The 72,089-nt window shown below is 41.0% G+C and overlaps 3 protein-coding genes across 3 annotated transcripts; 2 read left to right on the top strand and 1 right to left on the bottom strand.

Moving 5' to 3' along the window:
- Positions 1-7,453: 7,453 nt before the first annotated feature.
- On the bottom strand, positions 7,454-14,364 carry LOC116371908 (gastrula zinc finger protein XlCGF7.1-like). Its single transcript, XM_031821050.1, has 2 exons — positions 14,240-14,364; positions 7,454-8,522 (listed from the first exon to the last, which is right to left on the bottom strand). Exons 1-2 carry the CDS (start codon positions 14,334-14,336, stop codon positions 7,612-7,614), a joined length of 1,008 nt encoding a protein of 335 aa, XP_031676910.1. The 5' UTR covers positions 14,337-14,364; the 3' UTR covers positions 7,454-7,611.
- Positions 14,365-25,754: 11,390 nt separating this feature from the next.
- Positions 25,755-39,664, top strand: LOC116371915 (gastrula zinc finger protein XlCGF7.1-like). Its single transcript, XM_031821054.1, has 4 exons — positions 25,755-25,849; positions 29,151-29,363; positions 32,889-33,128; positions 35,625-39,664. Exons 2-4 carry the CDS (start codon positions 29,261-29,263, stop codon positions 36,266-36,268), a joined length of 987 nt encoding a protein of 328 aa, XP_031676914.1. The 5' UTR covers positions 25,755-25,849; positions 29,151-29,260; the 3' UTR covers positions 36,269-39,664.
- Positions 39,665-48,111: 8,447 nt separating this feature from the next.
- On the top strand, positions 48,112-66,452 carry LOC116371913 (gastrula zinc finger protein XlCGF17.1-like). Its single transcript, XM_031821052.1, has 4 exons — positions 48,112-48,223; positions 49,168-49,406; positions 59,803-59,997; positions 62,281-66,452. Exons 2-4 carry the CDS (start codon positions 49,304-49,306, stop codon positions 63,033-63,035), a joined length of 1,053 nt encoding a protein of 350 aa, XP_031676912.1. The 5' UTR covers positions 48,112-48,223; positions 49,168-49,303; the 3' UTR covers positions 63,036-66,452.
- Positions 66,453-72,089: the final 5,637 nt, after the last annotated feature.

Here is a 72,089-nt window from a genome sequence, read left to right as displayed (position 1 = left end):
TGTCTACAAACAGGCTCTCAAAGTGCTTGATAGGAAGCCCAATAGCCATCATCATTGTCACATCCTTAGAAAGCATGAGCTCTTGAGTTGGGAAAATCTTGTGCAATACACCGACGCATGTCTTGTATTCAAGATCCTCAATGGCCTGGCTCCCCCTCCACTCAATATTTTTGTTAAACAGAAAACCCAGACATATGGCAGCAGATCCACAAGGTCTGCCATGAGAGGTGACTGTATAGTTCCCCTAAGGAAAAGCACCTTTAGTAAATCTGCATTCTCTGTGAGAGCTTCCCATGTCTGAAATACACTGCCATCAGACACACATAACTGCACCACATATCACACTTTCACAAAATGCTTGAAGACATGGCTAAAGGTCAATCAGATTTGTGAACATGGTCCCTAGCTGTGTGTTGCCACTCCATGTTGTCTGTTGTCTGTAGCTTGTGAGGTGTGGAAACACTTTGTTGCTTTTATGAATTTTGTCTTGCTGCTTTTTGTTTTATGCTGCTCTGTCTGTATGCTACGTCTTGCTTGTCCTATGTTGCTCTGTCTGTATGCCGTGTCTTTCTTGTCCTATGTTGCTATGTCTTGCTTGTTCTATGTTGCTATTGTCTATATTGTAATTGTTTTTAATAACCTGCCCAGGGACTGCAGTTGAAAATTAGCCGGTTGGCTAAAACCGGCACTTTTACTGAAATGTTGATTAATGTGCACTGTCCCTGTAAAAATAAAAATAAATTCAAACTCAAACTCAAACTCAGGTGTTTGATGTCATTCCATTGGCTCCGTCCCGGACAATATTATGAGCCGTTCTCTCCTCAGCAGCCTCCTGTGCTAGAAACACAACCCCCTGTATATAGCCTTGTTATTGTTATTTTATTTTCTACTGTTAGTTCATTTAGTAAATATTTTCTTAACTCCATTTCTTGAACTGCATTGTTGGTTAAGGGCTTGTAAGTAAGCATTTCACGGTAAGGTTTACTACACCTGTTGTATTCAGCATTTCACGGTAAGGTTTACTACACCTGTTGTATTCAGCATTTCACGGTAAGGTTTACTACACCTGTTGTATTCAGCATTTCACAGTAAGGTTTACTACACCTGTTGTATTCAGCATTTCACAGTAAGGTTTACTACACCTGTTGTATTCAGCATTTCACAGTAAGGTTTACTACACCTGTTGTATTCAGCATTTCACGGTAAGGTTTACTACACCTGTTGTATTCAGCATTTCACGGTAAGGTTTACTACACCTGTTGTATTCAGCATTTCACGGTAAGGTTTACTACACCTGTTGTATTCAGCATTTCACGGTAAGGTTTACTACACCTGTTGTATTCAGCATTTCACAGTAAGGTTTACTACACCTGTTGTATTCAGCATTTCACAGTAAGGTTTACTACACCTGTTGTATTCAGCATTTCACGGTAAGGTTTACTACACCTGTTGTATTCAGCATTTCACGGTAAGGTTTACTACACCTGTTGTATTCAGCATTTCACGGTAAGGTTTACTACACCTGTTGTATTCAGCATTTCACGGTAAGGTTTACTACACCTGTTGTATTCAGCATTTCACGGTAAGGTTTACTACACCTGTTGTATTCAGCATTTCACGGTAAGGTTTACTACACCTGTTGTATTCAGCATTTCACGGTAAGGTTTACTACACCTGTTGTATTCGGTGTTGTATTCACGGTAAGGTTTGGAGACTTATCTCCCTCACCAACTTCAAACATCAGCTATCTGAGCAGCTAACCGATCGCTGCAGCTGTACATAGTCTATTGGTAAATAGCCCACCCTTTTTCACCTACCTCATCCCCATACTGTTCTTATTTATTTACTTTTCTGCTCTTTTGCACACCAATATCTCTACCTATACATGACCATCTGATCATTCATCACTCCAGTGTTAATCTGCAAAATTGTAATTATTTGCCTACCTCCTCATGCCTTTTGCACACATTGTATATAGACTCCCCCTTTGTTTTCTACTGTGTTATTGACTTGTTAATTGTTTACTCCATGTGTAACTCTTTGTTGTCTGCTCACACTGCTATGCTTTATCTTGGTCAGGTCGCAGTTGCAAATGAGAACTTGTTCTCAACTAGCCTACCTGGTTAAATAAAGGTGTTCTCAACTGGCCTACCTGGTTAAATAAAGGTGTTCTCAACTAGCCTACCTGGTTAAATAAAGGTGTTCTCAACTAGCCTACCTGGTTAAATAAAGGTGTTCTCAACTAGCCTACCTGGTTAAATAAAGGTGTTCTCAACTAGCCTACCTGGTTAAATAAAGGTGTTCTCAACTAGCCTACCTGGTTAAATAAAGGTGTTCTCAACTAGCCTACCTGGTTAAATAAAGGTGTTCTCAACTAGCCTACCTGGTTAAATAAAGGTGTTCTCAACTAGCCTACCTGGTTAAATAAAGGTGTTCTCAACTAGCCTACCTGGTTAAATAAAGGTGTTCTCAACTAGCCTACCTGGTTAAATAAAGGTGTTCTCAACTAGCCTACCTGGTTAAATAAAGGTGTTCTCAACTAGCCTACCTGGTTAAATAAAGGTGAAATAAAAAATAAAATAAATAAAAAAAACACCTGTTGTATTCGGTGTTGTATTCACGGTAAGGTTTACTACACCTGTTGTATTCGGTGTTGTATTCACGGTAAGGTTTACTACACCTGTTGTATTCGGTGTTGTATTCACGGTAAGGTTTACTACACCTGTTGTATTCGGTGTTGTATTCACGGTAAGGTTTACTACACCTGTTGTATTCGGTGTTGTATTCACGGTAAGGTTTACTACACCTGTTGTATTCGGTGTTGTATTCACGGTAAGGTTTACTACACCTGTTGTATTCGGTGTTGTATTCACGGTAAGGTTTACTACACCTGTTGTATTCGGTGTTGTATTCACGGTAAGGTTTACTACACCTGTTGTATTCGGTGTTGTATTCACGGTAAGGTTTACTACACCTGTTGTATTCGGTGTTGTATTCACGGTAAGGTTTACTACACCTGTTGTATTCGGTGTTGTATTCACGGTAAGGTTTACTACACCTGTTGTATTCGGTGTTGTATTCACGGTAAGGTTTACTACACCTGTTGTATTCGGTGTTGTATTCACGGTAAGGTTTACTACACCTGTTGTATTCGGTGTTGTATTCACGGTAAGGTTTACTACACCTGTTGTATTCGGTGTTGTATTCACGGTAAGGTTTACTACACCTGTTGTATTCGGTGTTGTATTCACGGTAAGGTTTACTACACCTGTTGTATTCGGTGTTGTATTCACGGTAAGGTTTACTACACCTGTTGTATTCGGTGTTGTATTCACGGTAAGGTTTACTACACCTGTTGTATTCGGTGTTGTATTCACGGTAAGGTTTACTACACCTGTTGTATTCGGTGTTGTATTCACGGTAAGGTTTACTACACCTGTTGTATTCGGCGCATGTGACTAATCAAATTGTATAACATGTATGGAACAATCCCTGGACGGCGTTTCAGAATTCATCCATAAATTGGTCCACATGGAAAACTAAAGGCATAGAAACTGTAAAAGACGTGGTAATAGGAAATACATATATCTCAGTGACAGCTCTAAAAAGCCACTTTGGAAGGACCAATGTAGATATTTTCAAATACACTCAACTTAAAGGTTTTATATCACAATGTTAATTTGGAATCTTTTTGGACATCACAGCAATCTTGAGGGAATTCTATTTGAGTCAGAAAATGATATTAATATGATAGGTAAGCTATAGAAAACTTTGCAGAAAACCTATACAACTGACAATCTCTTAGAAAAACTACTGGAACCAAGATTTAACAATAACTGATATTGTAGCTGGAAAAAATAGAAAATCCCATCAACTGGATGAGTCACTATTATGTAGGTGGATGGAAATGATCCAGACATTATATTGAATATAACAATAATAAACTACACTCATCAATCTGACTCCATTACTATGTGAATGCTACAGACCTATCATCGTATCCAGTGGGTATAGCCAAGGTTGCAAACCTTTAGTCACCACTCAGAATACTATAAGATGCAAGTGTCTAGGTTTACCGTTCTGCAATTATTAAGAGGCTGAGGAACAAGGAGCTCATATTTTACAATCTATGTCTTAGCACTAAATGATTGATATAACCTCAGCGCAGAGATGCACAGTTAGACCGAGCATATAAGCTATGTACAGTGCATTCGGAAAGCAAACTAACCGCACGTGTTCTGACTCCCTATGCCTATGTTACAACAATCTTGGCAAAGGAGAAATGTAATAAAACGCCCTCAATGAAAAAGTGCACTCAGTGAGAGCACAAAGTACTTTTAATTTAACAAAATTATGAATACGCTTGGTTTGACTGCACAATGTTATTTCAATATGGTTCAATAGGGATAGAGGATAGATTAGTGAAACAGGGAGCAACCAAAATGGAGGTCTGGTGAGGTGACCAAACAATAGTGCCACTACATGGAACATTCATTCTTGAATTGAGGTGGCCTTCCAACTTGCAAATCCTTTCAACACCCCATTGTTAGAGCTTTATATACTGTATCCCTGGGACTATATTGAGGATCAGGCTGTTGAAATGCAGTTGATTATGTAAATACTCTTCTAGAACTCTAGTATTGATGGTCCATTTGAGGGCGAGTCGTTGATATGAATGTTCAGAGTGAAAGAGATGTGGACCATCACAGGAGAGTTCACGTCTACCACACACTTTCATAATGTGTTAATAAGCACCACAGCATTCATACATACAGTAGAATGGGAGGGGTGTGGCATGCACAGGGAGGGACTAGACTTCTATTTAGGACTGGGATCCTATCCAGAGTTGACAGGACAAACCCAGCCTGCCTCTCTCCTTCCATACTACAAACCTACAGTGACTGGGTCCTGATTGTGGCAGTGTAGCCTAGTTTGCACTGCAGGATCCAGAGATGGCATCAGTAGGCAGGTTTCCATTGACCCAGGTTTATTAAACAGAAAATCCGGAAGCATTGAAGAACCACAGTGACATTACGTGGAGGCGTAAGAATGGCGCTGCTAAGATCAGAGATTCATCTCCTGAGTACACACCTTCGAATCGTGAGTACATACTGTACCTAGTCCCCTGAATACAAACCAAGTAATCTTACATACAGAACTTCAAGTAGTAAAATAGTGAACTACTCCTTTAATGGAGTGGTAGGTTCTATGAAAGGGATATTTTCACAACGCCAGAAATGTTGTATGTTAGCAATCAAGTCTTCAAGATAGAGAATTTGGGGGTGGAAAGTAGCCTAGTGGTTAGAGCATTGGGCCAGTAACCAAAAGTTTGCTAGATCGAACTGCCAAGGTAAAAAATATTTTGTTCTGCTCCTGAACAAGGCAGTTAGCCTAGGAACAGCGGGTTGTCATTTTAAATAAGAACTTGTTCTTAACTTACTTGCCTAGGTAACTAAAAAAAACTTTCAGTACAGTGGAAAATGTCTTTATGATAATTGCATATCATTTGCATCATCCCACTTTTTGCTGTGTACTGCAGTGTTTCCCAATCCTGGTCCAGGGGACACAAAGGGGTGTGCTTTCTGGTTTTTGCACTAACACTCACACACTGGATTCAACTAAGCAACTCAAGTCTTTGGAAAGAATAAGGTATGTGAGTGCGAGGGCAAAAACACACATGTACACCCCTTTTGGGACCAGGATTGGGGAACACAAATAGATTTCTGCAGCAGGATTACGCCACAAGGCTTGTCCAAGAATGGTACCAAGAACATGACAGTGAATTCAGCTTACTGCAGTGGCCTGCAGAGTCACCTGATCTCAATCCAATTGTGCATCTGTGGGAGGAGATATTCAGAGTAGATCCACTCCCAGCCAACCCGACACAACTGTGGGAAGCATTGGTGTCATCGTGGACCAGCATCCCTGTGTAATGCTATCAACACCTTGGACAATCTATGCCCTGACAATTTTATGCTGTTCTCAGGACAAACAGGGGTGCAACTCCACATTAGGAAGGTGTTCCTAATATTTTGTACACTCCGTGTATATCAGATAAAGATGGTGTGATGATCAGTTTTGGTGGAATATTTTATATTACTAAACAACTTTTGTTTAATGATAAACAGGCAGAATTGACGTTTTTTGGGCGTATCTGTACTTTACTATTTATATTGTTGCCAACTTTTATTTCACTACATTCCTAAAGAAAATCATGTACTTTTTACTCCATACATTTTCCCTGACACCCAAAAGTACTTGTTACATTTTTTAATGATTAGCATGACAGAAAATGGTCCAATTCACACACTTATCAAGATAACATCCCTGGTCCTCCCTACTGCCTCTGATTTGGCACTCACTAAAACACAAATGCTTAGTTTGTAAATTATGTCTGAGTGTTGGAATCTGCCCCTGGATATCCATAATATTAAAAAAACAACTCAGTTGTGCCAAATTGGTTTGCTTAATTTAAGGAATTTGAAATTATTCATACTTTTACTTTAGATACTTAAGAATATTTACAACCAAATACTTTTACTCAAGTAGTATTTTACTGGGTGACTTTCACTTGAGTCATTTTTTAAGGTATCATTACCCCAGTCCTCCCATCAGCATGAAACAGCAGGAACAGGGATTCATCAGACCAGCAGACCAGTTTTTCTAATTCTCCAGCGTCCAGTCTTTTCAATTCTTAGCCCACTGCAACTGCAGTCTCTTGTTTTCTGCTGGAAGCTAATGGGGATCCATAATAAAAACAACATCATTAACGATTATAGTTTTCACCTGGCCAGTCTATTTCATGGAAAGAGCAGGCGCCCTTAATGTTTTGTACACTCTGTACATGTTGTGTCTACCAGCTCTTTCCCACAGAAAACTGCAGAGGGAAGCCGTACCACCCAGTCAACCATCAGACTCCATAGTGAGAAGCCTCAGAGGATATTCAACCCTAAAAGCAAATCCAAGGTCATCTCAATATCTTTACAGTAGAAGCTAACAAAACACAACAAAACTGACCAGGTAAAGAGAGGCTAACATTCTATAACACTCCCTTTCCTCTGCATTGTTCTCTCACAGTGAGAAACTATAGGATTACAAGTGTTCTACACTTTCTTCATTTGATCCAATTCAACATCGCCAATTATTTAATGACATGATAATTAAGTGGAGTGATTAATGTTAGCTGGTCTGAGAAAACTGATGAGGTTTCTCCTTTATGTACACAATGGTGTCTTTAAAATGGCCCAAATTGTAGAATCTCTTCTCACTGTCAGTGCAGTGATAAGGCTTCTCTCAAGTGTGTATCAGTTGGTGTGTCTTTACATTGCCAATCTGGCCGGAGAAACTCCTGCCACGGTCAAAGCAGAAGTAAGGCTTCCCTCCTGTGTCTGTTCTCTGGTGAACTTTTAGCTCAGCTGTTTACAAAAATAATAACATACAGTCAGATCAGTGGTAAGTCTTCTCTTCTTTACCTTGGTGTCTTTTTAACAGGCACATTCAAAATAAACTTTTTCCACAGTCAGAGCAGTAGTAAGGCTTCTCTCCCTTGTGTGTTCTCTGATTAACTTTTAGGTGAGTTGATGTGAAGATTTTTACACAATTAGAGCAGCATTAAGGCTTCTCTCCTTTATGTATACGTTTGTGTGTTTTTAAGTGGCCCAGTCGAGAGAAACTCTTTCCACAGTCAGAGCAGGAGTAAGGCTTCACTCCTTTATGTATACGTTCGTGTGTTTTTAAGTGGCCCAGTCGAGAGAAACTCTTTCCACAGTCAGAGCAGGAGTAAGGCTTCACTCCTGTATGTATACGTTCATGTCTTTTTAAGTTGTCCAGTTTAGAGAAACTTTTTCCACAGTCAGAGCAGGAGTAGGGCTTCTCTCCTGTGTGTATACGTTCATGTGTTTTTATGCTGTTCAGTTGAGAGAAACTCTTTCCACAGTCAGAGCAGGAATAAGGCTTTACTCCTGTATGTATACGGTCGTGTATTTTTAATTCACCCAGTTGAGAGAAACTCTTTCCACAGTCAGAGCAGGAGTATGGTTTCACTCCTGTATGTATACGTTTATGTGTTTTGAAGTGGCCCAGTCGTGAAAAACTCTTTCCACAGTCAGAGCAGGAGTAAGGCTTCTCACCTGTATGTATACGTTTGTGTGTTTTTAAGTCATCGGGTCGAGAGAAACTCTTTCCACAGTCAAAGCAATAGTAAGGCTTCTCTCCTGTGTGTACACGTTCATGTCGTTTTAAGGTGCCCAGTTGAGAGAAACTCTTTCCACAGTCAGAGCAGGAGTAAGGCTTGTCTCCTGTATGCACTCTCTGATGAACTGTTAGAACCTTTGATGTTGAGAAACTCTTCCCACAGTCAGTGCAGGAATACAGATTCTCTCCAAGGTGTATTTTTAGGTGTATTTTTAGTGTTGATATAACTGAAAAATTCTCCTCACAATGTGGGCAGTGATGAGACCTCTTAGCTCTGTGATCTTCCTGCTGTTGCTCTCTGGATGTAGAGAATGTCTCAACATGGTCTCCTGTGTGAACAAAATCAGAAGAACCAGTCAGTTGTGTGATATACACTACAGGTCAAACATTTTAGAACACCTACTCATTCAAGGGTTTCTTAATTTTACAATTTTCTACATCGTAGAATAATAGTGAAGACATCAAAACTATGAAATAACACATATGGAATCATGTAGTAACCAACAAAGTGATAAACAAATCTAAATATATTATATTTGCGATTCATCAAATAGTCACCCTTTGGGGGGGACAAAATGGCGCCGTAGAGAGAACACGGTGTTTCAGCAAGCTCTAGTGGCATTCGTAAATGTATATTCTTACATTAATCTCCTAGCTTGAAAAAGTGGTAGAATTGGCTAAATAGGTTACCATATAATGAGTCTTGACGACCATTTCACAAAAATCTCAGACAACATGCCCAATAGAACTACTAAGAAGTCGACCAAAACCACCACCCCTGTGGATGTGCATGAGGAGCTAGCTAACGTTAGCGAAGCTAACACCATTGCGGATCCAGGCACAATGGACCTGATGATTCAAAAGATGACTGATAACATTACTAAAGTGATCGATGCTAAGATAAGAACGGTCTTGGAAGCAATAGCAGGCCATTCAGCTGAAATACAGAGGGTTGTGAAACGTGTTGGTGAGGCGGAAGGAAGAATTGCTGCAGTGGAAACTTCAACTACATCTATGGACGCTAAGATAAAAGCACTTGAGAAACAGGTGCCCGAAATGGCGGAGCACATTGACGACTTGGATAATCGAGGACGCAGATGCAATATTCGTGTTGTGGGACTCCCGGAAAATTCTGAAGGGACACATTCAGTAAAATTCTTTGAGGAATGGATCCCTGGCTACCTACAAATGGACACGAAGGCTGGTCGTGTGAAGCTGGACAGAGCCCATCGCTCTCAAGCACCGATACCCTGTCCCAATCAGCGCCCACGGCCGGTGGTTATAGAGTTCCACAACTTCACCGACAAGCAGCGCGTCATGGATGCGGCTAGAAACATCGGCTCTGATGGTAGTCAACATAAAGGTCTCATTCGTCAATGATTATTCCACAGCGGTTGTACGAAGACGCAAAGCGTTTGATGAGGCGAAGGCTCGACTCAGGAGAATGAAGATGGCCTACGCACTGTTGTACCCGACCACATTGAAGATTATGGTCAACGGATCACCTAAAAAGCTCTACACACCTGAAGAGGCTGCTGCGTTTATTGACTCTCTCGGGTAAATAACTTTAAGCTGCACCTCCACAGCATTGAATAACTTTGTTTATTTTTGGTTGAATCTGATCATGAAACAGTGGTGTGAGTCCTCACGTACTCCGGCTCAGTAATATTCGTATCTTTATTATTTTTCTTGCTAAAGTAATAGCCGCTATAGCTCAGGCTGAGATATGTGTGAATCCATATTGGTGCCCAGGCTTGGTTTTAGGTGGAAGAGCCTCAATCTTCTTCTATTGATTTTCTTTTCCATACATATAAATGATGAGGCTATTGAGCGGCAATGCGGACTTAAGAGTCTACATTGGAGAGTTGAAATCCCCTGCATGTTAGCTAGTGGGAAAACCCCCTTTTGGATCTTTACATGTTTAATTTTGGGGTTTAGTATAGTTCGAGTTCAGGGTTCATATCATTTGTTTATGCTCAGTGAGATAGAGGAGAGTTCAACACATGGAAAAAGGTACCACCCCACTTTTACAGTAGGATCCAGTCTGGATATTGAATGGTCAAGATACAATGGCAGGTAACAGACTGCGTGTATGTACATGGAACATTAGAGGGAGCCATAACCCCATTAAAAGGAAGAAGGTACTGTCTTTTTTGAAAAAAGAAAATATTGATATTGCCCTGTTGCAAGAAACTCATTTGGATGAGAAGGAGCACCTGAAATTACAACAAGGGGGGTTTGGTCAAGTGTTTTTCTCATCATTTACATCTAGAAGTAGAGGTGTAGCAATTCTGGTGAAAAAGAACTTACCACTTAAGGTTTTGAGTTGTGTGAAAGATAAATTTGGTCGCTTTGTTATAATTAATGGTTTCCTCACTAAGGTATTTCTAGACTTTTCAGAATTAAACTCGGACACTGCAGTGGTTGGAGGAGATTTTAACTGCTTGTTGAACCCCCTTATTGATAAGTTTCCCAGCGGTATAGCTTCACTCTCTCCTCAAGCTAAGTCACTTAAAGCTATTTGTGATGATCTGGGGTATGCGGATGTCTGGAGAGCTTTTCATCCCTCCAACAGAGAGTTTCTCTGCACCTCATGGATGTCAGACTAGAATAGATTTTTTTTTTATGCCCAGGACGTCTTTGCAGTCCGTTTTATCCGCTAGGATAGGAAGCATAGTCATATCTGATCATGCTGAGGTGATCCTGGACATAAAACTCAACGGGGCATTCAGTCGGTCAAGACATTGGAGGTTGAACACAACCATTCTTAAAGACCATACATTCACATCATATTTTATAACAGAGTTTAAAGCATTTCTCTATTAACTCTCAATCAACAGATAACCCCTCGCTCCTTTGGGAGACCTGTAAAGCGTATGCCAGGGGTCTGATTATGTCATACACAGCTACTAAGAGACGGAAAAAGCAAAAAATGTTAGAGGGTGAATTAGGAACTAAAGAGAAAGACTACATTAAAACGCCCACTCCTGCCCTATTAAAGGAAATATCAGTCATTAGATCAACGTTAGACTCTCTCCTAACACAGGACGCTGAAAAGAAAATGAGATTTGTCAGGCAAAAGCTATATGAACATGGCGATAAGCCAGGAAAATAAATTGATAAGTGACTCATTTAAGAAATTTTATACAAACCTTTTTTTACCTTTATTTAACCAGGCAAGTCAGTTAAGAACAAATTCTTATTTTCAATGACGGCCTGGGAACAGTGGGTTAACTGCCTGTTTAGGGGCAGAAGGACAGATTTGTACCTTGTCAGCTCGGGGGCTTGAACTCACAACCTTCCGGTTACTAGTCCAACGCTCTAACCACTAGGCTACCCTGCCGCCCCAGAACTGCCAAAGGATGCACCCAAATTAATGGAGAACTTATTTTGTAAGATTGAGCTCCCTACTATCTCCGAAGAGCAGAGGTCCCTCCTTAATGCCCTTATTACCAAGGAAGAGAATGTTCGCAATTAAGAATCTGCAAAATGGTAAGGCCCCAGGACCAGATGGGTTTTGTAGTGAGTTCTATAAAGAGTTCCATGGCCTGATCCTTGAGCCATTGCGTGATATGTTTAACCACTCATTTTCAAATGACCAACTCCCTCAAACGCTGAGAGAAGCCAACATTTCACTTATTCTCAAAAAGGGAAAATGTCCAGAGTCTTGTTCCTCGTACAGACCAATTTCCCTCCAAACTGGCTTCATTAGGGGCCGTAAGTCATGCAACAATGTCAGGCGGCTTCTTAATGTAATTCAAGCCTACCAACAAAGTGCTGTGGATGGTCTTGTGCTCTCCCTAGATGCTGAGAAAGCATTTGATCGTGTGGAGTGGTCTTACCTATTATTTGCTCTAAATAAATTTGGTCTGGGGGACAACTTTGTAAAATGGGTGAAAGTTTTATATGATGATCCTCAGGCTGCTGTCCTTACTACTGGGCTATGGTCAAATAGCTTCTCTATACACAGAGGTACCAGACAGGGCTGTCCTTTATCCCCCCTCCTCTTTGCACTCGTTATGGAATCACTGGCCGAGGCCATCAGGGTAACGCCTGCTATACAGGGGCTGCTCATTGGTGATGTTCACCATAAAATAAGCTTGTATGCTGATGATGTCCTGATATTCATCTCTAGTCCCGAGACTTCAATTACATCTCTTATTAATATTATTGAATTATTCAGCGAATTCTCAGGCTACAAGATTAACCTTACTAAGTCAGAGGCTATGCCACTTGGTAGCCTACACTCTGTACCTAATACTTCTCCCACCTTCCCTTTTAAATGGTCTCCCTCAGGTTTCATGTATCTGGGTATATTTGTAACTACTAAATTCCAGCTAATGTACAAAGCCAATTTTGTTCCCTTGTTTGATACAATAAGACAGAATCTGGAGCGCTGGAACTCTCTCCCGATTTCTTGGTTGGGTAGAATATCCCTCTTAAAAATGAACATTTTACCTAGACTACTTTACCCAATCCAAATGATCCCAGTATTACTCTCCAATAAGGTAATAAAGGATGTAAATGGATGGCTAAGTTCCTTTATATGGAGTGAACGCAAGCCAAGACTTAACATGGCAATATTGCAGCTGCCAAGTTCTATGGGCGGCTTGGACCTGCCCAATATCAGGTTCTATCAGTGGTGTGCCCACCTTTGTTATATTTCTGACTGGATCACAAATGATGACTCCTGTATTTGGTTAGACATTGAGACTTCTCTTTCAAAATACCCCTTACAGGTTCTTTTATTTTTCAGAAGTTTCAAGTCTGTAGAAGATCACTGCAATAATCCCGTTACACTTAACACACTCAAAGTATGGAGGTCAGTTCAACGCTTCCTGGGAAGGTCCAAACTAACCTCTGCTCTTACCCCAATTCTTAACAACCCAGATTTCAGTCCAGGATTGCTGGATGCTGGCTTTAACTTATGGCTTAATAAGGGCATACGCATGACTTATTCGCTGATAAGATTTTGTTGTCATTTGAGCAGATGGTCGAGAAATATCAACTCCCAAAGCAGGACTTTTTCCGCTTCCTACAAGTAAGACATTATATTCGGAAGAGCACCACCTTAATTGGTAACCCTGATGTGTCTGTCATTGAAAGAATGCTTTTTTTCCCACAAAGGAAGTCTGTTTTATGATACTTTAAGGTCCTTTTCTCCTGTCAACACACAGAGGGTGAAACAAGTGTGGGAGAAAGAATTGTCTGTTACTATTGACGAAGAGATGTGGGAGGACATTTGGAGATATGCAAAAACAATATCTATATGTAACCGTACTAGAGCAATCCAATTAAGAATAATACACAGATTGCATATATCCCCAAATCGCAGACATGCTTTTAGCCCCACTTCCTCTTCCCCTCAGTGTCTTAAATGCAAAACTGATACAGGCACCCTAACACATTGTTTATGGTCATGTACCAAAATACAAAGATACTGGTTTGGTGTTCTGCAAGAAATTGAAAAGATCCTAGGGGTTGATCTAGAATTGGACCCAGTTTCTTTACTGTTAGGTCTCCCTAGTAGGCATGCTACTTCTGTGGGTAAAAGGAGGCTTTACAACATCCTTACCTTCACAGCGAGGAAAAACATCCTTTTACAGTGGATTAGTGAGAAGGTTCCTTCTATTAAAGATTGGCATAAGATACTATTTGAATGGGTGCCTCTGGAATATCTGACATGTACATTGCATTCTAAAACAGACCAGTTCTACAAAGTATGGGAACCTTATCTAAATTACCTAGAACCTGAGGTATCAGCTATTATGCTGCGGAAAGAGGAAAATGGTGTACGTATGTATGTGTGTGTGCGTATGTATGCGTGTGTATATGCATGGGTATATGTATGTATGTGTATATATATATATATGCACGTAGATGTGTAAGTGGGTGCTGTTTTTCTTGTTTTTGTTCTGTGTGCTTTGTCTCTGTTGTTGTATCTCTTAATATGGGTGAAAATTGTGAAATTCCATTCAAAATACTGTTACAAAATAGTCACCCTTTGCCTTGATGACAGCTTTGCACAATCTTAGTATTCTCTTACCATGACTAACAGATGTCCCAATCTTCTCTTCTTCATCTTTAATGTTGACATTCAGCTCCAGTGTTGGACTGCAGTCTTCCAGCTTCACTGATGCCATCTCTGGATCCTGCAGCGCAAACTGGGCTCCACTGTCACAATCAGGACCCAGTGAATGTAGGTTTGGACTCCGTGTGGAAGGAGAGAGGCAGGCTGGGTTTGTCCTCACTGTTGATGTTACCGGCCTCAGACTTAATCTGAGTCGGCCTGTAGTAACATTGAGAAACAGACACAAAAAGTTTGTCTTGACAGTTCTGGCACTTTATTCTCTATTAAATACATTATATTTATTCTTGTTCGATCATCTAATTCAGCGCTTGACTTGGACTGAAATATGTGCCGGTACTCATTTTTAGGTTCAGGAGCTCCAAAATACTGTTGAGCTAATATACTATAAGAGGAACATGAGCTCAAACAGTAGAAATTTGAGGTGCCGGTACTCAGCTCTGATGAGCTGCTGTCCAAGTCAAGCACTGATCTCATTTCAATAGATCAGGTAGATAAGCATTAAGAACAAAACATTAATTCATTAAAATTAGACAAAGTACCTGCTTTAAATTTGTCTACACAACATAAGTGCACTTAACCTCTGGTAGATTTTCCCAAATTTGCATAAATGACTAAAAACCATTTAGTACAAGGTTTCAGTATGCTTTAAGCAGCAATATGTACTATTTTCCTGAATAACCTTGTATTCGCTGTATTATTTCAATCAAAAACCTATACTATTTCCCATTCACACCATAGTAACATTTACAGATAAATACAGAAACAACTGCATATGTCTGAATATTAGTACACATGTAGAAACACGATAATCATTACATTTAGCTTCAAAACAGTAGAGCAACTGTGAAATTGTTTCTCTCTGCTGCACCCTACTGCCTGCACTGAAGTCCGTTGACGCAGACTGACTGGGAGCCGCCATTTTACCAGCTTGTGAATATTCCCTTTCATGGGGCTCTACGGACAATTCCTTCGACCTCATGACTTAGTTTTTACTCTGACATGCACTGTCAACTGTGGGACCTTATATAGACAGGTGTGTGCCTTTCCAAATCATGTCCAATCAATTGAATTTACCACAGGTTGACAACATCAACTTGTAGAAACATCAAGGATGGAAACAGGATGCTTCGGAGCTCAATGTCGAGTCTCATAACAAAGAGTCTGAATAGTTATGTAAATAACGTATTTCTGTTTCAAATTTTTTATAAAATTTGAAAACATTTCTAAAAACCTGTGTTTGCTTTGTCATTATGGCATATTGTGTGTAGATTGATTTTTATTTAATACATTTAGAATAAGGCTGTAACGTAACATAATGTGGAAAAAGTCAAGGGGTCTAAATACTTTCTGAATGGGAGAGGGGGATACCTAGTCAGTTGTACAACTGAATGCATTCAACTGAAATGTGTCTTCCACATTTAACCCAACCCCTCTAATCAGAGAGGTGCGGAGGGCTGCCAGAATCAACAACCACGTCTTCAGCGCCCGGGGAACAGTGGGTTAACTGCTATGCTCATGGACAGAACAACATATTTTTTACCTTGTCAGCTCGGGGATTCGATCCAGCAACCTTTCGGTTACTAGTGCAACGCTCTAACCACTAGGCTACCTGTAAGTATTCATATAAGTAGGCTGTGAAATACAAAAGGGGAATAAAACTAATTCTATAAGTATCATGAAAATGTTGAGCTCTATCATCCTCCACTCACTATCACAAGGGTTAGAAACTACACAGACTAATTTCATATCATCCTCCACTCACTATCACAAGGGTTAGTAACTACACAGACTAATTTCATATCATCCTCCACTCACTATCACAAGGGTTAGTAACTACACAGACTCATTTCATATCATCCTCCACTCACTATCACAAGGGTTAGAAACTACAGACTCGTTTCATATAACTTTAAAACACTGTCAGCTTGTCTACTTCACTTCTTCAGTCTACTCTGAACTCTCCAGATAGACCAATTAATAAAATAAATGCTGGCAATACTGGTGTCAAATCATGCAAGTCTCAGTATCATGAAATAATATTTATCTTCTCATTGAAACAGTTCATCATGAAACAGTTGTACTGCAACTTTTCATACACAGTGGAGAAGTTGTAACAAACAACAAAACAACAAAACAGAACCAGCTCTTACCATGACTAACAGATGTCCCAATCTTCTCCTCCTCTTCTTCATCTTTAATGTTGACATTCAGCTCCAGTGTTTGACTGCAGTCTTCCAGCTTCACTGATGCCATCTCTGGATCCTGCAGAGCAAACTGGGCTCCACTGTCACAATCAGGACCCAGTGACTGTAGGTTTCTACTCAGTGTGGAAGGAGAGAGGCAGGCTGGGTTTGTCCTCACTGTTGATGTTACCGGCCTCATACCTGAGTCGGCAAATAGTACAAGAGAAACAGACACAAAAGTTATTTTCTTGACAGTTTGGCAAGGTCTTTATTCTCTATTAAATACACATATCTTTTTTTTGTTGTTCAATTATCTAATTCAGTCCTTGAATTGGACTGAAATAGTTGCCGATACTCATTTTGTGTGCTGGTACCGTTTATATTTAGGTGCAGGAGCTCCACAATACTTTTGAGCTAAAACTTAACCTGTAGTAGATAAATGCATACAAGACTCAAACCATTTAGTACAAGGTTACAGTTTGTTTTAGGCAGCACTATGTGATATTTTCATTAATAACCTTGTATTCACTCTTTTACTTCAAAAAACTATTGTATTTCCTGTTCACACCATAGTAATGTTTATAGCTAAAGACAAACTGAATGTGTCAATATTATTTCACATGTAGTAAACCGATAATCATTACATTTAGCTTCAAAACAGTAGTGCAACCGTGGTCATGGATCTGAGCTATGCAATCTGGTTTCCGAGCTGGTCATGGGTGCACCTCAGCCACTCTCAAAGTACTAAACGATATCATAACCACCATTGATAAAAGACAGTACTGTGCAGCCGTCTTCATCGACCTGGCCAAGGCTTTCGACTGTCAATCACCGCATTCTTATCGGCAGACTCAACAGCCTTGGTTTCTCAAATGACTGCCTTGCCTGGTTCACCAACTACTTTTCTGATAGAGTTCAGTGTGTCAAATCGGAGGGCCTGTTGTCCGGACCTCTGGCAGTCTCTATGGGGGTGTCACAGGGTTCAATTCTCGGGCCAACTCTTTTCTCTGTATATTTCAATGATGTAGCTCTTGCTGCTGGTGATTCTCTGATCCACCTCTACGCAGATGACACCATTCTGTATATTTCTGGCCCTTCTTTGGACACTGTGTTAACTAACCTCCAGACGAGCTTCAATGCATCACAACTCTCCTTCCGTGGCCTCCAACTGCTCTTAAATGCAAGTAAAACTAAATGCATGCTCTTCAACCGATCGCTGCCCGCACCTGCCCGCCCGTCCATCACTACTCTGGACGGTTCTGACTTAGAATATGTGGACAACTACAAATACCTAGGTGCCTGGTTAGACTGTAAACTCTCCTTCCAAACTCATATTAAGCATCTCGAAACCAAAATTAAATCTAGAATCGGCTTCCTATTCCGCAACAAAGACTCCTTCACTCATGCTGCCGAACATACCCTCATAAAACTGACCATCCTACCGATCCTTGACTTTGGCGATGTAATTTACAAAATAACCTCCAACACTCTACTCAACAAATTGGATGCAGTCTATCATAGTGCCATCCGTTTTGTCACCAAAGCCTCATATACTACCCACCACTGCGACCTGTACGCTCTCGTTGGCTGGCCATCGCTTCATACTCGTCGCCAAACCCACTGGCTCCAGGTCATCTATAAGTCTTTGCTAGGTAAAGCCCCACCTAATCTCAGCTCACTGGTCACCATAGCAACACCCACACGGTCCAGCAGGCATATTTCACATATTTCACTGGTCATCCCCAAAGCCAACTCCTCATTTGGCCACCTGTCCTTCCAGTTCTCTGCTGCCAATGACTGGAACAAATTGCAAAAATCACTGAAGCTGGAGACATATCTCCCTCACTAACTTTAAGCATCAGCTGTCAGAGCAGCGAACTGCACCTGTACACAGCCCATCTGTAAATAGCCCACCCAACTACCTCATCCCCATATTGTTATTTATTTTTGCTCTTTTGTACCCCAGTATCTCTACTTGCACATCATCATCTGCACATCTATCACTCCAGTGTTAATGCTAAATTGTAAACATTTAACCACTACGGCCTATTTATTGCCTTACCTCCCTAATCTTACTACATTTGCACACACAGCATATAGATTTTTTCTATTGTGTTATTGACTGTACGTTTGTTTATCCCATGTGTAACTCTGTGTTGTTTTTGGTGAACTGCTTTGCTTTATCTTGGCCAGGTCACAGTTGTAAATGAGAACTCGTTCTCAACTGGCCCACCTGGTTAAATAAAGGTGTTCTCAACTGGCCCACCTGGTTAAATAATGGTGTTCTCAACTGGCCCACCTGGTTAAATAAAGGTGTTCTCAACTGGCCTACCTGGTTAAATAAAGGTGTTCTCAACTGGCCCACCTGGTTAAATAAAGGTGTTCTCAACTGGCCCACCTGGTTAAATAAAGGTGTTCTCTACTGGCCCACCTGGTTAAATAAAGGTGAAATAAAATAAATGAAACAGTTCTACAGCAACTCTTCCTGCACAGTGGGAAGTTGGAATGAAAAATACCAACTTAGATATATAACCTGCTCTTACCATGAGAAACAGATGTCCCAATCTTCTCCTCCTCTTCTTCATCTTTAATGTTGACATTCAGCTCCAGTGTTTGACTGCAGTCTTCCAGCTTCACTGATGCCATCTATGGATCCTGCAGTGCAAACTGGGCTCCACTGTCACAATTAGGACCCAGTGACTGTAGGTTTCTACTCAGTGTGGAAGGAGAGAGGCAGGTTGGGTTTGTCCTCACTGTTGATGTTACCGGCCTCAGATTTAATCTGAGTCGGTCTGTAGTAATAAAGAGACACGGACACAAAAGTTAGTCCCAGAACTGTCAAGACTTACTTTATTATCAAATAATAAGGTTTATATTTAGGTGCAGGAGCTCCACAATACTGTTGAGATAATATTCTATAAGATGAACATGAGCTCAAACAGTAGAAATTTGAGGTGACGGTACTCAGCTCAGCTCCAAGTCAAGCACAGATCTCATTTCAATAGATCTGGAAGCTAGGCATTGACAAAACATTAATTAATTCACATAAGACAAAGTATTCACTTTAAATGAGGCTACACAACTGTAAATGCAGTTAATCTATAGTAGACTTCCTGAATTTACATAAATCCCCCCAAAACATTTAGTACAAGGTTGTAGTATGTTTTAGGCAGCACCATGTACTATTTTCCTGAATAACCTTGTCTGTATTATTCAATCACTGTATTATTCCAATCAAAAACCAATAGAATTTCCGTTCAAACCATAGTAACATTGATAGATAGACAGAAACAACTGAATGTTTCTGAATATTAGTACACATGTAGAAAACTGATCGTCATTACATTTAGCTCCAAAACAGTAGTGCAACCGTGAAATGGTCTCTGCTGCACCCTCACTGCCTGCACTGAAGTGTGTTGATGCAGACCGAGGGGAACCGCCATTTTCCCAGCTCGTGAATTTTACACAAAACCAAAAACGACATGTAAAGCGAACCCAGAAATCTCAAATAGATTGATCCTTAATGAAAATACCTTGACGAAATTATATAACGTTACATCCACTCAGACTAACCCAAAGTCTATAACTATGTGACTTGTAGAAATGTGATCACGTTAACCCACGCGGTTTGACACAAAAATAGCACATAAAACCTTCATCAAACGTGATAATAACTTGACGCATTTACTACCTGACATGTTCTTTCGATATTATAACGTGCTATTACATACCAGTAGTAATACATTAGAAACGGACACAGAAGTTGTCGTCTCGGCTGCATAATTCTGCCGTGTCCTTTATTCTGAAGAACAATGCGCGCCTGCGCGGAACTTCCTGTTCCCCCACTACCAGTTTCTCAACCCAGAGACATAAAAACGCGAGACTTCAGAGAACACTTGCGAAGCAGACCACGCCCGGGTTTGAGAAGTCAGTGAGAAGTGAACAATTCTGATACTTTTGCAGCGTTTAATGGGGATCCTAATAAATACCAAAAATATTCCGTCGGCACACACTTGATACATGGCCATTATTTTATCAATGTCATAACTGCAGTGGTTTATTCACAATAGCTCTCAATGCGTATCATACATATCCCAGCATCACATCAGTAGGTATTGGAAATCTTCCAGTACATATGTGTCCATTACACATTTTGTAGTCGTCAGCTGGATGAGTGCACTATATATATGTGTGTCTAGGTCATTATACCCCATTAGACATGCACCTGTCTGGGGAGTGACCATGACTGTTTATTTTTTAACCATTGCTATGGCTCTAATGTTTCCATGTCCTAATATGAAACCAAACTAAAATTAGTGCAAGGCAAAAAGATAATGGTGGCTAAATGCCAGAGGGGATAATCATTAACATAAAGAGGAGTTTCTATGTGTGTGACGTAAAGATGAAACCTGCATAAAGAGTGTGTGACAAGGCTGGAAAGTGAGTTGTTTTGATGAACCAGCAAGGCTGATATTACTCTGTAATACAAGTCTATTTGAACTCACAGGGGAGAAATGTGTTTGTGAGAAATATTATTGACTGAATATTTTCACAACATAGGCAGACACTCTTCACTCTTCCAGCGAAACTCCAGATATAACACCCTTTTATCGGTACCCTGCTCCAAAAAAACAATGCTCTCTCCTTCTGCTCTTCTGAGACACATGAAATCAACCCAAAACCACTACTGGTCACTCTGACTGACTCTACCTTTCCTAATGCCTCCTTACCATCTTCCTGACCTCAAATGATCTCCCAAAAATACATAATTGTTGACGAATAGCACAAAAAAAACGATGTTTGTTTAAAACTTGTTGTATTTTTGTTACATTTTTTGTTGTCACCATCTTCCATTCCATTCTTACCAACTTTACTCAACCGCAAGCCATCAGAATCTAACAGCACTTCCGCCTCCCCATATTTCCCTCCCCAAAACCAGACACACCCCGCTACAGACTAACTCCTGCATGTAGAATCCTGCATTGAAGAAATGTAACAACTACAGTTTAAAGGGGAATTTCACCCTGGCTCTACCGTGGCATATAGTCATTAGTATATGAACAACATTACGTTTTTTGCAATAAACATCAAAATTATCCTAACCACAAGCTAGAACTAGCACATAGAACTAGCACATAGAACTAGCACATAGAACTAGCACATTTTCATTTCACTGGTAAAATCGGGAAGTTTCTACTTCCTGTATATTCATCTGCTCATAGTGAACCACCAAGTCCCGCATTCATAGCAGGCATGGCGGGAGTTGAACAGCTGTTGTCAAGTCGAGAGAGGGGGAGGGAGTTTGAGGCACCAATCTTGAATGTCATTGAGTGACTAGCCTATTGTCTTTTCTGATAGTGGATATAAGGTTGAAGATCTAACGTTGTTTCAAAGGTACAAATTCAACATATATTCAACCTATTTATACAAGGTTTCACTATGTTGAAAATTGGTTAACATGATGCCATAATCCTGTGGTTGAACCTCAAAACAACAGCTTTTGCAAATCCAATGTACAGTATTCTACACATACATTCCACGTCACAATACGTTGGTAAATTATGTTGAAACACCGTTGATTCAACCATTTTGTGCCCAGTTGGCACCTTGTCAATTGTGCTGTGTTTTGTTAGCTTCTATTGAAAAGATATTAACTTGGATTTGCCCTTAGGGTTGAACTCACAATGAAACAATTTGTGGTGAGAACCATGATATTGATTTTGTTTAATATAGATATGAGCAAGGCATATTGTGATATCGGTTTATCCTTGCTGTTAACCTACACTTTTATGTATAGTAGAACAGCCTTCGTTCAAAGCCTTCTCAATGTAGCAACAACCACTTGACCACGGGCATTCAATTGATTCCTATTGTGTTCAAACTGTTGAGGTATGTTAGACACCCAGAACAATCACACTTGGCCCAACCAGCATCCAGCATCAGTTTCTGGACTTCACAAAGCCATGGAAGTGAAGTGGAGACAGTTGCATTGCTATTCGTTGAAATAGATATGATCTCAATGGAGGCTGCTGAGAGGAGGACGGTTCATAATTATGGCTGGAACGGCATCAAACACCTGGAAACCATGTGTTTGATGTATTTGATACCATTCCAACCATTACCACCAGCCTGGCCTCCCCAATTAAAGTGCCACTAACCTCCTGAGTTTGGTATCGATATCAGTTTGAAAAAATCCTACTGTTATTGATATATACTTTCCATATTGGTGCCCATCATGCTGCTGGAGGTGTCTGCTAAAGCACAGGATCATAGCCACCCTCGTCTCCCTCAGCAAATCTGTGAGTTGACTGGGTGGTACTGCTTCCCTCTGCAGTTTTCTGTGGGAATGAGCTGGTAGACACAACATGTATCAGATAGAGATGGTGTGATGATCCGTTTTTAATACTAAACAACTATTTAACGATACTCAATCTTAGAAATGACTTAATGTATTTATTAAATTGTTGTGATGATCAGTTTTCACCACTAGTTTGGGATCATTTTTTACCACTAAATTACCATTTCTTTAATTATAAACAGGCTATGAAATTACTGACTACATGTGTTTATTAAATTGTATTTTCAAAACTAGATTTGTTATTTTAGTCATTGATAATAAATGTGTTTGGAAAACCACATTCAAGCCAACTAAATTGATCTGCCAATGAAACATAAAGTTTGTATTTGAATTTGTACTGGTCAAACTCTTCTCTTTTGTCTAATGAATTACAAAAAACTATGTTTCAAGTGACATATTTACTGTTTTTCTGAAGCTGAACAAGGCAGCAAGTTGAAATTAAAGTTACGTTCCTGGGCCGACACATCACAGACAATCTGAAATAGTCCACCCACACAGACAGTGTGGTGAAGAAGGCGCAACAGCGCCTCTTCAACCTCAGGAGGCTGAAGAAATTTGGCTTGTCACCCAAAACCCTGACAAACTTTTACAGTTGCACAATCGAGCATCCTGTCGGGCTGTATCACAGCCTGGTATGCCAACTGCGCCGCCATCAACCGCAAGGCTCTCCAGAGAATGGTGAGGTTTGCACAACGCAACACCAGGGGCAAACTACCTGCTGTCATGACGTTGCCCTCTTTGGGAACAGTGAGCACCACCCCCTCCCTATGCACCATCCCCCTCTCTCTGTCGCTCCTACTCCCAGGCTGCTGCGACCTCAGGTCGTAAATTCCTGGAGGAGAATCCTGCCACTTGGCCAGAAAGTATAGAGAGAGAGTGAGTTTCATAGAGAGAACAAAGGAATTTCTTCCACCTCACAGAACTGGAGAACCGAATGACATTCATGTTCTGGAGAATGTATAAAAGATCGGTGAAGTAATGAGCTACGAACTGGTCCGTTTGGTACAATTTTGGTAAACTCATGAGCGACAATACAGCCACATTACCATAATACTGTTTATACAAAAGTCTCAGTTATGAGGCTTACATCTAGTTGTTGTATAGAATGAATGAGTAAAGATGGAACTATTTGTGAAATTATGTAATGTGATTTTAGACTGTTCTTCCGGCTGAAATCCTGTTAACCGGATCGATTTGACAACAGCCGGCCTAGGAACAGTGGGTTAGCTGCCTTGTTCAGGGGCAGAATGACAGATTGTTACCTTGTCAGCTCGGGGATTCTATCTTGCAACCTTCCGGTTGCTCTAACCACTAGGCTACCTGTCACCCGGTATGGCCAGAAGAGGACTGGTCACCGCTCTGTGCCTGGTTACTCTCTAGGTTTCTTCCTAGGTTCCTGCTTTCTAGGGAGTTTTTTTGTGGCCAATGTGCTTCTACACCTGCATTGCTTGCTCTTTGTGGATTTTAGGCTGGGTTTCTGTTCAGCACTTTGTGACAACTACTGATGTAAAAAGGGCTTCATAAAATACATTTGATTGACATGTATATCACACCAACTGACTGGTTCTTCTGATGTTCACACAGGATACCATGTTGAGACATTCTCTACATCCAGAGAGCAACAGCAGGAAGATCATAGAGCTAAGAGGTCTCATCACTGCCCACATTGTGAGGAGATTTTCCCATTTCTATCAAAGCTAAAATGTACCTAAAAACACACACAGGAGAGAAGTCTTACTCCTGCTTTGAATGTGGAAAATGCTTCAAAACATCAAATGAGCTAAAAGTTCATCAGAGAACACACACAGGAGAGAAGCCTTTCTTCTGCCCTGACTGTGGAACTAGTTTCTCTCAACTTTCCCACTTGAAATCCCATGAACGTATACATACAGGAGAGAAGCCTTACGTCTGCCCTGACTGTGTAAAATGTTTTAAAACATCAACTGAGCTAAATGTTCATCAGAGAACACACACAGGAGAGAAGTCTTACGTCTGTTCTGACTGTGGGGTGAGTTTCTCTCTCCAGAGCAACTTAAGAACACACCAACGTTTTCACACAGGAGAGAAGTCTTACTCCTGCTCTGTGGAAGGGTGGGAGTGTAACTCAAACGTCTAGCCAAAGGTTGCGTGTTTGAATCTCACCAGGAGGACTTTAGCATCAGATGGAAGCTGGTGCCACCATTGCCCCCCAGCACAAGGTGCACCTGTGTAATGATAATGCTGTTTTATCAGCATCTTGATATGCCACACCTGTCAGGTGGATGGATTATCTTGACAAAGGCTGAAATGCTCACTAACAGGGATATAAACAAAGTTGTGCACAACATTTGATTGACATTAGCTTTTTGTGCATATGGAACATTTCTGGATTTTTTTATTTCCGCTCATGAAACCAACACTTCACATGTTTCGTTTATATTTTAGTTCAGTTTATATTGGTAGGCCAATGTAATGTTACATACTAAATGGAGTGGCATGGATGTATTTGTAACATATAATACATTTAGCTCTGAGACCAGGTTGTCCCTCTGCAGTATTCTGTGGGAAGGAGCTAGTATACACTTTTTTTAAATTGATTTTTTATTGAACTAGGCAAGTCAATTAAGAACAAATTCTTATTTACAATGATGGCCTAGGAATAGTGGATTAACTGCCTTGGTCAGAGGCAGAACAACAGATTTTTACCTTATCACCTCAGGGATTCGATCGAGCTACCTTTTGGTTACGGGCCCAACGCTCTAACCACTAGGATACCTTCCATTGCGATGTTTTTTATTTGATCTATTATTGTATTTTGTTTTGATGTCGTTGTTTCCGCAATGGACATGTATTTATTTTTACAGTTTACTAACCGTACAGTAGATAGCGGAAGACACGTTATATTTGTGTAAATGTCAGTATACCAGAGAAGAAGATTACGCTGTACACTGTCGTAGTTGGGAACAGGAAGTTCCGGGTAGAAAACGACAGAACTGTGCTGTTATGTCTATAGTGGTTGTGTCCGTTTCAAATGTATTATTACAGGTATGTAAATAGCACGTTTAAACTTTCTAATCTCGAAATAATATATTAGGTAACAAATCCGTCAAGGTATTATCACGTTTTGTAAAGGTTTTAATTGTATGTGTTGTTTTGGGGTCAACACGAGTGAGTGAAGAACGTGATTAAAAACGATTTTACAAGTCACATAGCTAGACATTGGGTTTATCTGAGTGTATGTACACAATTTCCTCAAAGTCATTTCATAAAGATTCCACTTATTCGAGTTCGTTTTTACATGTTCTTGGTTTTGTGTAAAATGTTCTTTATGAGCTGGTAAATAGCCTCGTCCGAACCATCCTAATCTCACGAGTTTACATACACTCTTTCTTTCATGTAAACTCGCGAGATCGGGATGGTTCGGAAGAGGCTCGTCAAATGGCAGCTTCAAAGGTTTTGGTTGTCTTTCTAGGAGTTTGCTCGTGGTAAAATGGCGACATGAGGCTGTGTGATGAAGTGTCAAAATAGAGGGAAGCTAACTGAAGTTATCCTTCAGCATTTGGAGAGAGAGGCCAACTGCATGGAATGGCGTCGATTAATGCGGATGAATGGGAGCACGTATCAAACCCATTCCATGGAGGACCAAGTGTCTGCGTGTTTTAGCTCCACCCTTCTTCTTGACTAATGAATTAAGGTCACTAATTAGTGAGAAACTCCCCTCATCTGATTGTCTAGGTTTTAATTTAAATGAAAAAACGAAAACCTGGAAGGCTCGGCCCTCAATGGAATGAGTTTGATACTCCTGAAACAATGGAAATGGAGAGTTTGAGAAGCAACAGCTGTGCTGGAATGCGATCAATGTGGGGGACAGTTCTGATGATATGGAGCGGGAGGATGAGGGCCTAGTATGTGAATGGTCTGTAGTGCAAAGACATAAGAAGAACAGATACTGGTGATACTGGAAGCAATAATGCGTGTAGTATAGTAACTCTAGAGGCCCACGGTAGGGAGCTAGAGTAATAATGTGTCACAGTGGAAAGTTGGGATGGTGTTTGAGGAGACCACAGGGTCTTGTTTACACCCGGATTAACCAAGGCTATTAAAAGAGAGGTGAAGTTAACCTGGGCCTCATCTGTGTAAATTAGAACTTGTTCTCAACTAGCCAACCTGGTTAAATAAAGGTGAAGTAAAAAATTGACAATGGTAGATTGTTAATATCTTGTGCTAGTCAGGTTCAGCCAGGGAAGATTCTTCAAATGGAAAATCATAATGGGATGAAGCTCAGAAGCCATGACCCTGGAGCTGATGCTAAATTGAAGGTAGTAATAATCTCTGAGGTCCCAATATCTATGTCCATTGATGATATTGTTAAAGAACATGTGAAGGGAGACAGTGGTTGAAGCCTAAAGGTTGATCAGTAGGAAAGAGGGTTAAAGAAGTGAAAGCTTATCATTGCTGTTGAGGTGTTAGGTTTTGTCTGGAAAAGTACAGAAAAGGATTCCTTAGCTTCAATGTCAGAGAATTTGACCCAGCCTCATCAATCAACCAATCAAATGTATTTATAAAGCCCTTCTTACATCAGCTGATGTCACAAAGTGCTGTACAGAAACCCAGCATAAAACCCCATACAGCAAGCAATGCAGGTGTAGAAGCACAGTGGCTAGGAAAAACTCCCTAGAAAGGACAGAACCTAGGAAGAAACCTTGAGAGGAACCAGGCTATGAGGGGTGGCCAGTCCTCTTCTGGCTGTGCTGGGTGGAGATAACAGAACATGGCCAAGATGTTCAAATGTTTATAGATGACCAGCAGGGTCAAATAATAATCACAGTGGTTGTTGAGGGTGCAACAGGTCAGCCCCTCAGGAGTAAATGTCAGTTGGCTTTTCATAGTCGATCATTGAGAGTATCTCTACCGCTCCTGCTGTCTCTAGAGAGTTGAAAACAGCAGATCTGGGACAGGTAGCACGTCCGGTGAACAGGTCAGGGTTCCATAGCAGAACAGTTGAAACTGGAGCAGCAACAGTGAATCATCACAGTGTTTTTAAATGCCAAAGAATGGGACATGTAGCTGTTGAGTGAAAAGATGTGCCAAGTGTGGTGGTGAACATGATTACAGTGAATGTTGGAGCAAGTGTTGCAATTGTGCGGAGGACACACAGAGCAGCATTTGGTGGATTCCAGGTGCAGAGAGATGTTCAGAGATATAGAATCTGTCTTGATGTATCATATGCAGAGGCTGTAAGACAGACTGGTGGAACTACAGTGCAGACTGATGGAGCTTCCATGGCTGGTCCCGTAGTAAGAGGACCTACTGTCAGACTGATGGAGCTTCCATGGCTGGTCCCGTAGTAAGAGGACCTACTGTCAGACTGATGGAGCTTCCATGGCTGGTCCTGTAGTAAGAGGACCTACTGTCAGAACTCTAATCCTAACATGGTTTCGAGGTCTGTTCAGAAATCTTGTGCCCATAAATGCACTGTGACAAAGGATACTTTAATAAAATGTACTTCATAGCTTTCATTGGTGAGGTTATCAACAACTTGGATTGTGTAAAGCATAAATACCAGGTTTAAAGTATCTTGTAAACTGCAGCAGAGTTGTTGGGGGTAACAGATGTTACTGTCGCATGGTTTTTGATAAGATGGGTAACCTGGGGGTGGATTGTCTCAACATGATATAGACCCCAATGTTTGCTAACATAGAAAGGGATCTATTGATATAGTTTATTGGGGGGTGTGGGAGGGTTTTTGGGGTAGGGGAGGGTGTGGTAGAAGTTAATAGGGATTTCTTGGTTTATTTTCATAGTACAGAATTAGACAGACATGCACCTTAAAGGTTTGTTTGTGGACCTCCATGATACCATAGGAGGTCTGCATCAACGGACTTCAGTGCAGGTAGTGCCTCATCAGAGAGAGAACATTTCAGTTGCTCTACAGTTTTGAAGCCGAGTGTATTGATTATCAGTTTTTTACATGTGTACTAATAGTCAGACACTGATCATTCTTACTATGGTGTGAACGGGAAATAACATTGTTTTTTGTGATTGAAATAATACAGGGAAGACAAGGTTATTCATAAAAATTGTACATAGTACCTCCTAAATCATACTGCAATCTTGTACTACATGTTTTTTGAGTCATTTATGCACTTATGTTGTGCAATTTAACATGTGTACGTTGTCTAATGTGAATGAATGTTTTGTCAAGGATTAGCTACCTGATCTACTGAAATGAGATAATTGAACAAGAAAAAAGGGGAAAAAAGCTAAATATATTATTACAGAATAAAGAAAGTTCCAGAACTGTCAAGAAAATTACTTTTGTCTCCGTTTGTCTTTATTACTACAGACCGACTCAGATTAAGTCTGAGTCCGTTAACATAAACAGCGAGGTCAAACCTACAGTCACTGGGTCCTGATTGTGACAGTGGACCCCAGTTTGCACTGCAGGATCCAGAGATGGCATCAGTGAAGCTGGAAGACTGCAGTCAAACACTGGAGCTGAATGTCATCATTAAAGATGAAGAAGAGGAGGAGGAGATTGGTACATCTGTTAGTCATGGTAAGAGCAGGTTCTATCTACATTGCATTCAGAAATGTTCAGACCCCTTGACTTTTTCCACAATTTGATATGTTAGTCTTATTCTGAAATTGATTAAATTGTAGTTTTCATCAATCTACACAATGCCCCATAATTCTAAAGCAAAAACAGGTTTTTAGAAATATTTGCAAATATAATGTTGAAGCCCCTTTGGCAGAGATTACAGCCTCTTCTTGGGTATGACCTACAAGCTTGGCACACCTGTATTTGGGGAGTTGCTCCCATTCTTTGTCAGGTTGGATGGGGAGTGTCACTGCACAGCTATTTTAAGGTCTCTCCAGAGATGTTAGATTGGGTTCAAGTCCGGCCTCTGGCTGGGCCACTCAAGGACATTCAGATACTTGTCCCGAAGCCACTCCTGCATTGTCTTGGCTGCGTGCTTAGGGTCGTTGTCCTGTTGGAAGGTGGAACTTCACCCAGTCGAGGTCCCGAGTGCTCTGGAACCGGTTTTATATCAAGGATCTCAATGTTCTTTTCTCCGATCATCTTGCCCTCAATCCTGACTCGTCTCCCAGTCCCACCACCATGCTTTACCGTAGGGATAGTATTGGCCAGGTGATGAGCGGTGCCTGGTTTCCTCCAGATGTGATGCTTGGCATTCAGGTCAAAGAGTTTAAACTAGGTTTAATCAGACCAGAGAATCTTCTTTCTCATGGTCTTCATCTTTTAGGTGCCTTTTGGCAAACTCCAAGCGGGCTGTCATGTGTCTTTTACTGAGGAGTGGCTTCCGTCTGGCCACTCTACCATAAAGCCCTGATTGATGGAGTGCTGCAGAGATTGTTGTCCTTTTTGAAGGTTCTTCCACCTCCCCAGAGGAACTGGAGCTCTGTCAGAGTGATCATCAGCTTCTTCGTCACCTACCTGACCAAGGCCCTTCTCTCCCAATTGCTCAGTTTGGCTGGGTGGCCAGCTCTAGGAAGAGTCTTGGTGTTTCAAAACTAATTATATTTAAGAGTGATGGAAGCTACTGTGTTCTTGGGGACCTTCAATGTTGCAGAAATGTTTTGGCACCCATCCCCAGATCTGTGGCTTGACACAATCCTGTCTCGGGGCTCTACGGAAAATTCCTTGAACCTCATGGCTTGGTTTTTGCTCTAACATGCACTGTCAACTGTTGAACCTTTTATATAGACTGGTGTGAGCCTTTCCAAATCATGTCCAATCAATTTAATTTACCATAAGTGGACTCCAATTAAGTTGTAGAAACAGCTCAAGGATGATCAATGGAAACAGAATGCACCTGAGCCCAATTTTGAGTCTCATAGCAAAGGGTCTGAATACTTAAATAAATAAGGTATTTCTGTTTTTTATATTTAATACATTTGCAAACATTTTCTAAACCTGTTTTCGCTTTGACATTATGGGGTATTCTGTGTGAGTATTTTTTTTAGTATTTAATCTATTTAAAAATAAGGCTGTAACGTGTGGAAAAAGTAAAGGGGTCTGAATACTTTCCGAATGCACTTTAAGTTGGGACTTGCGCTACTAACGCACATGACGGCACAAACACGTTTCGTGAAAGTAATGATGTTTTTGTTTGCTTATTATGGACAAGAGAACATTTCTATTTGTCAAACGGCAGTCGAGCATCGATCACCATGTCACCAGATTAAGACCCTCGATATTTATTGGAACGGAGTATCAAGATAACCTTGCTCTTTCACCAAGCTGTGAAGTGAATCATGTTATTTAATCTGTAATAAACTGCGTGGTTTTCGGAGCGGTAGTGGGAGGACCACACACCGTATCATCGCGTGACTCCCAAGTTTGCTTCCATATGATGGTTATTATAGCAATATTTGCGCATAAAGCCGTTTACATCGCCATTTCTCTCATAATACATGTAATCGCCTACCTAACTATACTTCTAGAAAGTATAGTACCGGTCAACTTGGAATCATTATTTTGTCATAGTCTGGTATGATCTATCATCATTATGTCTAACAGGTTGTAATATACTTTTCAGTGATTTGACGCACCGCTCGCTACTGCTACTCATGTGAAGCTGGGATACGTAAAATACACAGTGAGAGTTTAGTGAATAAGCCGGTGCTGTGAAGAACTTGGTAAAAGCATGGTCATGTATGGCGAAGTGTGTGCCGATTGAATCAATATGTAATTGAAGAATCTGATGATGTACGGTGTAGCAATTGAGGTAGAATTCCCAGAGTGCCCTGCTAGGGTGAAGGACTTTGAAGTAGCAAGGATCTGGGCTGTACAGCAGGTCTCCTACAGGACGGGAAGTAGTTGAAGGAGCGACGGGAGCTGTGGAAGCTATGGCAGTGGATGCCCCGCAGCCTGTAGAGATTCAGAATGTTGTTCACCAGTTGAGGGATACTGATACACTGATTTGTAACGAATGTGGATTTTGTGGCATTTATTGCGCAGGTGATTAATTGTACTGCCCAAACGAACAATAAGTTTAAGAAATGTCTTGTTTGTTGTTGTTGTAATTGTATGTGCGGCTGAAAGGTTTTTGAGATTAACAGCCGAAGCATTGCAGGGAATCCTGACTGAAGACGTTCCCCACTACCAGACCTTGAGACTGTAGGAATGTGATTTGGATTGGACTGTGACAGAAGGAGTGGGATAGTTTTTTAAAAATTGATCTATTTTCGTAGTCTGTCTGTTTTCCCTGCTTTTCTGGAATGGAATGGTCAAACCGAGTGAGTGAAGAATGTGCTAGAAGTTAGCTAGATACTTTGGGGTTGTCTGAGTAAATGTACGAGATCTCGTCAAGATCACGTCGTTTGACGTGTTATTGGTTTTGTATACACGTCATTGCGTCAACGGACTTCAGTGCAAGCAGTGCGGGTGCATGAGCGAGGGAGACAATTTCACTGTTGCGCTACTGTGTGTGTGTGTGTGTGTGTGTGTGTGTGTGTGTTGGAGTGTCAGTGTAGAATATGTGAGTGTCCATATAGCCAGTGCAAACAGATAAGTAATTAACGGGGTCAATACAAGTAGTCTGGGTGGCCATTTGATTAACTGTTCAGCAGTCTGATGTCTTGGGAGTTGAAGCTGTTCAGGAGCCTTTTGGTCCCAGACTTGACTTGGCGCTGAATGTATCAGTTGTCTACATGTGTACTAATATTCAGACACATTCAGTTGTATTTATCTTTATCTATAAATGTTGCTGTGGTGTGAACGGGAAATACAATTGGTTTCTGATTGAAATAATACAGTGAAGACAAGGTTATTCAGGAAAATAGTACATAGTGCTGCCTGAAACATACTGCAACCTTGTACTAAATGGTTTTTGAGTAATTTATGTCAATTCAGGAAATCTATAGGTTAAGTGCACTAACGTTGTGTAAGTTGAAGTGTGCAATTTGTCTAATGTGAAATTATGTAATGTTTTGTCAATGCTTAGCTACCTGATCTATTGAAATTAGATCATTAATATTATAGATTTTTAGAGAATAAAGAAAGTGCCGGAACTGTCAAGACTAACTTTTTTATGTCCGGTTCTCCTTATTACTACAGACCGACTCCGATTAAGTCTGAGGCCGGTAACATCAACAGTGAGGACAAACCCAGCCTGCCTCTCTCCTTCCACACTGAGTCCAAACCTACAGTCACAGGGTCCTGATTGTGACAGTGGAGCCCAGTTTGCACTGCAGGATCCAGAGATGGCATCAGTGAAGCTGGAAGACTGCAGTCAAACACTGGAGCTGAATGTCAACATTAAAGAGGAGGAGAAGTTTAGGACAACTGTTAGTCATGGTAAGAGCTGGTTCTATCCATAAGTTATGACCCAGTCTATTGCTAGGTTGAATTCTGTAATTCTGACATCACACATCCCTGAATAACTCAAGACTTCACAGCGAAGCAACGTTTTTAAAAACTTGTAATGCCTGCCTATGCCCACACATTGTCTCAAGAACATTGACAATGTTTAATACCCTCAATCACTAAGTTAGGCATACCTCATTTCAAAATAGGCCATGGCATCATCACTGTCAACATTGAATTATAATTCTTCACGTTTTACCAGTGAAATGACCAAGCTGCGTCTGCATGCCAATCGTTTGATCTCAATCAATTTCATGAAAATATGCATTTAAATCTTCTTGAATTACTGTTTGGTGAGCAAATTAGAGCAGATGGTGTTAAATTCTATAGACTTCCTGTATTTTGTTTTAATCAAAGCACATTCTGCCTCATGGCGCGGGCTGTTGAGTTTGGGACGATTCAGCAAACCATCCTAAAATCTCCTAAGAAATTAGGTGTTTTTGTAACAATAATGTTATGCTATACTATTTGGCTATGTGGACTACTAATTAAATTAAGGTTCATAATAATAATTGTTAGGCTCTCCATGAGCATTAGCTGCTACTTCACTCAATCCCGTTTTTAAAAAGTCTCCCTGTGTGACATTTCTTGAGACCAACCAGAAATGTTTCCTTAGCCAAATATTCCCAGATTTTCATAAAAACAGCCAAACATGTTCTCTCGTTTCTGCGTCACCAAATGTTGCGCAGGGCAAAAGAGTAGACTAGGAAAGCATCAATCACTAGTTCGGTGCAGCAGACTGCAGCGGTGTAGTGCCTCGAGCGAAGAGCCGCCACAATGGTGTTTGTTTAGTAAAGTTAGATCAATGTCTTGGACGATCACCTAATGATTAACTAGGCAAGTCATTTAAGAACAATTCTTATTTACAATGACGGCCTTCCGGGTAACAGTGGGTTAACTGCCTTGTTCAGGGGCAGAACGACAGATTTTTACCTTGTCAGCTCAGGGATTCGATCCAGCAACCTTTCGGTTACTGGCCCAACGCTCTAACCACTAGGCTACCTGCTGCCACTTATATGAACTGTAACTCAGAAAAATCGTTGAATTTGTTGCATGTTGTGTTTATATTTATGTACAATAAACATACAAGAAGCTGGAGAAGAGCTACAAAATGAAGTAAATATCCCTATTAGACTGAAAGATGATGGAATTTCATCAAACTTATGAGCTCCCGAGTGGTGCAGCGGTCTAAGGCACTGCATCTCAGTGCTAGAGGCATCACAACAGACACCCTGGTTAGATTCCAGGCTATATCACAACTGGCCGTAATTGGGAGTCCCATAGGGCGGCGCACAATTGGCCAAGTGTCGTCCGGGTTTGGCCGGTGTAGGCCGTCATTGTAAATGATAATTGGTTCTTAAATGACTTGCCTAGTTAAATAAAGGTAATGTAATAAAAAAATATATATATATATATATGTATGGACATCAGTCAATTGAAATGAATTAGGCCCTAACCTGTAGATTTCACATGACTGTGCAGGGGTGCAGCCATGGGTGGGCCTTGGAAGGCATAGGCCCACCCAATTGGCAGCCAGACCCACCTCAGGTCCTGGTACGTGGTCTACATTTGTGAAGCCGGTTGCAGATACTGCCAAATACTCTAATAGGATGTTGGAGGCAGCTTATGGTAGAGAAATGAACATTCAATTATCTGGCAACAGCTCTGGCGAAAGCACACCAAATGATTATTTTTGGTCAGCACCTAGTCACAGAAAACAAGACAGCCATTTTCCAGCCAAGGAGAGAGCTCACAAAAGTCAGAAATGGCATTAAAATGAATCACTAACCTTTGATCTTCATCAGATGGCACTCATAGGACTTCATGTTACACAATACATGTATGGTTTGTTTCTATAAAATTCATATTTATATCCAAAAATCTGTTTACATTGGCGCATTTTGTTCAGAAATGCATTGTCTCAAACAAACATCCGGTGAAAGTGCAAAGAGCCACATCAAATTACAGAAATTTACATTTTGCGATTTATGTTAGGTCAGCACCTAGCCACAGAAACCTATACAGCCATTTTCCAGCCAAGTAGAGGGCTCACAAAAGTCAGAAATAGCATTAACTGCCTTGTTCAGAGGCAGAACTACAGATTTTTCCCTTGTCTGCTGGGGGATTTGATCTTGCAACCTTTCGGTTGCTCTAACCACTAGGCTACCTGTCACTCGGTATAGCCAGAAGAGGACTGGTCACCACTCTGAGCCTGGTTCCTCACTAGGTTTCTTCCTAGGTTCCTGCTTTCTAGGGATTACTTTTGTGGTCACTGTGCTTCTACATCTGCATTGCTTACTCTTTGGGGATTTTAGGCTGGGTTTCTGTTAAGCACTTTGTGAAAACTACTGATGTAAAAAGATCTAAATAAAATACTTTTGACATATATATCACACCAACTGACTGGTTCTTCTGATGTTCACACAGGAGACCATGTTGAGATATTCTCTACATCCAGAGAGCAACAGCAGGAAGATCACAGAGCTAAGAGGTCTCACCACTGCCCACATTGTGAAGAGATTTTCCCATTTCTATCAAAGCTAAAAATACACCTAAAAATACACACAGGAGAGAAGCCTTACTCCTGCTCTGACTGTGGAAAATGCTTCAAAACATCAACGGTGCTAAAACTTCATCAGAGAACACACACAGGAGAGAAGCCTTATTACTGCTCTGACTGTGGAAAACGTTTTAAAACATCAACTCAGCTAAAAGTTCATCAGAGAACACACACAGGAGAGAGGCCTTTCTTCTGCCCTGACTGTGGAACTAGTTTCTCTCAACTTTCCCACTTAAAAACACATGAACGTATACATACAGGGGAGAAGCCTTATTACTGCCCTGACTGTGGAAAACGTTTTAAAACATCAAATGAGCTAAAAGTTCATCAAAGAACACACACAGGAGAGAAGCCTTACGTCTGCTCTGACTGTGGAAAATGCTTCACAACATCAACTGATCTAAAAGTTCACCAGAGAACACACACAGGAGAGAAGCCTTATTCCTGCTCTGACTGTGGAAAGAGTTTTTCTCACCAGTGCAACTTAAAAACTCACCAACGTATACATTAAGGAGAAAAGCCACATCAGTTCTCTCAGACCAGCCACCAGTCACTCCATCACTTAATTCTCATCTCATAAAGGAAGTGGTAACATTGAATGAAGCTTAGAACACTATTGTAATCTTATTGTTTCTCACTGTGAGAGAACTGTCCAGTGGAAAGGAAGAGTTCTAGAATGTTAGCCTCTTTACTTTACTGATTAGTGTGCTCCTTTAGTTTTGGTGTGCTTTGTTAGATTCTACTGTAAACATATTGAGATGACCTTGGATTTGCCCGTAGTGTTGAATACCCTCTGTGAGGCTTCTCATTTTAAAAACAAACACAGGCTGTGTTTGAATACTCATACTAACCACACTATTTGTGACGTGGAGTATATAGTATGCTTATTGGTCATAGTATGGATATAGTTAGCATCCAATTCGCCAAAATACGAAGTATACACACAAAGGACACTTTATGTACTTTTAGGGCCCATAATGCAATTCCTCAACAAAAAAAAGGGGGTGTCGCTTCACGTGTTCAGATTTGAAGAAAATGGGGGGAAAATATGCAGCCAAAGTCCGTTGAGAGCGAATACAAATTCATTTCTTTAACTAATTATGACAAATGTTAAGAAAATGTTGAGCAATGTAATTAAGTAATGACTTTTCTAATAAGTTACGTTACACTTTATGTTGGCTGACAATTTGTTAGCTACGCTATCCTTAGGAACTGCATAGCATTACAGCAGTATGTACTGGTATGTTAGCTACGCTATCCTTAGGAACTGCATAGCATTACAGCAGTATGTACTGGTATGTTAGCTACGCTATCCTTAGGAACTGCATAGCATTACAGCAGTATGTACTGGTATGTTAGCTACGTTATCCTTACGAACTGCATAGCATTACAGCAGTATGTACTGGTATGTTAGCTACGCTATCCTTAGGAACTGCATAGCATTACAGCAGTATGTACTGGTATGTTAGCTACGCTATCCTTAGGAACTGCATAGCATTACAGCAGTATGTACTGGTATGTTAGCTACGCTATCCTTAGGAACTGCATAGCATTACAGCAGTATGTACTGGTATGTTAGCTACGCTATCCTTAGGAACTGCATAGCATTACAGCAGTATGTACTGGTATGTTAGCTAACGTGAGTTGGATACTAATATTGTTACATGGAACTTGCCAGGCAGTATATTAACTAACTAACTAACCAACATTTATTGACTTGATTATTCACATCATTCTATACTGTAGTCATTGTGTGTTTCAATGGACATTGTTAATTCTGGCTATCTACTCCGATTTCAGAACACTCTTGCGCAGAATGACTGATGAATTTACAAACGCTCAACACCCGTCGAATATAGCTGGTGTCAATAAACATCGGCAAAAGAAAGCCTAATAAGTTATTGCTAGCAGTCACCAACTCTCTGGATTACATGAAAACAGTCTAACCAGTTCTGCTATGGCAAGTAAAATGGTCAGTGAGGTGTTCTCTCATTTGTGTTTGGAAGTAGCTAGCAAACATTAGCCAGTTAGCTTGGGTGCTTGACTGCCGTTGAATGCTCGGATCTACTCTACTCCTCAGCTAGACCGTCCAGTGTGGCTCTGAACGCTCCGAGAGCGAAACGCTCTGAATTTATGAACGCCCAGAGCGCACTCTGGCACTCCAGATTGAATTTACAAACACACCCCAAATCTTCAAATGTTTAGCTAGTTATTTGTTATGCTAGCAAGAGGTTGCATAGCAACAGCATCCGGAAGACAGGCAAAGCTCTCGTACGCTCGACTGAAACTATACCGTTCGTTCACAGTATACTAAAATGAACTTATAGTATGCAGTATATACTCATTTAGTATACAGTATGTTAGTATGGGTATTCGAACACAGCTATAGTCTGCCAGTTGACTGGGTGTTACTGCTTCCCTCTCAGCCTGGTCTGATTCTGTCTGTTGGGAGAGTTTCTCTACAGTTTTACTGTTTTACTTGTTTTTATTCAGGTGCCAGTGTCTCAGTTGCTATGGTGCCCTGAGGACAAACATTCCATCAATACAACCAAAACAAAAATATATCTTTTTTTTTTTTAGCTACAAGACAGCTATAAATACATAACATCAGGTTATTACAATAAGTTATAATAGTCATTTGAAACAATTGCACACTTCAGTGAACTCATTTAACAACAGTTGTGAACTGCTCTATCGGCACCAGGGAATCCAGCTGGAATTTGTTTTGTAAGGTATTCTATAACTGTGATGCGTTAACTAAAGGTGGATTTACCAAACTTTGAAGACGAGCGGGGACCAACCCTGCGAACGGGTCTGGTATCTCATCTTTAATATTTCAAGAGGGAAGTGAGGTATGTTGGAAGCTTGTGGAGATGGAAGCTTTGTAAACGAGAAGGGAGTAATGAAGGGATCTATGGGACTTCCATGAGGAAGTGACCTCTTGACCTTCTGATACAGGATGCAATGATGAGTATTAAAACTGTCACCTGTAATAAAGCAAAGGGTGCTATGGTAGACGGCATCCAGTGGTTTAAGAGTAGTGGCTGCTGCATTCTGGTAAATGGTGTCACCATATTGAATAACTGTCAGGATTGCATGAAAACACAAATGTATGCATTTTAACTAATTAGCAACTTTGCAACTACTTACTACTTCTTAGCATGCAACTACTTAGCATGTTAGCTAACTCTTCCCCTAATCTGGCTAACTTTAGCAACAACAAATTGGAATTCGTAATATAGTACAAATTAGTAACATATGTTACGCATTGCTATTCATACAATATGGACGGCAGGGTAGCCTAGTGGTTAGAGTGTTGGACTAGTAACCGGAAGGTTGCAAGTTCAAACCCCCGAGCTGACAAGGTACAAATCTGTCGTTCTGCCCCTGAACAGGCAGTTAACCCACTGTTCCTAGGCCGTCATTGAAAATAAGAATTTGTTCTTAACTGACTTGCCTGGTTAAATAAAGGTTAAAAAAATATATATATATGAATTGTCATTTTAACATACCATATGTCCTATAATTTTATATTATACGACCATTATTACATTGGTAGGCCAACATAACATATCATACTAAACGGAGTAACACAAAGTTTTGTAACATATAATAGGTTTTGCTCTGAGACCAGGTTGTCCCTCTCAGTTCTCTATGGGAATGAGTTAGTAGACAACATGTATCAGATAGAGATGGTGTGATGATCACTTTTCACCATTAGTTTGGGGGGATTATTTTACAACTTTATTTAATGATACACAGGTTATGAAATGAATACATGTGTTTATTAATTGTCTTTAAAACTAGATGAGTTATTTTAGTTACTGATCATGAATGTGTTTGGATAACTGCATTGAAGCAAACTTTATTGATCTGCCAATGAAAAATAAAGTTACATGAATATGTACTGGTCAACCTCTTCTTCTCTTTAGTATTCAGTTCTTCATATTAGATCTGACAGTATGAATGGTTCTTATGGTTGTATTCAGTTCTTCATATTAGATCTGACAGTATGAATGGTTCTTATGGTTGTATTCAGTTCTTCATATTAGATCTGACAGTATGAATAGTTCTTATGGTTGTATTCAGTTCTTCATATTAGATCTGACAGTATGAATGGTTCTTATGGTTGTATTCAGTTCATATTAGATCTGACAGTATGAATGGTTCTTATGGTTGTATTCAGTTCTTCATATTAGATCTGACAGTATGAATGGTTCTTATGGTTGTATTCGGATCTTCCATATTAGATCTGACAGTATGAGCAAGGCAGTTAACCCCCTAACAACTGCTCCCCCGGGTGCCGATGACTTCAATTAAGGCAGCCCCCACCCCACCTCATTTTGGTTAAATGCATTTCCCTTTCTCCACACCAGAGTTCTCCAAGACTATTTACATAATGGACATTTCAACAGTTTGACCCTCAATATAGTCTTGGGCATTTACTGAGCTGTAACAATGGACCATGGAAAAGGTCTGTTGAAATGAATACTGTAGTGGTGTGAGGAAGGTAACACAAGGTTCCATTCCCCAATAGTAACTATTGAGAGAAACCGATGAGTGAATAATAGAGCCTGTAATTGTCAATGTAACACCTGACCACATACCTATAATGTAACATGATGAACCTTAGGTTTTCAGATATGTGTTTTTTTTAAACCTCCTAATGGGTGGATTCATTACGCCGATTCTGTTGGAAAACATTGTTGGAAAACGTTTTGCATCAGAAACCGTTTACTCCAAATAGATTTTTTTTTGCAAGGACAAGGAGAGTTTCTATTGGACAAATTCAGGTAGGTTCCTCCCAATTTCGTTCCATTTGCTCTGTTTGCTTTTTAAATGGTAAACGGTTTCCGTTGCAAGACATAATGAATACACCCCAGTTCTTAGTTGTAGTGCCTTTCACCTCTTTGAGCCCACCCTTCCAGTGGGATAAAGATTATACATTTTTTAAAGTAGGGCTGGGCCGTATACCGTATTTTACGACGTACTGGTATTGTTGCACGGACCCGTTTGGGTTTTTACTTTTCCTATAACGGTATTTTAATGTTTTGATTTGTTAAATGGGATACGTCCGGTGTAACATCCATTTTTTTTCTATTTTACTTCGCTTCTCTTCTTGCCGCTTTCCACACAGACCTAGCCCCGCCCCCTGTCACTCGAGGAGGCATTTGTTGTTCCTGGACCATGAGACACTTCTGTTCCGTCTGCAGGTTCAATGCAGCACATGCAACAATGTTGATGACAACGATGCTGTTTTCTCTTTACTTCTTAATATAAACCACTAGCGTTCTAAAATTACATTACTGGTTCGTGTTTTCTTAGCAAGTTGGGCCTAAATATTGTTAGCCGCTAATCGCTAGCTAGCAATCTAATAAATGTACTGAGTCAGAGCAAACGTAATTAGCTATGCAGCCTGATAATACCAGTGATGCTGTAGACCTGAATCAGCATGTTTGGGCAACAGTATCTTAAAAATCAAAAAGGAATATGTGAAGCAAGAATGTTAGCTACATGAAGTAGCTAAGAGAAAGAGTAGGAACCAACGTGTTTTCACAATAACTACTCCCTGGCATTTTAATTTGTCGTGTCAAACACTGTATTCAAAGAGCCCACTATTATATTTTAACTACAGAATAATACTTTACACCCAGCGTCATAACACGTTGACACTGTCATAACCATGTCATAATGTCAACAGCTGATAGAACGTGTTATAACACTGTCATAATGTCAACAGCTGATAGAACGTGCTATAACACTGTCATAACCATGTCATAATGTCAACAGCTGATAGAACGTGCTATAACACTGTCATAACCATGTCATAATGTCAACAGCTGAAAGAACGTGTTATAACACTGTCATAACCATGTCATAATGTCAACAGCTGATAGAACGTGTTATAACACTGTCATAACCATGTCATAATGTCAACAGCTGATAGAACGTGTTATAACACAGTCATAACCATGTCATAATGTCAACAGCTGATAGAACGTGTTATAACACAGTCATAACCATGTCAATAACAGCTAATATAACTTGCCATAACTGTCATGACCTGTTTAGAGATATTGCATTATTTTATGACTGGTTATGACATCTACATAAGTGTCAAAATCCACAAAACCAGCCACACATGGCAAAAATTCCATTACACTATAGCCTGTGTCAACAGTATGTTATCTCTTTTTTATTTTTATTGAACATGTTAAATTATCATTGTAATTGCGCACACATTGTCAGACATGGACCTACCCCAATGCTCTGATGCTGATGACTGGGATGAATGCAGCAGCATATTTCAGGTGAGAGACATGGCCTGATGTAATTATACAAAAAATAAGAGTTTGACCAGCAAAAATGTACAAACTTTATTGGTAGATCGATTCAGTTCAATGCATTCATCCAAAACACTTTTCTCATCAATGACTAAAATACCTTTCTAAGATTGTGTATCGTTAAATAATTGTTTAGTATTAAAAACAGATCATCACACCATCTCTATCTGATACATGTTGTCTACAAACTCATTCCCACAGAAAACTGCAGAGGGAAGCAGTACCATTCAGTCAACCATCAGACTACATTGTTTTAGTAATGGCCACTGATATGGAAAATCTACAGTTTATCAATATGAGTTGAACTGTTATTTGTCGAACTGATGTCTATATATCAGTTTGAATAAATAACAATTGTGACTGTGTGGACTTTCCACAGCTTTGTGAAGTCCAGACAACTTCTTGCTGATTGGCTATTGGGGCTATTGGGGCAAGTGTGATTGTTCTGTGGGCCGAACCCACCCACAATCTGGACCCTCTATTTCTGAAACTATCTGCCACCATTGTTGCAACCCCTATTACCAGCCTGTTCAACCTCTCTTTCATCTCGTCTGAGATCCCCAAGGATTGGAAAGCTGCCGCAGTCATCCCCCTCTTCAAAGGGGGAGACACCCTGGACCCAAACTGTTACAGACCTATATCCATCCTGCCCTGCCTATCTAAGGTCTTCGAAAGCCAAGTCAACAAACAGGTCACTGACCATCTCGAATCCCACCGTACCTTCTCCGCTGTGCAATCTGGTTTCCGAGCCGGTCATGGGTGCACCTCAGCCACACTCAAGGTACTAAACGATATCATAACCGCCATCGATAAAAGACAGTACTGTGCAGCCGTCTTCATCGACCTTGCCAAGGCTTTCGACTCTGTCAATCACCATATTCTTATCGGCAGACTCAGTAGCCTCGGTTTTTCGGATGACTGCCTTGCCTGGTTCACCAATTACTTTGCAGACAGAGTTCAGTGTGTCAAATCGGAGGGCATGCTGTCCGGTCCTCTGGCAGTCTCTATGGGGGTGCCACAGGGTTCAATTCTCGGGCCGACTCTTTTCTCTGTGTATATCAATGATGTTGCTCTTGCTGCGGGCGATTCCCTGATCCACCTCTACGCAGACGACACCATTCTATATACTTTCGGCCCGTCTTTGGACACTGTGCTATCTAACCTCCAAACAAGCTTCAATGCCATACAACACTCCTTCCGTGGCCTCCAACTGCTCTTAAACGCTAGTAAAACCAAATGCATGCTTTTCAACCGGTCGCTGCCTGCACCTGCATGCCCGACTAGCATCGCCACCCTGGATGGTTCCGACCTAGAATATGTGGACGTCTATAAGTACCTAGGTGTCTGGCTAGACTGCAAACTCTCCTTCCAGACTCATATCAAACATCTCCAATCGAAAATCAAATCAAGAGTCGGCTTTCTATTCCGCAACAAAGCCTCCTTCACTCACGCCGCCAAGCTTACCCTAGTAAAACTGACTATCCTACCGATCCTCGACTTCGGCGATGTCATCTACAAAATGGCTTCCAACACTCTACTCAGCAAACTGGATGCAGTCTATCACAGTGCCATCCGTTTTGTCACTAAAGCACCTTATACCACCCACCACTGCGACTTGTATGCTCTAGTCGGCTGGCCCTCGCTACATATTCGTCGCCAGACCCACTGGCTCCAGGTCATCTACAAGTCTATGCTAGGTAAAGCTCCGCCTTATCTCAGCTCACTGGTCACGATGGCAACACCCATCCGTAGCACGCGCTCCAGCAGGTGTATCTCACTGATCATCCCTAAAGCCAACACCTCATTTGGCCGCCTTTCGTTCCAGTACTCTGCTGCCTGTGACTGGAACGAATTGCAAAAATCGCTGAAGTTGGAGACTTTTATCTCCCTCACCAACTTCAAACATCAGCTATCTGAGCAGCTAACCGATCTCTGCAGCTGTACATAGTCTATTGGTAAATAGCCCACCCTTTTCACCTACCTCATCCCCATACTGTTTTTATTTATTTACTTTTCTGCTCTTCTGCACACCAATATCTCTACCTGTACATGACCATCTGATCATTTATCACTCCAGTGTTAATCTGCAAAATTGTAATTATTTGCCTACCTCCTCATGCCTTTTGCACACATTGTATATAGACCCCCCCTTTGTTTTCTACTGTGTTATTGACTTGTTAATTGTTTACTCCATGTGTAACTCTTTGTTGTATGCTCACACTGCTATGCTTTATCTTGGCCAGGTCGCAGTTGCAAATGAGAACTTGTTCTCAACTAGCCTACCTGGTTAAATAAAGGTGAAATAAAAATAAAAAACCAGTGTAAATACAATGGGGAGCAGTTGGTGGATCAACATCAGCCTGTTAAATATGCTAAGTTGAGAGCCTGTTCAAGGGTTTTGTGCCTGTTTTGGTTAACAGCAAGGATAAACTGATATCCCAGTATGCCTTGCTCATTTACCACTCGCCGGACCGTTTACTAGTTACACCAATTTTGCCTGCAGAACAGTCTGAACAGGCAGTTAACCCACTAGGCCGTCATTGAAAATAAGAATTTGTTCTTAACTGACTAGCCTAGTTAAATAAAGGTAAAATAAAATAAATATTGGCATTAGAGAAAGGCATAAAGCAATCACAGGTGTTGATTGGGAGAGCTAAGACAACAACAGGTAAACAGCTCAGACAACGGGTAAATGGCGATGAATGGGCAGAGAGGGTCAGTTAGCTACACACAGGGCCTGAGTTTGAGGCTGGGGCCGACAGATAAACAAAATGAAGTACCGTGTTAATGAACAGTTCAGCAGGCATCAGCTGTGTAGCCGAGTTGCTGCTGATTGGACCTCGGAACACCACCGCCACCAGCTTGTACCGTTGACACCAGGCAGGATGGGTCCATAGACTCATGCTGCTTATGCCAAACCCTGCCTCTGCCATCAGCATGATGCAACAGGATCTGGGGTTTGTCAGACCAGGCAATGTTTTTGCACTCAATTGTCCAGGGTTGATGATCGTGTGCCCACTGGAGCCACTTCTTCCTTGTTTTTAGCTGATAAGAGTGGAACCCGGTGTGGTTGTCTGCTGCAATAGAACCATCCATGACAAGGATCGACAAGTTGCAGCATTCCGAGATGCCATTCTGCACGACACTTGTGCTGTGGGGTTATTTGTCTGTTTGTGGCCTGCCTGTTAGCGTGCACGACTCTTGCCATTCTTCTTCTACGTCTTTCATCAACAAGCTGTGTTCGACCCCCACAGGACTGCTGCTGACTGGATGTTTGGTCGCACCATTCTCTGTAAACCCTAGACACTGTTGTGTGAAAAGCCAGGAGGGTGGCTGTTTCTGAGATACTGGATCCAGCTTACCTGGTAACTATCATACCACGCTCAAAGTCACGTACCTGGCAACTATCATACCACGCTCAAAGTCACGTACCTGGTAACTATCATACCACGCTCAAAGTCGCATACCTGGTAACTATCACACCACGCTCAAAGTCACGTACCTGGTAACTATCATACCACGCTCAGTCACGCTCAAAGTTATGTACCTGGTAACTAGCATACCACGCTCAATGTTACGTACCTGGTAACTATCATACCACGCTCAAAGTCACGTACCTGGTAACTATCATACCACGCTCAAAGTTACGTACCTGGTAACTATCATACCACGCTCAAAGTCACGTAATTATTCAAGAGAATGCTTTTATGGCTATGACACTCACAGCCATGATAAATGTCATCATAACACATGGGCTCTCATGTATTATTGCTTAAATATACCATGGCTGTTAGCCAATCAGCTTTCAGGGCTCAAACCACCCAGTTATTAATACAAAATATACTACAGAATAATTACATGTTTATAGGTACGGTTGACAACAGAGTACACAGTCTTTGTTGCAGACAGTTTATCACTAACGATACCTTTAAAATTATTTACGCGGATCCATTCTAAAGATATGACATACCTGTCCATGACCTTGTGGGCACCGTCCTTTGTGTTCTTACCACCAATGTTGCTTAACCTTAATCTGTGTCAAGAGACTTGGTTTGAAACCCTGGAAGTTACTTATTTTTATTTGATTTATTTCACCTTTATTTAACCAGGTAGGCTAGTTGAGAACAAGTTCTTATTTACAACCTGGCCAAGATAAAGCAAAGCAGTGCGACAAAAACAACAGAGTTACACATGGGATAAACAAACGTTCAGTCAACACAATAGAAACAATTATATGCAGTGTGTGCAAATGTAGTAAGATTAGGGGATTAGCTCCCCTGTGAGCTAACGTTCTTAGCTAGCTAGATAGCTAACCCATACTACAGTTAGTTAGCAAACCAACCAGCTTCACGGTAGGTACCCAGAGAGTAACGTTGATGTATGCTATATATTAATATTGTATTTATGCTGCAGTAGTTTATGTGTCGGGGGGCTGGGGTCAGTTTGTTATATCTGGAGTACTTCTCCTGTCCTATTCGGTGTCCTGTGTGAATCTAAGTGTGCGTTCTCTAATTCTCTCCTTCTCTCTTTCTTTCTCTCTCTCGGAGGACCTGAGCCCTAGGACCATGCCCCAGGACTACCTGACATGATGACTCCTTGCTGTCCCCAGTCCACCTGGCCATGCTGCTGTTCCAGTTTCAACTGACCTGAGCCCTAGGACCATGCCCCAGGACTACCTGACATGATGACTCCTTGCTGTCCCCAGTCTACCTGGCCATGCTGCTGCTCCAGTTTCAACTTCCACCTGACTGTGCTGCTGCTCTAGTTTCAACTGTTCTGCCTTATTATTATTCGACCATGCTGGTCATTTATGAACATTGAACATCTTGACCATGTTCTGTTATAATCTCCACCCGGCACAGCCAGAAGAGGACTGGCCACCCCACATAGCCTGGTTCCTCTCTAGGTTTCTTCCTAGGTATTGGCCTTTCTAGGGAGTTTTTCCTAGCCACCGTGCTTCTCCACCTGCATTGCTTGCTGTTTGGGGTTTTAGGCTGGGTTTCTGTACAGCACTTTGAGATATCAGCTGATGTACGAAGGGCTATATAAATAAATTTGATTTGATTTGATGTCTAGCTAGTTCTTTTTTTTTCAAAAAATAATCAAACTCATGTAATATTGTATAGTTGTATTCGTGTATCTCATGCATTTCAATGAGTACAAGCTGATCAGGCTGACCTTCGGCTATATTTGGATCAAAACAGACGGACAATTTTGGGCGAAATAAAGTCTATGATGGACATCGCCACCAATGCCATTACTAAGACAGCGTGAAATTCCCCTTTAGCCTGTAGTTGTTGGCTGTATTCAATGCATGATTATACTGTACATTCAGAAGTTAGTCCGTAGCGGGGTGTGTCTGGTTTTGGGGAGGGAAATATGGCGGATGTGCTGTTCGAGTCTGATATCTCCCAGTTGAGTAAAGTTGGTAAGAATCAATGGAAGACGGAGACAACGAAAAATTGAGCAAACAGACCAAAAGTTGTAAACGAACATTGGTTTCTTTTGGAGCACAATTCATCAACGATTGTGCATTTTGGGATATCATTTGAGGTCAGGAAGATGGTAAAGGAGGCATGAGGAAAGGTAGAGTCAGTCAGAGTGACCAGTAGTGGTTTTGTTTTGATTTCATGCGTCTCAGAAGAGCAGAAGGAGAGAGCATTGTTTTTCGAAGTAGGGTAGCAAAAAATGTGTTATATCTGGAGTTTCGCTGGAAGAGTGAAGAGTGTCTGCCTATTCACGTAATTCTGAGATATGTAAGATACGCAGTGAGAGCTATTGTGAATAAACCACTGCAGTTATAAAATTGATGTATATAAAAGAATGGCCATGTTTCAAGTGTGTGCCGACTGAATCTTTTTGGTAGTTATTAGGATGCCCATTAGCCGCTGCAAAAGTATCAGAATTGTTCACTTCTCTCATTGACTTGTCAAACCCCGGATTGGTCCGCTTCGCAAGCGTTCTCTGAAGTCTCGCGTTGTTACGTCTCTGGGTTTAGAAACTGGTAGTGGGGGAACAGGAAGTTCCGCGCAAGCGCGCATCATTCTTCAGAATAAAGGATACGCCAGAATTGTGCAGTCGAGACGACAACTTTAGTGTCCCTTTCTAATGTATTACTACTGGTATGTAATAGCACGTTCTAATATCGAAAGAACATGTAATAACATGCTAGGTAACATACGTCAAGGTATTATCACGCGTGATAAAGTTTTTATGTGGAATTTTTATGTCAAAACGCGTGAGTGAACGTGATCACTTTTTTTTTTACATATCACATAGAGACGTTGGGTTAGTCTGAGTGGATGTATATAATTTCGTCAAGGTAATTTCATTAAGGATCAATTTATTTTAGATTTCTGGGTTCGTTTTACACGTCGTTTTTGGTTTTGTGTATAGTTCAGGAGATGGTAAAATGGCGGTTCCCCCTCGGTCTGCATCAACGTACTTCAGTTCAGGCAGTGAGGGTGCAGCAGAGAAAGACAATTTTACGGTTCCACTACTGTTTTGGAGCTAAATGTAATGATTATCAGTTTTCTACATGTGTACTAATATTCAGACATTCAGTTGTTTCTCTCTATCTATAAATGTTACTATGGTGTGAACGGAAATACCATTGGTTTTTGATTGAAATAATACAGGGAAGACAAGGTTATTCAGGAAAATAGTACATAGTGCTCCCTGAAACATACTGCAACCTTGTACTAAATGGTTTTGAGGCATTTATGTGAATTCAGGAAATCTACTATAGATTAAGTTAATTTAAGTTGTGTAGCCTAATTTAAAGTGTATACTTTGTCTAATGTGAATGTTTTGTCAATGCTTAGTTACCAGATCTATTGAAATTAGATCAGTGCTTGACTTGGACAGGAGCTCACCGGAGCTGAGTACCATCACCTCAAATTTCTACTGTTTGAGCTCATGTTCCTCTTATAGAATATTAGCTCAACAGTATTGTGGAGCTCCTGCACCTAAATATTAACCATATTTTTAGAGAATAAAGTAAGTCTTGACAGTTCTGGCACTAACTTTTGTGTCCGTTTCTCTTTATTACTACTGGCTGACTCAGATTAAGTCTGAGGCCAGTAACATCAACAGTGAGGACAAACCCAGCCTTCCTCTCTCCTTCCACACTGAGTTCAAACCTACAGTCACTGGGTCCTGATTGTGACAGTAAAGCCCAGTTTGCACTGCAGGATCTAGAGATGGCATCAGTGAAGCTGGAAGACTGCAGTCAAACACTGGAGCTGAATGCCAACATTAAAGATGAAGAAGAGGAGGAGAAGATTGGGACATCTGTTTCTCATGGTAAGAGCAGGTTCTATCTATCTAAGTTGGTGTTTTTCATTCCAACTTCCCACTGTGCATGAAGAGTTGCTGTAGAACTGTTTTATTTATTTTATTTCACCTTTATTTAACCAGGTGGGCCAGTAGAGAACACCTTTATTTAACCAGGTGGGCCAGTAGAGAACACCTTTATTTAACCGGGTGGGCCGGTAGAGAACACCTTTATTTAACCAGGTGGGCCAGTTGAGAACACCTTTATTTAACCAGGTGGGCCAGTTGAGAACACCTTTATTTAACCAGGTGGGCCAGTAGAGAACACCTTTATTTAACCAGGTGGGCCAGTTGAGAACACCTTTATTTAACCAGGTGGGCCAGTTGAGAACACCTTTATTTAACCAGGTGGGCCAGTTGAGAACACCTTTATTTAACCAGGTGGGCCAGTAGAGAACACCTTTATTTAACCAGGTGGGCCAGTTGAGAACACCTTTATTTAACCAGGTGGGCCAGTTGAGAACACCTTTATTTAACCAGGTGGGCCAGTAGAGAACACCTTTATTTAACCAGGTGGGCCAGTTGAGAACACCTTTATTTAACCAGGTGGGCCAGTAGAGAACGAGTTCTCATTTACAACTGGCCATAGTGGCGAAATAATTACAATTTAGCATTAACACTGGAGTGATAGATGATGATAGATGATGATGTGCAAGTAGAGTTACTGGGGTGCAAAATAGCAAAAATAAATAACAATATGGGGATGAGGTAGTTGGGTGGGCTATTTACAGATGGGCTGTGTACAGGTGCAGTGATCGGTAAGCTGCTCTGACAGCTGATGCTTAAAGTTAGTGAGTGTCTCCAACTTCAGTGATTTTTGCAATTAGTTACAGTCATTTGCAGCAGAGAACTGGAAGGACAGGTGGCCAAAGGAGCAGTTGGCTTTGGGGGTGACTAGAGAGATATACCTGCTGGAGCGTGTGCTACGGGTGGGTATTGTTATGGTGAACAGTGAGCTGAGATAAGGTGGGGCTTTACCAAGCAAAGACTTATAGATGACCTGGAGCGAGTGGGTTTGGCGACGAGTACGAAGCGATGGCCAGCCAACGAGAGTGTACAGGTCGCAGTGGTGGGTAGTATATGAGGCTTTGGTGACAAAACGGATGGCACTGTGATAGACTGCATCCAATTTGTTGAGTAGAGTGTTGGAGGTTATTTTGTAAATGACATCGCCAAAGTCAAGGATTGGTAGGATGGTCCGTTTTACGAGGGTGTATTTAGCTGCATGAGTGAAGGAGGCTTTGTTGCAAAATAGGAAGCCAATTCTATATTTAATTTTGGATTGGAGATGGTTAATGTGAGTCTGGAAGGACATTTTACAGTCTAACTAGACACTTAGATTATGTGGACAACTACAAATACCTAAGTCAGAACTGTCCAGAGTAGTGATGCTAGTCGGGCGGGCGGGTGTGGGCAGCGATCGGCTGAAGAGCATGCATTTAGTTTTACTTGCATTTAAGACCAGTTGGAGGCCACAGGAAGGAGTGTTGTATGGCATTTAAGCTCGTCTGGAGGTTTGTTAACACAGTGCCCAAAGAAGAGACAGATTTATACAGAATGGTGTCGTCTGCATAGAGGTGGATCAGAGCATCACCAACAGCAAGAGCTACATCATTGATATATACAGAGAAAAGAGTCGGCCCGAGAATTGAACCCTGTGGCACGCGCATAGAGACTGCCAGAGGTCCGGACAACAGGCCCTCCGATTTGACACACTGAACTCTATCTGAGAAGTAGTTGGTGGACCAGGCAAGGCAGTCATTTGAGAAACCAAGGCTGTTGAGTCTGCCGATAAGAATGCGGTGATTGACAGAGTCGAAAGCCTTGGCCAGGTCGATGAAGACTGCTGCACAGGACTGTCTTTTATAGATGGCGGTTATGATATCGTTTAGGACCTTGAGCGTGGCTGAGGTGCACCCATGACCAGCTCGGAAACCAGATTGCATAGCGGAGAAGGTACCTTATTCTAAAATTAATTCATTAAAAAACGTTCCTCATCAACCTACATACAATACCCCATAATGACAAAGCAAACACAGGTTTTTAGGAATTTTTTCACATTTATAAAGAATTCAAAACAGAAATACCTTTTTTACAAAAGTATTCAAACCCTTTGCTATGAGAATCGACATTGAGCTCAGGTGCATCTTGTTTTCATTGATCATCCTTGAGATATTTCTATAACTTGATTGTTGTCAATCTGTGGTAAATTAAATTGATTGGACATGAGTGGAAAGGCACACACCTGTCTATATAAGGTCCCACATTTGCACATTTGACAGTGCACGTCAGAGCAAAAACCAAGCCATGAGGTCGAAGGAATTGTCCGTAGATCTCCATGAAAGGGAATATTCTCAAGCTGGTAAAATGGCGGCTCCCACTCGGTCTGCGTCAACGGACTTCAGTGCAGGCAGTGAGGGTGCAGCAGAGAGAAACAATTTCACAGTTGCTCTACTGTTTTGAAACTAAATGTAATGATTATCGTGTTTCTACATGTGTACTAATATTCAGACATATGCAGTTGTTTCTATATTTATCTGTAAATGTTACTATGGTGTGAATTGGAAATACTATAGGTTTTTGATTGAAATAATACAGCGAATACAAGGTTATTCAGGAAAATAGTACATATTGATGCTTAAAGCATACTGAAACCTTGTACTAAATGGTTTTTAGTCATTTATGCGAATTTGGGAAAAAGGAATTGTCCGTAGAGCTCCATGAAAGGAAAAATTCACAAGGTGGTAAAATGGCGGCACCCGCTCGGTCTGCGTGAACGGACTTCAGTGCAGGAAGTGTGGATGTAGCAGAGGTAGACAATTTTACAGCTACGGTTTACTGTTTTGATTATCTTTAAATGTAATGATTATCTTTTTTCTACATGTGTAATACCGTTGACAAAATCAGTTTGTCTTTATCTATAAACGTTACTATGGTGTGAACAGGAAATACTTTTTTTTTTTTTGTAAAGTAGTGAATACAAGGTTATTAAGGAAAATAGCACATTGTGCTGCCTAAAACAAACTGTAACCTTGTACTAAATGGTTTTTGAGCCATTTATGCATTTATCTACTACAGGTTAAGTTTTAGCTCAAATGTATTATGAAGCTCCTGCACCTAAATATAAACCGTACCAGCACACAAAATGAGTATCGGCAACTATTTCAGTCCAAGTCAAGCAATGAATTAGATAATTGAACAAGAAAAAATTGAATATATTTTATAGAGAAGAAAGACCTGCAGGATCCAGAGATGGCATCAGTGAAGCTGGAAGACTGCAGTCAAACACTGGAGCTGAATGTCAACATTAAAGAGGAAGAAGAGGAGGAGAAGATTGGGACATCTGTTTCTCATGGTAAGAGCAGGTTCTATCTAATTTTGTTGTTTGTTACAACTTCCCACTGTGTATGAAAAGTTGCGGTAGAACTTTTTCATGATGAACTGTTTAAGTACTGCAGTACATCTCATCCTCATGGACTGCACCAGATTTGCCAGTTCTTACTGTGAGATGTTGCCCCACTCATCCACCAAGGCACCTGCAAGTTCCCAGACATTTCTGGGGGGAATTTGTGCCCATAGGCAAAGTTTTTGCTGGTGATGTCTGGTAAGGACCTGCCTGACAACAGGCCGACAAGCCCTCAGTCCAGCCTCTCTCAGCGTATTGCGGACAGTCTGAGCACTGATGGAGGGATTGTGCATTCCTGGTGTAACTTGGGCAGTTGTTGCCATCCTCTACCTGTCCTGTAGGTGTGATGTTCGGATGTACCGATCCTGTGCAGGTGTTGTTTCACGTGGTCTGCCACTGCGAGGACGATCAGCTGTCCGTCCTGTCTCCCTGTAGCGCTGTCTTAGGTGTCTCACAGTACGGACATTGCAATTTATTGCCCATGCCACATCTGCAGTCCTCATGCCTCCTTGCAGCATGCATAATGCACGTTCACGCAGATCAGCAGGGACCCTGGGCATCTTTCTTTTGGTGTTTTTCAGAGTGAGGTGGAGGTTCCGTCATGGTCAGTTTTTTTTTTTTTTTTGCGTTTATAGAAAATCACCACAATGGGACTCAGTCAAACTTAAAGGAATCATTCTTTATTATTAACAAGATAGAGAGGTTCCATCAAACTTAAAGAACCATAGTATACGTTGGTCGGGAGCTCTGCCCGGGGCAGTCCTGGTAGTTCTCCTTTATACTGCGTTGGTCGGGAGCTCTGCCCGGGGCAGTCCTGGTAGTTCTCCTTTATACTGCGTTGGTCGGGAGCTCTGCCCGGGGCAGTCCTGGTAGTTCTCCTTTATACTGCGTTGGTCGGGAGCTCTGCCGGGGCAGTCCTGGTAGTTCTCCTTTATACTGCGTTGGTCGGGAGCTCTGCCCGGGGCAGTCCTGGTAGTTCTCCTTTATACTGCGTTGGTCAGGAGCTCTGCCCGGGGCAGTCCTGGTAGTTCTCCTTTATACTGCGTTGGTCAGGAGCTCTGCCCGGGGCAGTCCTGGTAGTTCTCCTTTATACTGCGTTGGTCGGGAGCTCTGCCCGGGGCAGTCCTGGTAGTTCTCCTTTATACTGCGTTGGTCAGGAGCTCTGCCCGGGGCAGTCCTGGTAGTTCTCCTTTATACTGCGTTGGTCAGGAGCTCTGCCCGGGGCAGTCCTGGTAGTTCTCCTTTATACTGCGTTGGTCGGGAGCTCTGCCGGGGCAGTCCTGGTAGTTCTCCTTTATACTGCTTACTCAGAGTTATATTTGCATAATTTAGCTTATTCATTATTGATAATTCATAATTAACATTTTGCTGTTGCGTGTGCTGAGACCTTGAAACTGAACAATGTTCTGGGCGTACTGCCAATTGGGGCTGAGGAGGAGGTCACAGTCTACTGCACGAACCAATAACATTTTTCCTCACATTTTTTAGAGGGCAAATAGTTGGCGGGGCAATTTTGTATTAATTAGCATATCAATGAATTGAATGTATGTAGGCTATGAATGGCCTCACACCAGTACAGTAGGTGGAGGTGTAGGCACCTAAGAGTTGGATGCGATCCGCCAACCAAATCCCAAAGAAGGTGTTTATACTTGTTTGCAATTTTTTGTACAGATGAACGTGTTACATTCAGGTGTTTGGAAATTGCTCCCAAAGATGAACCAGACTTGTGGAGGTCTACAATTTTTTTTTCTGATGTCTTGGCTTATTTATTTTTTATTTTCGCATGATGTCAAGCAAAGAGGCACTACGTTTGAAGGTTGACCTTGAAATACATCCACAGGTAAACCTCCAATTGACTCAAATAATGTAAATTAGCCTATCAGAAGCTTCTAAAGCCATGACATCATTTTCCAAGCTGTTTAAAGGCACAGTCAACTTAGTGTATGTAAACTTCTGACCCACTGGAATTGTGATATAGTGAATTAAAAGTGAAATAATCTGTCTGTAAACAATTGTTGGAAAAATGACTTGTGCCATGCACAAATTAGATGTCTTAACCGACTTGCAAATACTTTAGTTTGTTAACAAGAAATTTGTGGAGTGGTTGAAAAACGAGTTTTAATGACTCCAACCTCAGTGTATTTAAGAGAGTTATAAGGGCAAGAGGCCACAGTTTTGAAGAAGATATGGAGGTGGATGCACCTCAACCAGTTGTAAATGTTGTACGTCAATCAAGTGATCTGGATACACATATTGTGAAGGTGGATATTTTAGTATTTATAGCCACAGTTATTAATTATACTGCACAAGACGTCCTTGAAGCTGGACATCATTATATCTGCAGCGGAGACGTTTTTGGGCCTCCAAGACGACTACAAGGACTAATGTTCTGCTCTTATAGGATCCTTCTCAGCCTGTGTAGGGACCTGGTTAGAACAGAAAAGCAGGCTGATTTAGTTTAATTTACATTTCATTATTGATAGTTTTTGCATCATAAAAAAAAATATATACTGTATACAACAAACATATAAACGAAACATGCAAAGTGTTGGTTTCATGAGGTGAAATAAAATATCCCAGAAATAATCTACACACACAAACTTATTTCTGTCAAATTTTGTGCACATCCCCGTTAGTGAGCATTTCTCCTTTGCCAAGATAATCCATCCACCTCACAGGTGTGGCATATCAAGAAACTGATTAAATAGCATGATTATCATTACACAGGTGCACCTTGTGCTGGAGACAAGAGTAGGTGCTTGGCAGCAGCTTATGGTGATCTCTAATAAATACAAAAGCCACAGATGTCTGAAGTTTTAAGGGAGCATGCAATTGGCAAGCTGACTGCAGGATTTTCCACCAGAGCTGTTGCCAGATCAGTTAATGTTAATTTCTCTACCTTTGTTGTTTTAGAGAATTTGTCAGTATGCCCAACTAGCCTCACATCTACAGACTGCCATATATGGTGTTGTGTGGGCGTGTGGTTTGCTGATGTCAGTGTTGTGAACAGAGTGCCCCATGGTGGTATCAGGGTTATGATATGGGCAGGCATAAGCTACAAACAACAAACACAATTGCATTTTATCGATGGAAATTTGAATGCACAGAGAAACCATGACACGATCCTGAGGCCCATTGTCCTGCCATTCATCAGCCGCCATCACCTCATGTTTCAGCATGACAATGCACAGCCCCACGTCGCAAGGATCTGTACACAATTGAAAATGTCCCAGTTCTTCGATGGCCTGCATACTCAGAAATGTCACCCTTTGAGCATGTTTGGGATGGTCTGGATCGATGTCTGCGACAGCTTGTTCCTGTTCCTGAGAATATCCAGGCATTTCACACAGCCATTGAAAAGGAGTGGGACAACATTCCACAGGCCACAATCAACAGCCTGAATAACTCTATGTAAAGGAGATGTGTCCCAGGGGAGGCAGCAGCAGCTACCCACTTCTCCAGTGCTTCATTAGTAAATTGGGAGGTGCTGGAACCAGAAGTGATCCCAAGAGGGGGGGGGGGGTGACCTGGGGGTCTCTGAGGTACCAGAACACATTAAATAAAATACCTTTATAATAAAGCATTGCATGCATTACCATGGCTTGACCAAAATGACAGGCTGCTTTGACACTGACAAACGGAGAATCTGAGATCAATAAAAACAACCTTGTCTCTAATCCATCAATAGCCTAGGCCAGGTGTGAGGAGAAACACATTGTACAATATGAGGAGGAAGTTATAGTCCTAATCAAGCGTTCCAGTTTCACTGACTCACCCAATGATGTGCAGCTCACTCCCTGAATGAATGGACAATTGCACAAGTTTTTTATTTTTATAACTAATCCAAGAATGGACCACAGCTGGTCATTTCCAATGGGAACAGATCAGTCATAGTGGGCAGAGCCAAGCAGGAGTCAGCGACATCCTACTGGTGCGTTATACAACACATCTGCACGTTTCTGTTAGGGAACTCTTCTGTGAATCGCTCGTGTGCAATAACTCAATTCGCTTTTACGTTCCTTCTAAATTACGCAATTATTTAAAACTGTTGCAAATGGTAAAGTCTACAGATCTTAGTCCACTCTTGTTCATAAAATATTTTCGTTTTGGAAACAGAACTGTATTAAGATCAGGTGTTTCATCGATTTAGAACATTTGCAGAATGTCGGCCAAAATCCATCTCGTTCCGTCTTCTCCCACTGCCTGCCAGCGGGCTTCCTCTCACTACCATATTTGGTAGTGAGTGGAAACGCTAAGCGGATGCTTCACATTTATACATCTGGTGAAATATCTGTCTTGTTGTTTTATCTGTCGCTGCACTGTGGTAGTGGGGGAACAGGAAGTTCCAGGCAGGCACCATTCTTCAGAATAAAGAAAACGCCAGAACTGTGATGTCAAGAAGATAACCTTTGTGTCGGTTTCTATGTATTATCGAAGGAACATGTCATACCATGCTAGGTAACATCCGTTAAGGTATTATCACGTTTGATGCTGTTATTTTTGAGTCAAACCAGGTGATTGTATCAACTATTTTACAAGTCACATAGCTTGAAGCTTTGGGTTTGTCTGAATGGATGTACATTTCCTCAATGTAGTTTTAATAAAGAATACATTTATTTGAGATTTCTGAGTTTGTTTAGCATGTTATTGGTTTTGTGTAAAATTCAAGAGCTGGTAAAATGGCGGTGTCCACTCTTGTCTGCGCCAATGGGCTTCAGTGCGGGTGCAGAGAGACAATTTCAGTCACACTACAGTTTTTAAGATGAATGTAATGATTATCATGTGTTGTAATATTCAGACACATTACGTTGTTTCTATCTTTATAAATGTTACTATGGTGTGAATGGAAATACTATTACTATTTTTAAAATAGTACATGTGCTGCCTAAAACATACTGCAACCTTGTACGAAATGTTTGAGTCATTTTGGCATTTACAGTGGGGCAAAAAAGTATTTAGTCAGCCACCAATTGTGCCAGTTCTCCCACTTAAAAAGATGAGAGGCCTGTAATTTTCATCGTAGGTACACTTCAACTATGACAGACAAAATTAGGAAAATAATCCTGAAAATCACATTGTAGGATTTTTAATTAATTAATCTGCAAATTATGGTGGAAAATAAGTATTTGGTCAATAACAAAAGTTGATCTCAATACTTTGTTATATACCCTTTGTTTGCAATGACAGAGGTCAAACGTTTTCTGTAAGTCTTCACAAGGTTTTCACACACTGTTGCTGGTATTTTGGCCCATTCCTCCATGCAGATGTCCTGTAGAGCAGTGATGTTTTGGGACTTTCAACTCCCTCCAAAGATTTTCTATGGGGTTGAGATCTGGAGACTGGCTAGGCCACTCCAGGACCTTGAAATGCTTCTTACGAAGCCACTCCTTCGTTGCCCGGACAGTGTGTTTGTCATGCTGAAAGACCAAGCCACGTTTCATCTTCAATGCCCTTGCTGATGGAAGGAGGGTTTCACTCAAAATATCACGATACATGGCCCCATTCATTCTTTCCTTTACACGGATCAGTCGTCCTGGTCCCTTTGCAGAAAAACAGCCCCAAAGCATGATGTTTCCACCCCCATGCTTCACAGTAGGTATGGTGTTCTTTGGATGCAACTCAGCATTCTTTGTCCTCCAAACACGACGAGTCGAGTTTTTACCAGAAAGTTCTATTTTGGTTCCATCTGACCATATGACATTCTCCTGATTTTCTTCTGGATCATCCAAATGTTCTCTAGCAAACTTCAGATGGGCCTGGACATGTACTGGCTTAAGCAGGGGGACACGTCTGGCACTGCAGGATTTGAGTCCCTGGCGGCGTAGTGTGTTACTGATGGTAGGCTTTGTTACTTTGGTCCCAGCTCTCTGCAGGTCATTCACTAGGTCCCCCGTGTGGTTCTGGGATTTTTGCTCACCGTTCTTGTGATCATTTTGACCCCACGGGGTGAGATCTTGCGTGGAGCCTCAGATCGAGGGAAGTTATCAGTGGTCTTGTATGTCTTCCATTTCCTAATAATTGCTCCCACAGTTGATTTCTTCAAACCAAGCTGCTTACCTATTGCAGATTCAGTCTTCCCAGCCTGGTGCAGGTCTAGAATTTTGTTTCTGGTGTCCTTTGACAGCTCTTTGGTCTTGGCCATAGTGGAGTTTGGAATGTAACTGTTTGAGGTTGTGGACAGGTGTCTTTTTTATACTGATAAAAAGTTCAAACAGGTGCCATTAAAACAGGTAACGAGTGGAAGACAGAGGAGCCTCTTAAAGAATAAGTTACAGGTCTGTGAGAGCCAGAAATCTTGCTTGTTTGTAGGTGACCAAATACTTATTTTTCACCATAATTTACAAATAAATTCATTCAAAATCCTACAATGTGATTTTCAGGATTTTTTTTCTTCTCTCATTTTGTCTGTCATAGTTGAAGTGTACCTATGATGAAATTAACAGGCCTCATCTTTTTTAAGTGGGAGAACTTGCACAATTGGTGGCTGACGAAATACTTTTTTGCCCCACTGTATGTGAATTTGTGGAGTCTACTATGGTTTAAGCGCACTTACATTGTGTAGTCTAATTTAAAGCTTGTACTTTGTCTAATTTGAATTACGTAATGTTTTGTTGTCAATGCTTAGCTACCAGATGTTTTGAAATGAGATCAGTGCTTGACTGAGTACCGGCACCTCAGATTTCTACTGTTTGAGCTCATGTTCCTCTTATAGAATATTAGCTCAACGGTGTTGTGAAGCTGCTGCACCTAAATATAAACAGTACCGGTATCTATTTCAGTCCAAGTCAAGTACTGAATTAGATAATTGAACATATATTATATTTTTAGAGAATAAAGAAAGTGCCAGAACTGTCAAGACAATAACTTTTGTCTCATTGTTACTACAGGACGACTAGAATTAAGTCTGAGGCCGGTTACATCAATAGTGAGTACAAACCCAGCCTGCCTCTCTCATTCCAGACTATGTCCAAACCAATATTCATTCACTGGGTCCTGATTGTGGCAGTGAAGCCCAGTTTGCACTGCAGGATCCAGAGATGACATCAGTGAAGCTGGAAGACTGCAGTCAAACACTGGAGCTGAATGTCATCATTAAAGATGAAGAAGAGGAGGAGGAGGAGGAGGAGGAGAAGATTAGGGAATCTGTTTCTCATGGTAAGAGCAGTTTCTATCTAAGTTTGTTGTTCATTCCAACTTCCCACTGTGCATGAAAAGTTGCAGTAGAACTGTTTCATGATGAACTGTTTCAATGAGAAGGTAGATGTTGTTTCATGCTACTGAGACTTGCATGGTTTGACACCAGTATTGTCAGCATTTGTTTTATTAGTAGACTAAAGAAGTGAAGTAGACAAACTGCCAGTGTTTTAAAGTTCTATGAAATTAGTCTGTAGTTTCTAACCCTTGTGATAGTGAGTGGAGGATGCAATTAAATGAGTCTGTGTAGTTACTAACCCTTGTGATAGTGAGTGGAGGATGATATGAAATGAGTCTGTGTAGTTACTAACCCTTGTAATAGTGAGTGGAGGATGAAATGAGTGTGTAGTTACTAACCCTTGTAATAGTGAGTGGAGGATGATATGAAATGAGTCTGTGTAGTTACTAACCCTTGTGATAGTGAGTGGAGGATGATATGAAATGAGTCTGTGTAGTGACTAACCCTTGTAATATTGAGTGGAGGATGATATGACTCATTTATGACTTTTGCCCCCTTTTAGAATAGTTTTATTCCCCTGTATTGTACAGCCTACTGATATGAATACATATGTCACCCGGTACAGACAGAAGAGGACTGGCCACCCCTTTGGGCCTGGTTCCTCTCTGCGTTTCTTTCTAACTTTTCCGAGCCGCTGTGCTTCTACACCTGCATTGTATGCTCTTTGGTGTTTCTGAAAAGCATTTTGTGACAACTGCTGATGTAAAAAAGTGTTTATAAAATACATTTGATTGACATGGACAGTACCAGTCAAAGGTTTGGACACCTACTTATTCCAAGGTTTTATTTATTTGTACTATTTTCTACATTGTAATATAAGTGAAAACAAACTTTAAGTAACACATATGTAATCATGTAGTAACCAAAAAAGTGAGATTCTTCAAAGTAGCCACCCTTTGCCTTGATGAATGCTTTGCACACTCTTGGGCATTCTCTCAACCAGCTTTATGAGGAAGTCACCTGGAATGCATTTCAATTAACAGGTGTGCCTTGTTGAAAGTTAATTTGTGGAATTTCTTTCCTTAATGCGTTTTAGCCAATCAGTTATATTGTGACAAGGTAGGGGTGGTATACAGAAGAAAGCCCTATTTGGTAAAAGAGCAAGGCCATATTATGGCAAGAACAGCTCAAATAAGCAAAGAGAAATGACAGTCCATCATTACTTTAAGACATGAAGGTCAATCAATGCAGAACATTTTATAGAACTTTGAAAGTTTCTTCAAGCGCAGTTGCAAAAACCATCAAGCGCTATGATGAAACTGACTCTCACGAGGACTGCCACAGGAAAGGAAGACCCAGAGTTACCTCTGCTGCAGGGGATAAGTTCATTAGAGTTACCAGCTTCAGAGTTCAAGTAACAGACACATCAACATCAACTGTTCAGAGGAGACTGTGTGAATCAGGCCTTCATGGTCGAATTGATGCAAATAAACCACTACTAAAGGACACCAATAAGAAGAGACTTGCTTGGGCTAAGAAACACGAGCAATTGACATTTAGACCAGGGGAAATCTGTAATTTGGTGTGATTAGATTTTTGGTTCCAACTTCTGTGTCTTTGTGAGATGCAGAGTAGGTGAATGAATGATCTCTGCATGTGTGGTTCTCACCGTGAAGCATGGAGATGTGATGGTGGAGTGCTTTGCTGGTAACACTCAGTGATTTATTAACCAGCATGGCTACCACATCAGTCTGCAGCAATATGCCATCCCATCTGGTATGGGCTTAGTGGGACTCATTTGTTTTTCAACAGGACAATGACCCAAAACACCCCTCCAGGCTGTGTAAGGGCTATTTGACTTAGAATGAGAGTGATGGAGTGCTGCATCAGATGACCTGGCCTCCACAATCCCCTGACCTCAACCCAATTGAGATAGTTTAGGATGAGTTGGACTGCAGAGTGAAGGAAAAGCAGCCAACAAGTGCTCAGCATAAGTGGGAGCTCCTTCATGACTGTTGGAAAAGCCTTCCAGGTGAAGCTGGTTGAGATAATGCCAAGTGTGCAAAGCTGTCATCAAGGCAAAGGGTGGCTACTTTGAAGAATCTAAAATATATTTTGATTTATTTTAACACTTTTTTTTGGTTACTACATGATTCCATATGTGTTATTTCATAGTTTCGATGTCTTCACTTATTCTACAATGTGGAAAATAGTAAAAATAAAGAAAAACCCTTGAATGAGTAAGTTTGTCCACCAACTGACTAGTTCTTCTGATGTTCACACAGGAAACCATGGTGCCACGTTCTCTGCATCTAGAGAGCAACAGCAGGAAGATCATAGCGCTAAGAGATCTCATCACTGCCCACATTGTGAGGAGATTTTCCCATTTCTATCAAAGCTGAAAATACACCTAAAAATACACACAGGAGAGAATCTGTATTCCTGTACTGACTGTGGCAAGGATTTCACAACATTAGAGGTTCTGATCATTCATCAGAGAGTGCATGAACGGATACACACAGGAGAGAAGCCTGTGTCCTGCTCTGACTGTGGAAAGAGTTTCTCTCTACTGAGCAACTTAAAACGACATGAACGCATACATACAGGAGAGAAGCCTTACTGCTGCTCTGACTGTGTCAAATGCTTCACAACATCAACTGAGCTAAAACGTCATCAGAGAACACACACAGGAGAGAAGCCTTACTCCTGCTCTGACTGTGGAAAGAGTTTCTCTCAACTGAGCAACTTAAAAGCACATGTACGTATACATACAGGAGAGAATCCTTACTCCTGTTCTGACTGTGGGAAGAGGTTCTCTCTACTGAGCAACTTAAAATCACATGAACGTATGCATACAGGAGAGAAGCCTTACGTATGCTCTGACTGTGTAAAATGCTTCACAACATCAACTGAGCTAAATCGTCATCAGAGAACACACACAGGAGAGAAGCCTTACTCCTGCTCTGACTGTGGAAAGAGGTTTTCTCGACTAAGCACCTTAAAAAGACACCAAGGTCAACAGAAAGGACCATTGATCTGACTGTGGAAAATGTTTTAAAACAACAGCTGTGCTTAAAGGTCATCAGAGAGCACACACAGGAGAGAAGTGTCGTGGAAATGTCCTGTATTACCAAATCACGAGAGAGCAAACCACACGCAAGTCAGAGTTATCATAAAGTCCATCTTTAATTATATGAGCTTCACCATAGCCCTGTGACTCTCAGATCAATTCAGTGTCTATAAATGAATTCTCTGAGAGTGCTTACATATTGGCAACTGAGATCCTTTATAGCAAAGACACACATAGCCAGACAGCATTGGCTATAAATTATCGTTCAGTTTGGTCTCCTAAACTAAGGTCTTATCTTGTTCTTGCTCCCACTTAGAACCAAAAACATTACCTCATCCAATGGCATATATCAAATACACCCCCTCCTGGACAAGATCAGAAAAGACAGTGAGCCTCTTAGGTCATATACTAAATCAAGATAAGGGCAACCTCAGAGAGGACATGTAAATAGTTAGACACATTCCCATAAGAAGACAGGCCTGACCTCACCCCTCTCTGGGGCCCAATGTGACTAAGCCCTGGCAGAGAAGGGATAACTGCAAACAGTATTATCCAAAAGAAGACATTCTAATGACAAATATCTCACATAAGCATTATTATATAAATACAACATTATTTATTTATCAATGTTACCTAACTAATTCTGATTCTGCTACTACAGAAGCCTTACATCTGCTCTGACTGTGCGTCAAGTTTCTCTTTTCTGTGCCACTTAAAATGACTTGAACGTGTACACACAGGAGGGAAGCCTTATCACTGCATTCATTGACAGTGAGAAGAGATTCTACAGATTGGGCCATTTAAAACGACACCAATGTATACATAAAGGAGAGAAACCATCAGTTCTCTCAGACCAGCTAAGATTTGACACTCCACTTAATTCTCATCTCATAAAATAATTGGCAACGTTGAATTGGATCAAATGAAGAAAGCGTAGAACACTATTGTAATCCTATAGTTTCTCACTATGAGAGAACTGTGCAGAGGAGAGGGAGCGTTATAGTATGTATATTATCCTCTCTTTACTTTACTGATCAGTGTGCACCTTGTCAGTTTTGGTGTGTTTTGTTAGCTTCCACTGTAAAGATATTGAGTTGGCCTTGGATTTGGCTTTAGGGTTGAATATCCTCTGTGAGGAGTCTCACAATGGAGTTGTTGACTGGGTAGTACTGCTTCTCTCTGCATTTTTCCGTGGGAATGAGCTGGTAGACACAACATGTACAGAGTGTACAAAACATGAAGAGACGCCTGCTCTTTCCATGACATAGGTGAACCCAGCTGAACACTATAATCCTTAATGATGTGGTTTTTATGATGTATTTATTTTGGATCCCCATTAGCTTTCAGCAGAAAACAAGAGACTGCAGTTGGAGTTGGCTAAGAAATGAAAAGACGACGCTGGAGAATTTGAAAAACATTGCCTGGCCTGATGAATCCCTGTTCCTGCTGTGTCATGCTGATGGGAGGACTAGGGTATACAGGAAACCACGAGTACATCCATCATGCCTCGTGTCATCTTTGCAGGCTGGTGGTGATGGTGTGGAGTTTGTATTCATGCCACACTCTGGGCCCCTTGATAAAAGTGGAGCAACTTGGAATACCACAGGATTTCTAAACACCATTGCCAATCAGGTGCATCCCTTCACTGCAGCAGTGTATCCATCTGCAAATAGATTTCTTCAGTAGGATTATGCCACAAGGCTGGTCCAGGAATGGTTCCAAGAACATGACCGTGAATTCAGTTTACTGCAGTGGCCTGACGAGTCACCAGATCTCAATCCAAGTGTTCATCTGTGACAGGAGATGGAACAAGCTATTCGGAGTAGAGATCCGCTCCCAGCTAGACACAATTGTGGGAAGCATTGGGCCAGAATCCCTGTGGAATGCTCTCAACACCTTGGATAGTCCAGACAAATTGAGGCTAATTCTGAGGACAAAGGGGGGGTGCAACTCAATATTAGGAAGGTTTTTTGTACACAATGTATATCAGATAAAGATGGTGTGATGATCACTTTTAAGCATTTGTTTGGGTTGATTATTTAATATTACTCAACTTTTGTTTAAACAGTATGAATCTACTTGTGTTTATTCAAATTGTCTTTTAATACTCGATTTATTATTTTAGTCATTGATGATGAATGTATTTGAATAACTGTATAGAAGTTAATTGATCTGGCGGCAGGTAGCCCAGCGGTTAAGAGTGTTGGGCCAGTAACTGAAAGGTTGCTGGTTTGAATCCCAAGCCGACTAGGTGAAAAGTCTGTCATTGTGCCCTTGAGCAAGGCAATTAAACCGTATTTGTCCTGTAAGTTGCTCTGGATAAGAGCATCTGCTAAGTGACAAGATTGTAATGAAAAATGTTTGTAGATGAATTTATGTTCGGCAGGTTCAAACCCCCGAGCTGACAAAGTACAAATCTGTTGTTCTGCCCCTGAACAGGCAGTTAACCCAGTCTTCCTAGGCCGTCATTGAAAATAAGAATTTGTTCTTAACTGACTTGCCTGGTTAAATAAAGGTAAAAATAAAATAAAATGTTGGGCAACCACTTTTTTTTCTCTTAAATGAAATAAACTGTTTGATGTGAAATACTGTATATACAATACACAACATTACCACTGTGTTTACCCTGGCCAGAGGGACAGGACCATAGTAAGCTAGACTATGTAGCTGCTGCTGTTAGTAGCCTACAGTTTCCATGTAATACAGCATGTCAGATCACTAATGATTAGGTGTATAGACTGCTACATTTATGCAAGAGGTTTTGCTTGTGTCTATCGGGAGTGATGTGTTGTCATGCTTGCTAAATAACTCCTGGAGGGAAGTGGAGAGTGTGCCCCGCCCGCCTTACATGGTCAAGAGACTCAGAGAGCCTGCAGCAGCACCCTGATGTGAAGAACAGCCCATACAAAAATGTACGATTGTAGTACAATAAAGAAGATATAGCCTGTTATTTTCGTGGAATGGTAGTGACCAAAAAAATGTATGTTTTTTATTTTACTGGGCCTAGGAACATAGAAGAAACTGCCAGATGTGTCATAATAGCCTGGAAGTAAAGCTGCACTGGGAGACACATTTGAAATGGAATACATTGAATACATTCAGCAGGGTGGAAACAATCACAGTAAAACATGATTTAAATGTATTGTTGGAAGGGCTGTGGTCACCAGTCATGTAATACATTAAATATATACATCAGATGGTATTGGGGAACTATTTCATAGGGTTTTCATGGGTACATTATTCACCCATTTCAATCTTATACCAACCAAACATATGCTTGGTGTGACTGTTATGGTCAGAACAGACCATCTGATATGTCCTTAAATATTGTAATATGCAACTTTGAATTAAAATGTAAGAGGACCAGTGCTTCTACAGTGAATCACATCTGTGCTGTTTGAAAGAGATGTTGTTAGACTACATTGTATCGTTGTTTCCTCTTCTGAGGGCACTGGTGGGGAACAGTATCATTTCAATTCACAGAGACAATGAGTCCTTCAAGTTTAGCACTATAACCACACATTTGAATGATCTGTATTGTGATGATGGGGGAAATTGAATTGACAATATACAATGTGGGTTGGTAACTAGGTTTGACCTCCAGTCAATTTGTTGCTGGGCTTGTAGCTAGTCTGCGGGCCAGAACATAATTAGCCTATTAACAAATAGCCTATAGCTTCCCAATTCATAGTCCTACACAGTGTAGGCTACACTACACATTTAACACGTGGTTAGTGGGCTAATCAATTCAATGACCATAACATAATAATGTTGATCTGATTACAGTGGTAAAATCACCTATGTCTATATTAATAGTCCTACCTGTTCTGTTAAAATATATTAATCATATTTCTGTCATTTCAAACCAGTGTGTCTTGTTTGCAGTGTGTCAGTTCAATCTGAGATGTCATTATGAATCTAAGCATGGTACATTCAGAAGTAGATGTTCCACCGCAGACATGAGGCTGGAGTCTGATGCAGAAAGGAAGGTGGGCCTATGGAGAACACCCTGTGTGCTTTACAGTGGTGATTTTAGCATGTACATATTTTATTGTTATCTAACATTTATTTAACTAGGCGGTTCTTATCGACTTACACAAATCCACAAGGAGTCAGTAGAAACCATATTTGTTTCAAGCAAGTCAGTTATATCAGCAGTAAATTAGGCTGAATTACCTGTTAGGCTGTCAGACGAGACTCCGGTGGCCATTAGCCAGGTGTAGCAGTGGTAAGGATTCACTCCATGGTGTTGAAAGGAAAGCTTAATGCTGGACTAACTAAAATTCTGTTACAAATGGTTTAATTGAGGTGTTCTTGCCACAATATGGACTTGGTCTTTTACCAAATAGGCCTATATTCTGTATACCAGCCCTACGTTGTCACAACACAACTGATTGGCTCAAACACATTAAGAATGAAAGAAATTCCACTAATTCACACATGTTAATTGAAATGCATTACAGGTGACTGACTACCTCTTGAAGCTGGTTGAGAGAATGCCAAGAGTGTGCAAAGCTGTCATCAAGGCAAAGGGTGGCTACTTTGAAGAATATAAAATATATTTTTATTTGTTTAACACTTTTTTTGGTTAATACATTATTGCGTATGTGTATTTCATATGTTTTGATGACAACACTATTATTCTACAATGTAGAAAATAGTAAAATTAAAGAAAAACCCTTGAATGAGTAGGTGTGTCCGAACTGTTGGCTGGTAGTGTATGTATTCATATCAGTAGGCTGGTAGTGTATGTATTCATATCAGTAGGCTGGTAGTGTATGTATTTATATCAGTAGGCTGGTAGTGTATGTATTCATATCAGTAGGCTGGTAGTGTATGTATTCATATCAGTAGGCTGGTAGTGTATGTATTCATATCAGTAGGCTGGTAGTGTATGTATTCATATCAGTAGACTGGTAGTGTATGTATTCATATCAGTAGGCTGGTACTGTATGTATTCATATCAGTAGGCTGGTAGTGTATGTATTCATATCAGTAGGCTGGTAGTGTATGTATTCATATCAGTAGGCTTTACAACACAAAAGGGGAATAAAACTATTCTAAAAGTGGGTAAGACTTGAAAGCTAAAAAGGGGCGTGTCATCCTCTACTCACTATCACAAGGATTAGTAACGACACAGACTCATTTCATAGAACTTTAAAACACAGGCAGTTTGTCAACTTCACTTCTTCAGTCTCCTCTCTGATCACTCCAGATAACCCAGTGAATAAAACAAATGCTGGCAATACTGGTGTCAAACCATGCAAGTGTCAGTAGCATGAAATAACATCTACCTTCTCATTGAAACAGTTCATCATGAAACAGTTGTACTGCAACTTTTCATACACAGTGGAAAGTTGGAACGAACAACAGACTTAAAAATGATGACCCATATCATTCTCCACTCACTATCACAAGGGTTAGTAACTACACAGACTCATTTCAAATCATCCTCCACTCACTATCATTTAGAAACTACAGACTCATTTCATATAACTTTTTAAAAATAACAGCGTTTTATTAGGTTCCGAAGTCCAGAGACAATATTTCCCACTATCTATCTATTGGATAATGGAACCAGAGAAGAAGCTTGTGTTACCATTCTCAACATCATTACAGTACTCATTTCAACAGACCTTTTCCATGGCCCTTTGTTAGAGTTCAATATATGCCCAAGACTATATGGGGGTCAGACTGTTGTAATGTCTGGAGGGTGAAAATCCAAATAAATTACATTATTACGTGTTCCACCACCCATGTTATTTACATTTTTTTTTTTTTTTTTTTTTTTTTTCATTTCACCTTTATTTAACCAGGTAGGCTAGTTGAGAACACCTTTATTTAACCAGGTAGGCTAGTTGAGAACACCTTTATTTAACCAGGTAGGCTAGTTGAGAACACCTTTATTTAACCAGGTAGGCTAGTTGAGAACACCTTTATTTAACCAGGTAGGCTAGTTGAGAACAAGTTCTCATTTGCAACTGCGACCTGGCCAAGATAAAGCATAGCAGTGTGAGCATACAACAAAGAGTTACACATGGAGTAAACAATTAACAAGTCAATAACACAGTAGAAAACAAAGGGGGGGTCTATATACAATGTGTGCAAAAGGCATGAGGAGGTAGGCAAATAATTAAAATTTTGCAGATTAACACTGGAGTGATAAATGATCAGATGGTCATGTACAGGTAGAGATATTGGTGTGCAGAAGAGCAGAAAAGTAAATAAATAAAAACAGTATGGGGATGAGGTAGGTGAAAAGGGTGGGCTATTTACCAATAGACTATGTACAGCTGCAGCGATCGGTTAGCTGCTCAGATAGCTGATGTTTGAAGTTGGTGAGGGAGATAAAAGTCTCCAACTTCAGCGATTTTTGCAATTCGTTCCAGTCACAGGCAGCAGAGTACTGGAACGAAAGGCGGCCAAATGAGGTGTTGGCTTTAGGGATGATCAGTGAGATACACCTGCTGGAGCGCGTGCTACGGATGGGTGTTGCCATCGTGACCAGTGAGCTGAGATAAGGCGGAGCTTTACCTAGCATAGACTTGTAGATGACCTGGAGCCAGTGGGTCTGGCGACGAATATGTAGCGAGGGCCAGCCGACTAGAGCATACAAGTCGCAGTGGTGGGTGGTATAAGGTGCTTTAGTGACAAAACGGATGGCACTGTGATAGACTGCATCCAGTTTGCTGAGTAGAGTGTTGGAAGCCATTTTGTAGATGACATCGCCGAAGTCGAGGATCGGTAGGATAGTCAGTTTTACTAGGGTAAGCTTGGCGGCTTGAGTGAAGGAGGCTTTGTTGCGGAATAGAAAGCCGACTCTTGATTTGATTTTCGATTGGAGATGTCGATTGGAGACTGACTGCGTGTATTGGTTCCGGACTTCCCTGAACAGTTGCATATCACGGGGACTATTCGATGCTATTGCAGTCCGCCACAGGATGTTTTTGTGCTGGTCGAGGGCAGTCAGGTCTGGGGTGAACCAAGGGCTGTATCTGTTCTTAGTTCTGCATTTTTTGAACGGAGCATGCTTATCTAAAATGGTGAGGAAGTTACTTTTAAAGAATGACCAGGCATCCTCAACTGACGGGATGAGGTCAATGTCCTTCCAGGATACCCGGGCCAGGTCGATTAGAAAGGCCTGCTCACAGAAGTGTTTTAGGGAGCGCTTGACAGTGATGAGGGGTGGTCGTTTGACTGCGGCTCCGTAGCGGATACAGGCAATGAGGCAGTGATCGCTGAGATCCTGGTTGAAGACAGCGGAGGTGTATTTGGAGGGCCAGTTGGTCAGGATGACGTCTATGAGGGTGCCCTTGTTTACAGAGTTAGGGTTGTACCTGGTGGGTTCCTTGATGATTTGTGTGAGATTGAGGGCATCTAGCTTAGATTGTAGGACTGGCGGGGTGTTAAGCATATCCCAGTTTAGGTCACCTAACAGAACAAACTCTGAAGCTAGATGGGGGGCGATCAATTCACAAATGGTGTCCAGGGCACAGCTGGGAGCTGAGGGGGGTCGGTAGCAGGCGGCAACCGTGAGAGACTTATTTCTGGAGAGAGTAATTTTCAAAATTAGTAGTTCGAACTGTTTGGGTATGGACCTGGAAAGTATGACATTACTTTGCAGGCTATCTCTGCAGTAAACTGCAACTCCTCCCCCTTTGGCAGTTCTATCTTGACGGAAGATGTTATAGTTGGGTATGGAAATCTCTGAATTTTTGGTGGCCTTCCTTTGGTGGCCTTCCAGAGCCCAAATGTCCATGTGGGCTCTGCTATGTCGGTAAAACTTCCCGCTCTCTCAAACAGAGAATTAGTGAACATAAAAGTTCAATAAAAGTTCAACCAGGATAAACGACAGGGATTATCCAGTCGCAGTACATTTTAATGACCTGAAGCAGGACATTTCTACCTTTAGTTTGTGTGGCGTTGAGAAAGTTAAGAAGTCAAACAGGGGGGGTGATAAATAATGTCTGGAGGGATTTTCACCCTCCAGACATTATTTCCTAAAGGACTTAATGATGAAATGCCTGTGTATGTTATGTTGTGAATTTGAACATGAATTATGTGCCTACTGAAGATTACTATGATGTTTTTCATATGATGTACCCAATGATTAATGAAAACTTGCTATGTCCTCAGTGTGGTTTTACAGACATATTTAATAGGTCTTATTTACACACTTTTGTAATATTTATAAAATGCATATTGTTATATTTGGCAGCACATATTTGTTTTTCCTTTGCCTCCAACCCCTTTTGATGTGTGAACAGATGTGGGTGGGACCAGGTCTACATAAGGGTGCATTTTTTTATTTTTATTATCACAAAAGCTCTGACAAAGGCCGTGAGGCCGATACGTACGTTTATTGAATATCAGTGATACTATCAAGAGCAGTGTGCAGTTTCCTTTTTCCTTCATCTTGTTCAACTGTTGCCATGCACCTGCAAAACATTTTGCTCAGATGTGCGAGTGCCTTTTGAATTTTATATAAAGCTGGTATAAAAGGTGTTCTAGCTGGAGTTTAGTAAAGATGTTTCATAAGGGTGTTATATAAAGGTGTTATAAAAGGTGTTCTAGTTGGAGTTTAGTAAAGGTGTTTCATAAGGGTGTTATATAAAGGTGTTATAGCTGGAGTTTAGTAAAGGTGTTATATAAAGGTGGTATAAAAGGTGTTCTAGCTGGAGTTTAGTAAATATGTTTCATAAGGGTGTTATATAAATGTGGTATAAAAGGTGTTCTAGCTGGAGTTTAGTAAAGGTGTTATATAAAGGTGTTGTATAAAGGTGTTATAGCTGGAGTTTAGTAAAGGTGTTGTATAAAGGTGGTATAAAAGGTGTTCTAGCTGGAGTTTAGTAAAGGTGTTGTATAAAGGTGGTATAAAAGGTGTTCTAGCTGGAGTTTAGTAAAGGTGTTATATAAAGGTGTTGTATAAAGGTGTTATAGCTGGAGTTTAGTAAAGGTGGTATAAAAGGTGTTCTAGCTGGAGTTTAGTAAAGGTGTTGTATAAAGGTGGTATATCTGGAGTTT

This window comes from Oncorhynchus kisutch, unplaced genomic scaffold (genome assembly GCF_002021735.2).
Source record: "Oncorhynchus kisutch isolate 150728-3 unplaced genomic scaffold, Okis_V2 scaffold3826, whole genome shotgun sequence".
NCBI lineage: Eukaryota > Metazoa > Chordata > Actinopteri > Salmoniformes > Salmonidae > Oncorhynchus > Oncorhynchus kisutch.
The sequence above is the reverse complement of the archived record's forward strand: the minus strand, read 5'-3'. Positions and strand labels throughout refer to the sequence as shown.

Excerpts from the sequence above, each read along its gene's own strand:
- LOC116371908 (XM_031821050.1), bottom strand. The coding sequence starts at position 14,336 with ATGGCATCAGTGAAGCTGGAAGACTGCAGTCCAACACTGGAGCTGAAT. Across the intron at positions 8,523-14,239 it reads TGGGACATCTGTTAGTCATG|GAGACCATGTTGAGACATTC; the intron begins GTAAGAGAATAC and ends TTGTTCACACAG.
- LOC116371915 (XM_031821054.1), top strand. The coding sequence starts at position 29,261 with ATGGCATCAGTGAAGCTGGAAGACTGCAGTCAAACACTGGAGCTGAAT. Across the intron at positions 29,364-32,888 it reads TGGTACATCTGTTAGTCATG|ACCGACTCCGATTAAGTCTG; the intron begins GTAAGAGCAGGT and ends TTATTACTACAG. Across the intron at positions 33,129-35,624 it reads TAGGACAACTGTTAGTCATG|GAGACCATGTTGAGATATTC; the intron begins GTAAGAGCTGGT and ends ATGTTCACACAG.
- LOC116371913 (XM_031821052.1), top strand. The coding sequence starts at position 49,304 with ATGGCATCAGTGAAGCTGGAAGACTGCAGTCAAACACTGGAGCTGAAT. Across the intron at positions 49,407-59,802 it reads TGGGACATCTGTTTCTCATG|ACTATGTCCAAACCAATATT; the intron begins GTAAGAGCAGGT and ends CTCTCATTCCAG. Across the intron at positions 59,998-62,280 it reads TAGGGAATCTGTTTCTCATG|GAAACCATGGTGCCACGTTC; the intron begins GTAAGAGCAGTT and ends ATGTTCACACAG.